The sequence below is a fragment of the Pinus tabuliformis genome, chromosome 5_1 (assembly GCF_031772625.1).
Source record: "Pinus tabuliformis cultivar Carrire ecotype Pingquan chromosome 5_1, CPIR1, whole genome shotgun sequence".
In the NCBI taxonomy this organism is placed as follows: Eukaryota; Viridiplantae; Streptophyta; class Pinopsida; order Pinales; family Pinaceae; genus Pinus; species Pinus tabuliformis.
Genome location: NC_142305.1, coordinates 376896613 through 376968701, shown reverse-complemented (window position 1 = coordinate 376968701; position 72089 = coordinate 376896613). Strand labels below are relative to the sequence as shown.

Here is a 72089-nt window from a genome sequence, read left to right as displayed (position 1 = left end):
TCTCCAATGAGTTTAAGAGCTTCTGTGAAACAGAAGGGATTAAATGAGAGTTGATGACACCCCATAACACTCAACAAAATGGGGTTGCTGAGAGGAAGAATAGTAGAATAGTATGGGCAACAAGGATGATGTTGAATTTTCAGGGGCTACCACTACACTTATAGGCTAAGGCATGCAACACAACGGTTTATGTGAAGACCATATCCCATATTGGATACTTGAGATGAAGACACCAGAGGAGGCTTATTTTGATAAGAGGCCAAATGTTGGCTACTTCAGGATTTTTATGTCATTGGTTTATTTCCATGTGACTGGAGATGCATGGAAGAAGCTTGAGCCAACAACTGAGTTGGGAATGTTTGTGGGGTACACTGATACACCCCAAAACTATAGAGTGTACATGCTGACCAGTTGGATGACAGTGGTACGTAGTGATATCATGTTCGATAAGGAGAAGGCCATGCGAGTATCCCTTGAGAGAGAGCTTGAGATACATGCGGATGAGGGGCCTTAGATTAATGTGGAGCAGCCACATGCAGAGGTTCAAATAGTGGAGACATCCACTCAGGAAGATCCTTCCAGTGAGGGAAGAAGGCATACTAGAGAGGCTGAAAGATTGTTGGATGATGCACAAGAGAATGTGGGAGCAACCGCTTCTTAACACAGATGGAGGAGGTCACCAGAAAGATACACTGGATACATGGCACTTATGGGTGCATGTGTTGTGACAGAGCCATCTTCCTTTCATAAACCAATGCAACATCTAGTTTGGGTTGATGCAATGGTGGAGGAGTATGACTCCATAGTTCAAAAAAATGTTTGGGATGTGGTCCCGAGACCAGAGGACAAATCAGTTGTGAGCTCCCATTGGCTTTAAAAGGTAAAGAAAGTTGTAGATGGTAGTGTGGAGAAGCATAAGGCTAGATTTGTTGCTCGTGGCTTTTCACATGTAGAGGGGATTGACTATGATGAGACCTTTGTTCCTGTTGCAAGGTACTCATCAATCAAATCTATTTTGGCACTATCAGCATAGATGGGTTGGAAGATCCATCAAATGGATGTGAAGATTACCTTCCTCAATGGCATGATTGGGAAATAGGTGTACATAAAGTAGCCTGAAGGTTTTGAAACCTTGGATTGTGAGTCAATGTGTGCCGACTCAAGAGAGAATTGTATGGGTTGAAGCAAGCACCTCGTGCTTGGTACATCAGGATAGATAGCTACTTCACTAGGTTGGGCTTCACAAAGTGTGATGCTGATGTGAACTTGTATCACATAGTGGTGGAAGGTAAGTTGTTGATCATTCTACTTTATGTAGATGGTCTTATACTGACAAGTGATTAGAAGCTCATTAAATCTTGCAAGTAGGACCTTGCAAGATAGTTTGAGATGAAGGACATGGGGCTCATGCATTACGTTCTTGGCATGGAGGTATGGCAGAGAGATGGGGAGTTGTTTGTATCTCAGGGCAAGTATTCCAATGAGATACTCAAGAGATTCTATATGGAGAACAGTAAACCCATGGAGACTCCTTTAGTTGGTAACTCAAGGAAGGAGGATGCTACTTCAGGTGAGGTAGTGGAAGATACTGTTTACAGGCAACTTGTGGGTTCACTCATGTACTTGGTGAACACATGACCAGATATGTTCTATGTCGTTAACCAACTTAGTCAAGCGATGGTTAGGCCTAACAGGTTATATTGGAAGGTGGAAAAGCATATATTGAGATACCTCAGAGGCACTACTCAATTTGGGTTATGGTATAGACAGACAGAGGGAGTGAAGCTTCAAGGCTTCATCGATGTAGATTAGGAATGGAGTCCATTTGACAGGAAGAGCACATCAGGAGGGATCTTTAGTATTGGGTCAACTACAATTTCTTGGTACTGTAGGAAAGAGAGATCGGTTGCATGTAGTTCGGCAGAGGTAGAGTACATGGCTGCAAGTCAGGCAGCATGTGAGGCTATCTAAATGAGGAAGAACCTTGTTGATTTGTTTGGTCATCAGATGGATCTAATAGTGATTTATTGTGATAATCAGAGTTGTATCAATCTCTCTAAAAATCCAGTCTTTCATGATCAGTGCAAGCATATTGATATCCAGTATCATCATCTCAGAGATTGTGTATTAAGGTAGATCATGTTGTTATATTACATTCCCATGAAAGACCAAGCTGCTGACATCTTGGCAAACGCATTGCCAAGATGTAAATTTGAGTTTCACAAAGATAGGATCGGGGTAGTTGATAATCCCTTTCTTGTTGAGAGGGAGTGTTGAGAAATGGCAACAATAAATTCCAATTTAATTTTTCCTTGAATTAAACTACGAATTAAATTTGAATTCTATTCTCATAGCAACTTAAAATAGTTAAATTAATTTGATTCAACTTACTTAACTTAGGAAAGTTGAGTTGGAAGTCATGTATATGTTCTCCCTACTTTGTAGGAGTCAAGTGTGAGTTAATTGTGAGTTGTAAAATATAAGACACCGTTTCATGCGTTAGTTTAATTAAATTAGTTCTCAAACTAATTGAGAGAACTAATAGTGAGCTAACAGTTAGTGGTGACACTAATGAACTCCACCAGTGCCACTCTAGTTAACTGAATATTTACTCATCAGAAAATCATGCATGTCGATTCTGAGAGAGACTAGTTGAAACTAGAGTGCAGGGACAATGTACTATTTGTTTGAGATTTTTCTGAGTTACAATGATAGTGCATGCAATCAGGAACTGATCCTTGAGGGATTGTGCTATTTTTAGAGGCTTTATTTCGCTTTAAATACAAGCTATCCTTCATGGGAATTACACATTGGAATAGAGACTTGGAGAGCTTGTGAAGAGGATAAGGTTTGGCCTTGAGCTTTCTTATGAGTTGGAGATTGAATTTGCTGAGTGTTGGGACTTTTCAAGAGAGAACAAGCATCGTCATTTCATCTCGATTTTCCAGATTAATACAAAACATATAGTGGGGTTTTGAGCTGTGGCTTTCCTCAGATATTTATTGTTTTATGTGCCTTTGATTCTCTTCCTCTATTGATTATTATTTTCTTGATTTTTGTGGGCTTCCGATGTAAAGAGTAGAAGTAGATTCTTGTCTCTTTCTTTAGCAAATTGCATTAGCTTGTGAATCTGCAGGATTTTCTACATGGTATCAAAGCAAGATCATTTTTTGGGCCAAGACTTTGGAGAGAAGATATGAGAATTTCTGTGAAAAATTTTCAGAAAAAAATTCCAGATCTGGATTCCTTTGGAAAAGATACCCAAATTCAAAAAAAACAATCAGAGTTTGGATGAGGGAGATATTGCTGACTTAAAATCAGCTCTCTACAGGAGATTTCGAAGTTTTGAGTTTTTGAGTTACAAGTGAAAGTTGAATTTGCAACACATACTTTAGGATCAACAGATGGAGTTCCATGGGTTGAGGCTTGAGTATGCCTTGGAAGGAAGCTCAAATTTCATAACCTGGAGGAACAGGATGGAGGCTGTGCTAGAGGAAAATGGCTTGAAGGAATTTGTTAAACAAGTAATTCCTAAGCCAGCAACTACTGATGCACAAAATTTTTTCGAGTGGAAGAAGTGTGTGGTGAAGGCAAGGAAGAAAATCCTTGAGGTATTTTGAGATCATATTGTCTCGATTTTCCATGGAAAGGAAACCCTGCATGCTATGTGGAAAACATTGACAGACTTGTATCAGAATAGCAGTGATCAAAGGAAGTTGGCATTGAAGGATAAACTTCGTAAAATCAAGATTGAGAAAGGCGAGATGATTCCAAAGTACTTGACCAAGTTCACTCAATGTCGGGATGAACTTGGAAGTATTGGAATCATAGTTTCTGAGGAGGATACGGTGAGCCTTGCTCTCCTTGCACTCCCAAAGAGTTGGCATAGTTATCAAGACTTTGTCAATGCTCAGGAGCAGTGGCCAGATTGGGAACGACCATGGTCGGATTTGATGAAGGAGGAACACCAGGGATGTCTCTTCATCAAATACTGATGATGAAGAGAACCATGCCTTAGTGATTAAGTCAAGGAAGGGGAAAGGTAAAATTTCCCATTCTAGATCATATTCTTATCATGAAGGAAAGAAGGACATAATGAAAGTTAAATGCTTTCATTGTCACAAGATGGGTCAATTTGCTACAAGTTTTCCATTGAAGAAGTCCATGGAGAAGTCCTTAAGAGGAGTGGCGGGTGAGTCTTTGGCCTCCCAATTCGAATTGTACTTTTATCTCATTGTATGCATGGTGTCTTCAATGATCAAAAGTGTTTGGTACTTAGACAGTGGAGCTTCTTTCCACATGACTGGTGACGAAGAGTTATTCAGTGAAATGAAGGAGAAAGATCTCAAGATGCATATCAAGATGGGTGATGACGATAAGTATAGTGTTACTGGTGTGGGCACTATTACTTTTCAGAGGGAGCTTGCATATCCAGTCACCTTGAAGAATGTTATGCATGTAACCAGGCTGACGAAGAACTTGGTATTTGTTTCCATGCTTGAGGATAGAGGCTATGATGTAATCTTTTCGAAAGGAAATGCGTTCCTTTGACACATAGCCACGGGTCAAGTAAAGAAGATAGGGATTCAAGTTCAAAATCTCTATAAGATAGAGGTAGAGGATTGTGCTACTTTGAGTTCAAAAGCAAAAAATATGTTGAGTTGAGGCATCGACAATTTGTGGCACAGACGATTAGGCCACTTGCATCATGGGGCTTTGAAGATATTGCAACAAATCTCTACCGGTCTTCCCAAAGGTATGCTTGAGAAAGTTGATACATGCAAGGGTTGTACTTTGGGAAAATACACCAAGTCTTCCTTTGGAGACAGAGACAGTTGAGCAGAGTCTATTCTATAGAGAGTCCAATTAGATGTGTGTGGACTATTCTCAACAACATCCATGGCCAAACACAAGTATTATGTTATATTTGTTGATGACTATTCTCGTAAATGATGGGTATTTTTTTTTATAGAAAAAGGACCAAACTTTCACAAAGTTTTGTGAGTTCAAAGCATTGGTAGAGAAAGAGTATGGCAAGAAGTTTAAAGCTCTACGGAGTGATAACAATGGTGAGTATGTATCCAATGAGTTTAAGAACTTCTGTGCAATGGCAGGGATTAAATGAGAGTTGACGACAGCCCATAACTCTCAACATACTGGGGCTGCCAAGAGGAAGAACATAAGCATAGTAGGGGCAACAAAGGTGATGTTGCATGATTAGGGCCTAGCACTATACTTGTGGGCTAAGGCATGAAACACAATGGCTTATGTTTAGAACCATATCTCACATCAGATACTTGAGATGAAGACACCAGATGAGGCTTATTCCGGTCAGAGGCCTGATGTTGGTCACTTCAGGATTTTGGGGTCATCGGTTTATTGCCATGTGACAAAAGATTCACGGAAGAAGCTTGAGCCAACAATAGAGTTGGGATCTTTGTGGGGTACACTGATACACCCCAGAACTATCGGATGTACATGCCTACCAGTCGGTTGACAGTGGTTCGTAGGGATATCATGTTCGATGAGGAGATGGCCATGCAAGTATCCCTTGAGATACATGCAGATGAGGAGATTTTAGCTCCTAAGGTTGATAGGCCTCAGATTAATCTAGAGCAACCACATGCAGAGGCTCAAAGAGTGGAGACATCCACTCAGGTAGAGTCTTATAGAGAGGGAAGAAAGCACAATAGAGAGGTTGACAGATTGGTGGATGATCCATGGGAGAATGTGGGAGCACCCACTTCTCAGCACAGACAGAGGAGGTCAACGGAAAGGTATACTGGATACGTCACTTATGGGTGCATTTGTTGCGATAGAGCCGTCTTCCTTTTAGGAAGCAATGTAGCAGTTGGTTTGTGTTGATGCAATGGTGGAGGAGTATGACTCCATAGTTCAAAACAGTGTTTGGGATGTGGTCCTGAGACCAGAGGATAAGTCAGTTGTGAGCTCCCATTGGCTTTACAAGGTAAAGAAAGCTGCAGATGGTAGTGTGGAGAACCATAAGGAAATATTTGTGGCTTGTGGCATTTCACAAGTAGAGGGTATTGACTATGATGAGACTTTTTCTCCTGTTGCAAGGTACTCGTCAATCAGATCTATTTTGGCACTATCAACACAAATGGGTTGGAAGATCCATTAGATGGATTTGAAGAATTCCTTCCTCAATGGCCTGATTGAGGAAGAGGTGTACATAGAGCAGCCTGAAGGTTTTGAAACCTTGGACTGTGAGTCACATGTGTGCCAACTCAAGAAAGCATTGTATGGTCTGAAGCAAGCACCCCATGCTTGGTACACTAGGATAGATAGCTAATTCACTAGGTTGGGCTTCACGAAGAGTGAAGCAGATATGAACTTGTATCACATAGTGGTAGAAGGTAAGTTGTTGATCATTGTACTTTATGTAGATGATCTTATACTGACAGGTGATGAGAAGCTCATCAAATCTTGTAGGGACAACCTTGCAAGAGAGTTTGAGATGAAGGACATGGGGCTCATGGATTACTTTCTTGGCATGGAGGTATGGCAGAGATATGGTGAGTTGTTTGTATCTCAGGGCAAGTATGCCAACGAGATACTTAGGTGATTCTGCATGGAGAGCAGTAAAACCATGGAGACTCCTCTAGCTAGTAACTGGAGGAAGGAGGATGATACCTCAGGGGAAGTAGTGGAAGTTACTGTTTATAGGAAGCTTGTGGGTTCACTCATGTACTTGGTGAACACACGACCAAATATGTGATATACATTTAACTAGCTTAGTCAAGTGATGGTTAGGCCTACCAAGCTATATTAGAAGGCGACAAATCATGTATTGAGATACCTCAGAGGAACTACTTAGTTTGGGTTATGGTATAGATGGATAGAGGCAGTGAAGCTTCAAGGCTTCACTTATGTAGATTGGGTAGGGATTCCATCCAACAGGAAGAGCACATCAGGAGGGATCTTCAATATTGGTTCAGTGGAAGTTTCTTTATATAGCTAGAAATAAAGATTGGTTGCACTTAGTTAGGCAGCATATGAGGCTATATGGATGAAGAAGATCTTGGTCGGCTTGTTTGGTCAGCAGATGGATCCGACAATGATTTATTGTGATAATTAGAGTTGTATCAAACTCTCTGAAAATCTAGTCTTTCATGATCGGTCCAAGCATATTGATATCCGGTATCATCATCTTAGATATTGTGTATTGAGGCAAATCATGTTGTTATATTACATTCCCACAGAGAAGCAAGACGTTGACATCTTGACAAAGGCATTGTCAAGATGTAAATTCGATTTTCACAGAGACAAGGTTGGGGTAGTTGATAATCCCTTTCTTGTTGAGAGGAAGTGTTGAGAAATGGCAACAATAAATTCCACTTTAATTTGTCCTTGAATTAAGTTTTGAATTTAATTCGAATTCTATTCTAATAGCAACTTAAATATTTAAATTAAGTTTATTAAACTTACTTAACTTAGGAAATTCAAGTTGGAAGTTTTTTGGAAGTCATATATATGTTCTCCCTACTTTATAGGAGTCCAGTGTAAGTTAATTGTGAGTTGTAAAATAGAAGACATAGTTTCATGTGTCAGTTCAGTTAAATTAGTTCTCATACTGATTAAGAGAACTAATAGTGAGTTAATAGTTAGTGATGACACTAATGAACTCCACCAGTGCTACTCTAGTTAACTGAATATTTACTCATAATAAACTCATGCATGTTGATTCTGAGAAGGACCCAGTTGAGACTAGAGTGCAGGGACAATGTACTATTTGTGTTAGATTTTTTTGAGTTGCATTGATAGTGCATGCAATCTAGAATTGATCCTTGAGGGATTGTGCTATTTTAGAGGAATTTTTTCCCTTTAAATACAATCTATCCTTCATAGGAATTACACATTGGAATAGAGACTTGGAGAGCTTGTGAAGAGGCTAAGATTTGGCATTGAGCTTGCTTATGAGTTGGAGATTGAATTTTTTGAGTTTTGGGATTGTTATAGAGAGAACAAGAATTGTAATTTCATCTTGATTTATCAATATAATACAAAACAGATAGTGGGGTTTTGATATGTGGCTTTCCACGAATATTTATTGTGTTATGTGCCTTCAATTCTCTTCCTCTATTGACTATTGTTTCCTTGATTTTTATGGGCTTCCACTATAAAGAGTAGAAGTAGATTCTTGTCTCTTACTTTAGCAAATTGCAATAGCTTGTGAATCTATAGGATTTTCTACAATTGTCAAAGCTTAAAATTTATTTTTCAAATGTGCAGTCACAATTAAAGATTGAGAAAATATCATCTTTAGCTAAAGATAACAGGGTTAAGTCATTGGAGGACTCAGTAATTAAATTTGGATATGACCCTACTAATGTCAAATCTGCTGAAGATATTACCAAGAGCAAGAACACAGATATAGCGACATTTAGAAAATAATTAAAACTTCCTTTTACAGAGGACACCCAGACCAAGGAGATAGAAGAAACTTAAAAAAAAAGCAAGAAATGCTCAAATTGATAATTGAGCAGAATGTACAAATAAAAACCATGGAGGAGCAGATTGAGAAATTGCTTAAGGAAAAAGAGAAATTTACTCAGTTATCTATAGCTCCTAGCACAGTATCCAGAACAATAGGGGAATCTACATCAGCCAGGGGGGAATCTACATCGACATCAGAGGATTTGAACAAACACTCACAGGAGCTCACTCACTAGAAGCATGAGAATGAAAGGCTTCCTAACAAATTCCAAAATCTGGAAGTTGAGAAAATAAAGAATGATAGTTTGTATGTTAAGGAAATGCAAAAAAACACACAAGTTGAATAGAAGAATTGAAGAGTTGTGGAGTCAATCATTGATGGCTCAAACCTTGGCCCAATCCAAGGAAAGCATATGGGCAGATATCATTCAGGCCATAGCTGAAGTATGGCCCTCCATTCAGATCATTTTTAAGCAGGAGGAACTCATAAACAGATGTTAGGTAGCCATTGATGAAGTCAAACATCTTATTAAAGATAAACCAAGTGAGGCTTTAGACATGATCAAAGTTCTTAACTCCAAAACCATGGCCAAGTTGGAGCAGATTCAAATTCTAGTCAGAATAGAAAACATCTTGGAAATCAAGAAGGTGTTGCAGAAAAAGAACTTGATGACTTAGTTAGAGACAAAGTCCCAAACCTTGAAGACTTCTTTCCAAAGGTTTCATTTTAAATTTAATTTACTGAATCACAGAGGATTGCTAGGATTAGTGGCCCCAGATGACATGTTTATCACTCTGGAAGAATATTATTAGAAGTTTTATACCATAGCCACTGATAAACCAAACTTTGCAGGTATAAAAGGGCATATTATAGGGAAACAAGCATTAGAAGCTTTAGATTTTGATTTGACTATTAGGTATGAAATTAAAGATATTTTTGTAACTAAGCCCACTTTTGAGAAATACACTGAGGTTGATGAAGTTTACAAGAAATTAGTAAATCTTTCCATACCAAGTGAAGACAAATGGTATCACTTGTGTGAAGTTATTGAGTAACTTTCATCAACAACTGAAGGGCAGCTGGGCAGCGTTTTTTGGTGACCACATCATCAACATATTCCTAAAGGATAATGCCATCACTTAGTTGTTTTTAAATTCCTACAATTTTATACTATTTTTGTAATTTTGTTTTGAAAATATCTAGTAGAACTTTTTGTATAAATAACTCCTCCTTCAAGTTATTAAGGGCTGAACCCTTGGATGAGATTTGAGGATAGAATTGTAACCAACCTGGAGATTTTCCAAGTTAAAGAAAGGATTTTAAATTTTCCTTCTATAGTTATGTCTTCTTCTAAGTTTTCGTATGTGCTTATTTCATATATTTAAGTCTTTATGTAGAGATCTGGGTAAGATCATGTTGAGTATCATTTAGTCTTAAATCCCTTGTGAAGTTATCAACAATAACTAGGGATTAGCTCATAATACTATTTGTTATTATAAACTCCCATATATCAATTAATTGTCACACAAATATGCATTTGTTTGAATATATTTTGTTCTACAGGAAACATTGTTTGCCTATATTCTTTTCTTATAACCAATAAAATACTTTTTTCTGAATATTTAATAAGTTATACTTCATCAATACTCTGCTATTCATTCACTTTAAATCAATTAACTATAGCTATACAAATAACAACCCTTTCATCTAGCTTAGTAACTGTTAAGGCTTAAGCATCTGTTTTCAATAATTCATATCATTGGTCATCCATAAAATTTAAAACCAACAAAATATTTTAGATGCTCTGGCTTGACTAACTGACCTAGAGTCATCTCAGAGGACAACAATTGCAAGTTTAATAATGCCAAAACATGTGCTTGAGTGAAATTATTCTTTAATTCCTTAAAGACCCTCTACCGGCCCTTTCCCTACTGGAAAATCTTTCCACTTCATATTATTTCATGGAGTGGTGTTGCTACTACTGAAAATGAGTTTATGACTTTCCTAAGGTGATATGTTGCCCCAACAAAACTCTTGACCTCAGAATAATTGGTACATGTTGAACACTTCATGATGGAATCCATATTTATAGGATCTATATTCATCTCTCCCCCACTTGTCACATACCCCAAATACACCAAATATTTTTGTGCAAACTCACTTCTTTTAGATTTTCCAGCATTTGGTGCTTCTTTAATGTCTCTAGCACCTCCATCAAATGCGATATTTACTCCTCGTAGGTAGTGATGTATACTTGTATATAATCCGAAAATACAATAACAAATGAATCTATAAAAGAGTTCAATATATCATTCACTAACCTCATAAATGTATATGGTGCATTTCCTAGGACAAATAACATGACTAATTAATCATACAAACCTTGCCTAGTTTTGAAGGCAATATTATAGGTATATTATTCTTTAACTTGAACTTGGTGATATATAGACTTTGAGTCCCACTTGGTGAAGTATTTGGATTGATGCAATTGATATAGTATATAATATATCCTGGGCATGGGGTACATGTTCTTAAGCATAATTTTGTTTAATTCCTTGTAATTAATACACATCTTCCAAGTCCCATCATTATTTGACACAATGATGATGGGCGACCCACATGGTGAGGTAATTGGTTGAATGACACCTTGTTCTAGTAGCTATTGTAACTTCTTCACCTGGCTTTCTTCTATAAAAAGCTACCTATACAACCCAAAGTTTGGAAACCGAGAGCCAAACAATGGATGGATCTCATGCTCCACTTCCCTTTGGGTGACATCCCTTTAGGCTCTTGGAACACATCCCTATATTCTTGTAGAGACTCTTCCAATTACTATTTATGTTCCTTAGTACATGCCTTTAGGGATGAATTTTCTCTCGTTGACTCTTCTACAAATTGATTTTCTCTTAAAAATAATAAAACATACTTCTTGCTAGAATTGATCAATTTCTTGGCTTGGGTGACACTTACCAACAAAATTTTTGAATTTCCCATGTGCACGTTGATAGTGAAGGACTTTCCATCGTTTATGAGGTGGTACTAGTTGTCCCTTTGAATGAATATTGCATCCCGAATATACATATTGGAACTTCTAAATACCACTACACATACATAATTGGAAACTACATCTATTTATACTTCATTAATAAAATCAACACTATGATAAAATATGCTTTTGCAATATTTAGTTACGTTCATTGATGCATCCTTATTTACCCATCCTAATGGATATGGAATTGCATAATAAAAAACTTCCAATCCCAATTTATTGACCATTTCAACTGCAATGTAGTTTTCCTAAGATCTCGAGTCAAACAAAGCATTAATATTTATCTTCTTGACCTATATCTTTGTATGGAAGAGTGGAATTTTCATTCTCTTCCTATTGCTAAAGACTACTTAGAATCACCCCCTTTTGCATAATGTACAAACGATCTTCTCATACACATTCGAGCTACTTCCCACCTAATTACTCAAATTTGTGGCCATGAGAATTTTCTTCTTAGTATCTTTCTTCTTTTTTATTTGGCTTTACCTTTGGATGTAACTTACAACACTTTTCCTATGTATGAGTGTCAAGGTTACAATGGTTATGCATTGATTGTTTGGATCTTTGCACTGGTGTGATATTGTTACTATCTTTTTATCCTTTCCCACTTTCCACTTCTTCTTCCTATCCTTGGAAGTTTCTTAGTGTTCTTTCCACTTTGACCCATTTGATTTCCCTTTCATTACATTATGTTATTGAGGTATTGTGCTTGTACACAATACTCATCCATCATTCCAGGCTTGAACAAAATACTTTCTTTTGTAGATGACTGGGAAAACCCCACAAAAACTTGAGGAGTACATTTGGGTTCTTTGGGGTGATAACCATCATTATGACCATTTCTCTAAATTATGTGGCATAACCTTATACATTCTTCCCCTATCTATTGAAGTAATGCCATTGGATCCAGTGTTTCACTTCATACCTGATAGGGTAAAATTGTGACTTTATGAGGACTTTAAAATCCCCCCGCTTAGTATCTAGAGGACCTCCATCCACCCTCAAGGTCTCCTTATCGATTTACCAGTAGGTCAGGGCATGGCCCTATAATTTCGGTCAAGCAAACAAAATATTCTATCCTTCCTTTGTATGATGAACACAAAAATAAACTTCTAATTACTACAACCATCGACTTGGATTCAAATCATCAATATCACTTTGTTACTGGTTGATGTCGAACTTCACTTCTATTTTGAATAGGGATTGTGACTGGTTCACAACACTTGAACTGGGTTGCTGCTTTCATGTTCTTTCTTAGACTCCCTCTCTAGTTCTTCTTGAATTTCCAATTTTCTCTCTGACCCGACCTTTGCATTAAAACCTCCATCTTCTCTAAAAATCCAAATATTACTGGTTAGGTCCACCATGAGGAGGCTCTCATTATGATTTATATCTGCAACTTGTGCTTCTAGCTGCAAAAACCTCTCCTTTGCAATAACTTGAAGGTTAATGATAGTGTTGTGCCACAACTACCACCCTATCAAAACCTGCCTTGGTGGCAATTTTGAATGGGTCCCCTAAAGTTGATCTTCCACCTCTCCGAATGATCTGTTTTATTCCAGAGACCTTAACTCGTTGTTGAGCCAAATCTCCAATTCCTAATGGTTAAGCCCCCCTCTTTAAACATCTGCCACATGATCTATTCATAATCCTTTCTATTCCTTCATCCATATCCTCCATCGACACCTTTCAACCCTAAAAAACCTTCCATCGCACCTTCATCTCCATTATAACCCTTTATAATAGAAATACTAAAAAATATGCATAAATCACCCCTTTTTGGCCTATCGCAATTAACATTGCGCATTTCTCTCTTCTGGACCCGACGACATTATCAACCAAAATTAATATATATCGGGTCTGGAGCCATATCACATATCGCTATTAGCCAGGTCCAAAGCTTATATATATAGCGCGCCACTCTTCCGGATTCGATGGCTTTATTAACCGCAATATATACATTATTGGGTTCGGAAGCTCCATTGCATATCGCAATTGGTGGGCTCTGGGGCCTATATATAAGGCACATAGTTATACCCCAGACCTGCTGATGATTATAGATCTGGGCATATAATATTTCAAGTCCAACTATACGTCTAGACGAGGGTTTTCCCGTATATTCTTGTGTTTTTCGGAAAAACATTGGAGTCGAGTTTTTTCAAAGGGAAGGCTTACACTACAGATGCGCCAGGATTATTAAAGGTAGTATATATATATATTATCAAGTCTAGAGCCCCAATCACATATCACAATTGGTGGAACCCAAGAGCTTTATATAAGGTGCACTGCGATATTCTGGAGCCACTGATAATTATCAATTCAGATGCATAAATTTTGAAGTCCGACTATACGTCCCAGCCACAAGTTTTCCCATGTATTCCTTTGTATTTTCGTTAAAATGCTCCGGACCTGATTTTCAGAGGATAGTGTTATACCACGGACCCGTCGATGATTATAAGCTCTGATATATAAATTTTGAAGTCTGGCTGTATGGCCCGGCTACGAGTTTTCACGTTTATTCCTGTGTATTCGATAAAACGCTTTGGTCACGATTTTTAATGGAAAAACTCATATGGTGGACCCGATAGGGTATAGGTTCCCTTCTATGATATTTCAAGCCCGGCTATGGGGCCTGGCCATCGGGTTTTCAGTGTTTTCCTATGTTAAGTCCCTCCACTGTTGATCTACCCTTTGTGGATCCAATGGTCCACGCAGATTTCGGGTGAACGAGTTGCTCGAGGAATACCCATCCCAAAAGTGGTATCCTCTTTCCTCATAGCTACCACGTGTCGCTTGAAGAGTGGAATCGAGGGTCGTCCTTGCAATACTAGTTACCACTTAGACCCCTTCTAAAATACCATCCGGTTATGTGTTATGCCATGATTTTTAATATAAATCAAATTCGCACTTGCGGGACTTAATCAATGCATAAATTTAAAATCAGGGGGCGATTCTTTCACATTTGATGTAATAAACATTCAATGAAGGCAAGAATTATGTGTTTAAAACATTTTCTGTCATATCTTGATAAGCATGGCTAGTGTCTATTGTCTTTGTAGGCAAGGAGTAAAGGATGTATATGTGGATCCAGAGAACTCATATATGCGGATGTGTTCTATTGAAAGAACCGGCCTTTGGCATTCTTAGTTGGTTTCCAGGTGTTGCCTGTGTATTCTGAAAGTGAAACTGCCCCAGATCTAATCATGAAGAGATGACACATAGTCATCTTCTTCTAGTAAACATATACTCATTTCCCCAGGAAACGAAGCGTTCCAGTGACAGAAAATGCCCTCTACGTGTCAACAGTGACACCAATTGTTCTACATCTATGTATTCTGATCTATATATCGAACAAAATAGGGGGAAGGCGAAAGGGTTAATGGAAGACCGAAAGTCATCTCCAGCTACATAAATGTTCCCTCCAGATAGGAGAGGAGGGCTTTTTTGTTTGGAGAAAATAAACTTTGATTTATTTTGAATAAAGAGCACTGTTTGGTTCAAGAAGGAGCCTGTTGTTTCAAATTTGTTTCCCTTTTCTCTCATATGTTTAGGATTAGTGTGTTGTTGTTGGCACGAAGATAAATGTGATTTGCTTTGTCCATATTATTAACCACCAGTTCATGGTTGTTCTTGGTTATTTGAATGTAATTCAATAGCGTTGATAATTCATGAAAGGTTGTTGATTCTAGACTTTGTTAAACATCAGTTGCAAGTGTTATTTGTATGGAAAGCAATGTATATTCCTGTATAAGTAATTGCATTGTGATTAAGATTTAATATAGCCTTGTTCTTATATGGACCAGTAATTGATTCATTTGGACTTGGGATTTATATATGATGTTTAACCTCCTTTTTTTTTCTCTTGCAAGATAGATTAGGATAATTAGGACTAGATTAGAGTAGTTAGAAGTAGTGTAGATAGGATTTAATACATAGAAGTTAGCTTCTTTGTTTTGTTGATTTAATTGAAGTCTTCTTTCCAGAAGAAATATTTCAACGCATTTAACAGTTTATGGGGTCCCTTAAAACCCGTTGGAACTAGCCATTCCAAACGAAAGTAGGCCTGACTGGGGTCTTTGATTGGGTTAGTTCCCCTTGTTGGTGTAGCGAAAATTTGCCATGTCAACAAATTGGTGCTAGAAGGAGGGCCTGAATCACCATCCATAGCTTTTTATGATTTCATTTATGAATTTATGCATGGACTTGAAAAGATTAATGCATGGATCGTGAAGGTTGAAGAGATCCTTCCTCTCATTCGGAAAAGCCTCATTTCGAAGAAGAGACACTGAGGGAGTATCCTGTCACTCAGGAACAACCAATCAGAATACTTACTCGGGCTTATGCTTGTTCCCTCTCTCAGCTCCCCATGTTTCACTCTTTACCTTTGACAACCAAAAGAAAGCCAAGGATCTGTTTCATAAACGAAGATACATGTGCAACCCCATCTCTTGAAGATATTGTGCTTGAATCCTTGCAAAGTATTGACACTCCTTGGGAAGAAATTCCTGAAGATCCACTCTCTGAAGGTAATCCTTGTCTCAATTTGGGAAGTCTTAATATAGGAAGCGTTAAAGAAACCTTCAACCAGAACATCCCTATCCTCAATATGGCTAATATTCCTCAACCGGGTGGAAACCAACTCCCACCTCCTCTGAGAGCACTTCCTCCTTGGTTCGCTCAGGACGTCATAGTGGTACATGGACAACAACATCCCTTACCCAAGAATGCAGAAAGAGTACTGCCTAAATTCGACCCTAGGAAGGGAGACACCACTGATAACCATATTCACTCTTTCTTCCTGGCCGTGTGCATGTTGGGGGTAGCCGATGAAGATATAGTATGTTGCCTATTCCCCTTTACCTTGATTGGTGCAGCTTCCACATGGTACTTTAGCTTGAGAACCGGATCAATCACCTTGTGGGCTGCCTTTCAATAGGCATTTTTAGACAAGTATGGTGATGACAAAACCCCTGCAACCTTAGTTTTAGAACTATCCCGTTTGAAAATGGAAACCAAAGGCAAGGTTAAGGATTTTAGCATCTTGTTCAACAGAATCTCAGCCACTGCTAGACCTACTAAGGAGGTGCTCATGGAATTCTACATCACTACTCTCCATGTCCCTACTACGATGTGGATCAAAAGGACAAACCTTACAGGGTGCTATCGATGAAGCAGTAAAAGTCGAGAATGAAATGCTCAGTCTCACAGCATGCCATCATACAACTGGAGAAAAGATAGCCTCTCAAGTAGCCAAGAAGAATAATGGTACTGATAACAAAGGGGCTGAAACCAAAGAAAAGGATACCGCAGATGTAGAAGGTTTGCATCAGATCATTAAGAAGTTCAAAAATACAGTAATCGATATGAAAAGGAATGCTAGAGAGAGTACAAGCGGGAGTGGAGGAGAGTATAACAATAGAAAACCTTTCAAACCTTTCTATTGTAAGAAGGCAGAAGGTGGTCATGGTCCACTTGCATTGCCTACTCCACCCAATGAAGGGAATTTAAATGCATAAGAGCTTGCTCTTATCATATTTCTCCTTAACCAAGAAGAACCTATAGTGGAGCTAGAGCCAGAACAAGAAGATGAGGAAGAATACAAAGTAGAAGAGCCCCTGGAAGAAGAATCTCAAATCAACGTACTATGGGATTTCTATAAAAATGAGAACGATGATGACCAAGGAGACAGTATGACAGAAATCCACACTAATGCAATCCACACATGAAGTAAGGGGCGACTTGTGGGTGTGATGAAGCCTGTAGATCATACCAAAAAAGATGTTTGCCTTGTGAAGGCACCTGCTCCTAAACTCCCTGTTGAGAAGAGTAGACCTAGTGGTCAGTCCAAGAATACCCCAGTTGCAAACCATCCAGAGAAAGAAAATGCATCTCCCACTACAACGAAGGCGACTCAAAATGGTAAACTCCCACCTAAGAATGGAAAAAATGGTATGTTTACTCTTCCCTATATTGTTAATAACATTGATTACAATATTGTGGATGATATTAAGAAATATAGGGCTAATATGACATACTTTTATTTGCTGAAATTAATGCAGCAAAGAGATTTGCTCTTGAAAGCTATGAATGAGTGGAACTACAAAACTCCCACCATTCCAAGTAGCCAAACCTAGAAGTCGGTCTCCAGACCTGTTAGCACTCCCAGTACAACCCAAAAGCCAATAGCCATGGAAGCCACCCTATCAAAATGAATCAAAACCCCCAAGATGTCAGTGTAGACATGATAGGAAGGAAATCAAAATCCATGACTCCCCCTTTGCTAAAAGACTTCATGCGATACCTGAGAAAACTAGAACTTGAATCATGCAATTAGACAGGACAAATGTGAAAGTAATTGGGGAATTAAAAGATGTATTTATCCGGATGACTACTACACCACAGTACACGCAAGTCATTGATATAGTGGTAGTCTATATACCCAAGGCTTATGAAATGCTGCTTAGTAGGGATTGGTCAACAAAACTGAATGGATATTTATCAACTGTTTGGTCCCATCTCTTGCTACCTTAGAAGGGGAAGGGTGATATGCTGAGAGTTTATCGTGAAAGATACATGAAGTATGTAGTAACGGAGCTAAACAATCCCAATGAACCTGTAATGTTTACCAACTCTATCCTTGGGAATTATAGTTTTAATGTTTGTGCTACAGAAAACTGTTTTGGATAACTGAAGAAAATGCAATAAACACACAGTTGGAAGCTCTCCCCTGTAATCCAACTGATGAACCATCGTGTAATATAGTAAATGATAGAACTAGTTTCGACGGAAGAAATTCAATTGATGTAACAGTAGACTCTATATTTTGGACCCTCTATTTTGATGGCTCTAACTGCCTTGAAGGTGCAAGTGCCGGGAGCATTCTCGTTGATCCACAAGGGAAGCAACATTTGATGGCCAACCAGATGGAATTCACGTGCACCAACAACACAACAGAGTATGAAGGCTTGTTGCAGGGCTTGAAGAAAACCATTGATATGAAGGTGAAAAATCTTAAAGTTTTTGGTGACTCACAAATAATCATGGATCAGGTAAGGAAGTGGATACACTGCAATTTGCCACACCTGGTAAGGTACCAGCATGAGGTATGGAGCGCAATTGACATTTTTGATTCTTTTAATATCACATACATGCCTCAAGGACAAAACCAAGATGCTGATTTGATGGCTATTATGGCTGTAAAACTTTTGCCTAATTTTAGATTAAAGAAGAATAAATGTTATGTTGAATTGATTTTCAGACCATCCGTGCCTGATAACATCTCAAACTAGCAGGTGTTCGAAGATGACGAGAAAATCTTGGAGTTCTTGCACTGCGAGAAGACGTTCAAGAATGCAATAATCAATGAAGAAGAACATGACAATTTTATGAATGAGAGGGAAGGTGAGGAAAAGGACCAGTTCGATACAATTCCCAAGTTAGTTGTCAAGATGGAGGACTTGTATGACCTGCATAGTAAATTCAAGAAGCCAACTAATTGCAAAATGAATAGCTCATCCATGAAGTATGAATTGGTCAACCTTGGGACCAAAGAAGACCCAAAAACTATTAATTTGGGCTTGGGGTGCTCTCGAGAAGAAAAGGATGCATTTGTCAAGCTAATTAAAGAATACAAGGACGTCTTTGCATCGACATATGGAAACCTAAAAACCTTTGATACCAGCGTTATGCAGTATGTAATTTCTTTAGAAAAGGAGGCTAATCCCTACCAAAAAAAATTTCGCAAGATGCATCCAAGCCTGGAACTGTTGGTGAAGAAAGAATTGAACAAAATGTTGGATGCTAAAATCATTTTCCCGATCAGACACACGGGCTAGGTAGCCAATATTGTGCCAGTGAGAAAGAAAAATGGAGACATCAGGCTATGTATCGATTTTAGAAACCTGAACAAAGCATCGCAAAAGGATAACTATCATGTCCCTTCTATGGAACACATACTTTAGTGTGTTTCTGGGTTTGAGATGTTGTCCCTATTAGATGGGTTTTCAGGATATAATCAAGTGTTGGTATCCAGTGGGGATCAACTGAAGACAACCTTCAACACTAAATGGGGCACCTACACATATCATAAAATGCCTTTTCGACTTATTAATGCGGGTGCCACATTCTAGAGAGCTATGGACATAGCTTTCTGAGGGTTGATTAACAGATCAATAGTGGTTTACATGGATGACATCATTGTGTATTCATATCACAGAAGGGATCATATTTATCACCTGAGACAGATTTTTGAAAGATGCCAAAGGTATGGAATATCGTTCAATCCCAAGAAGAGCATCTTCACAGTCACAGAAGGGAAACTACTAAGTCATATCCTCTCTAAAGGAGGGATTATTATTGATATTGAAAGAATAGAGACCATCATGAGAATACAACCCCCTGCAAATAAAAGGGCCATGCCATCTTTCTTCGGGAAGATCAATTTCGTTAGAAAATTTGTCTCAAGTTTTGCAGAAATAGTGCGCCCTATGTAGCTAATGATGAAGAAAGACGTTGTGTATAAATGGAGCGATGATGCTAAGAAATCATTTCAGTGAATCAAGGAAGCCATCGCAAAAGCTCCTACATTGGTCAACCCCAATTTCGACAAGGAATTCTTCTTGTACACTTTTGCTTCTAATATTTCATATGCCACAATTATCACTAAAAAAATGATGATGGCAATGAATTCCCTATTTCTTACATGAGTTATAATCTCCAAGGAGCAGAACTAAACTACCCAGATGTGGAGAAACAAGGCTTTGCAGTTTTTAAGGCCATAAAACATTTCCGCCCTTATTTATTAAAGGCTAGGACTAAAGTAATCATTCCCCATCCTGCTGTGAGAGCCCTCTTCATGCAAAAAGAAATGGGTGAATGGAGAGGGAATTGGAGCACTGCACTTCGAGAATTCGACCTCGAGATTAAGCCAGCAAAGATAGTCCAAGGGCAGGGGTTGTGCAGGCTAGTAGCAGAAGCCTTAACGGATAGAGAAGGGGCATCCAAAGAATCTGAAGCACTGATCCAGGTGGATATTAGTGGCCACTTTCCACGTCCACTTGGACCCCCACCATTGTTTCTCTCAGCTTTTTTAGTCTCCATAATTGTAGCACAACTTACTATTTTTAGCAAGTTTTCGGGTCCTGAACTTCCAACGCTGTTTTGTGGCCCTAAATGACGGTTTTTGGGAAAACTGTGAGCAACATGGGTCCATGGACCGATGTTGCTCTTCCAAAAGTTGTGTTTCTCAGATAGATCTTTCTAACGAGATATTGTGCACATTAAACGGAGATCATATGCCAAATTTACGACCCCGGGAAGTTGATGTACCAATTTACCCAAACAGGGCCCGTAGTTTGGTGTTTCATCTTCTAGGGTTAGGTTTTTGGATGTTTAGGGTTTTCCATTATTTCTCAACAATAAATAGGCCTTCGAGCCTCATTGTAAGATAGTTTAGAGGCATGTAGCCACCACATCTCTTCTCAGAGAGAAGCTACCATCGCCCTAACTAGTTTATTTCCATTTTTGTTTGTAAGCATATTTCAGTATTTTACATTAATGAAATGAAGTCTTATATCCACTACATCTCTGTGTTTATGGTTATCTCTATAAATTGTTGCGTTCTTGTTTAAATATGGATCATTGGTATCAGAGTGGTCTGCTTTTTCTTCTCTGTTTTTCTTTGCATGTCCTCAACGAGGTTGGGATATAAGGAGTTAGGGCTTGAACTAGTCGAACCTTTGCAAGGCCAGCCTTGCAAATCCCGACAGCCTCCCATGGTGGATGAAAAGAAATATGAGGGGGCAAGAGATCCTATTAAAATCTTGCTCAAAGAATCCCTCGAGCAACAAAGGAATGCAATGATGAACAACTTTGCCCAGATCCTTCAGCAACTACCTAGAGGTGATGCATCGGCTTCCGGCAGCTCGTTTGGAAATGCCATGCCCTTTAAGCTACAAGTTAATTTGGAAATCCCCATATTCAAGGGTCAAATAGATGCAGATGTTGTAGATAAATGGTTAAATCTGCTAGAGGGTTGTTTTTCTATTCATGATTTTTCCAGTCGGGAAAAGATTATTTTCTCTCTTCTCAAAGCAACCCCCCACGACTAGGACTAGTGGGAAACATACTGCGAGTTGAAGGATGAAAGTGTAGGCTCACTATTTTCAGCGGCACCCACTTGGGATTCATTCCAGGATGCCATCAAGGAGCAGTACTACCCTGTTGGAAGCTATGAGGGTCAATACATAAAGTGGACCACGCTGCGGCAAGGAAGGGACCAAGACGTGCCAGAGTTTACCAATATTTTTCATACCCTTCGCACAAAGTTGGGTATCAAACATTTGGAGTAGCATTTGGTACTCAAATACCGTGGCTACCTGTGCAAGTACATCCAGGAAGAAATCAAATTCCTGAACATCCCCTCGCTCGGCATGGCATACCGATATGCCATCAAGGCCAAGCAAAAGTTTAAACAGAAGAAGCGAGACTTTGGATCTGTGAATCCAAAGCAAGGGAAAGGTGCCCCCAAACCGCAAAACAAAGGAAAAAGCCAAGGTGGGATAGCCCAAGACAACCCACCAAAGTTGCAATCAAAGAACAACGTCCTGAAGCTGAAAAAGGACACGGGAAAGTGGTGTGATTTCCATAAGAGCTCTACTCACAACGCAAGTGAGTGTTAGGCCAAGCAGTCATTGGTGGCCGAGCTAAAGGTTTCAGAATCAGATGCATGTTATGACTCTGAGTCAGAACCTGACAAGGGGAATGAAAAAGGGAAGAAGATTATTGATGTGGAGCCCAACGCCACCGTTGCCACCACGAAGATACAAAAGGAGGAACCCGAAGATCCAGAGGAGGAGGAGCATCTCTTCCACTCCCAGATGTGGGTAAAGGGCTCCCCACTACAGTTCATTGTCGACAGTGGGAGCCAAAAGAACCTAATTTCGGTAGAGGTCATGAAGTAGTTGGGCTTACCGACCACAACACATCCACAACCGTACACCATCAGGTGGCTTCACCAAGGACGGGATCTTCGCGTGAGCCAGCAATGTCACCTTCCATACAACATCAAGCCCTTCATGGATTAGGTATTGTGTGACATTACTCCCCTTGAAGTTTGTGATGTATTATTAGGATAACCATACTTGTGGAAGTGACATGCTGTGTATGAATCAAGGCCCCATGCTGTTATTGTTACATTGGGAAATAAGTTGTGCAGGATACCAGAGGTAACACTACCTATTGCCATCTCTTTGGTTACTGCAAAACAATGCAGTAAGCTCATTTCCAAAACCGGGAAATTTGGTTTCTTGATGATATTCCCTCAAGGAAAGAAGAAGATGGTGGCCAAAACCTCTAGATAGGGCCCCTCTACACAACAACTACAAATGGACAAGGTCGTGGAGGAGTACGAGGACATCTTCACCTCCCCTGCAAGGGTTCCTCTACACTGTCAGGTCAAGCACTCCATCAATCTGACCCCAAGTGCATCGCTGCCCAATGGACCAATCTATCGGCGCTCCATTCTGAGGAACGATGAAACCAAGAGGCAGATTCAGGAGTTGCTGTAGAAAGGTCACATCCATCCAAGTTCATTGCCCTGTGGGAGCCCGATCGTGTTGGTACAAAAGAAGGATGGGACTTGGAGACTCTGTATTGACTATCGGGCACTGAACAAGATCACTGTGCGTAATAGGTACCCGATCCCACAGATTGATGACCTCCTGGACCAACTAAATGGGGCAAAATATTTCAGCAAAATCGATCTAAAGTCAAGATATCACCAGGTACCAATTGAACCCTCTGATGTGTGGAAAACTGCCTTCAAAGCCAAGGAGGGCCTTTTCGAATGGTTGGTTATGCCTTTCGGATTGACGAATGCTCCTACAACCTTCATAAGGCTAATGGATGACATCTTGTGGCCATTCACCAACTCATTTGTAGTGGTATACTTGGATGACATCTTGATCTTCAGCCAGAGTTGGGAAGAGGACCTCCACCACATCCAACAAGTTCTCCAAACACTGCGGCAACACAAGCTATGTGCCAATTTGGAGAAATGCACTTTTGGCATGACCTAGGTTCAGTATCTAGGATACATTATTGATGAACAGGGGGTGCATGTGGATCCAACCAATATCTAAGTCATTCAGGATTAACCATCTCCAACCACTCTGACAGAGCTCCACAACTTTCTAGGTCTTGCCAACTTCTAACGCAGGTTTGTGTTGGGGTTTTCTCATATCACTTGGCCCTTGAGTCAAGTCACCAAGGGAGGAGTGAAAGCAAAATTATTTTGGTCTAAATCTCAATAGAATACATTCACAAAGTTGAAAGATTGCCTTCGGACGGCACCAGTGCTCGCATTACTAGATTTGCAACAACCATTTGAGGTCGAGACAGATGCCTCTGACTATGCTATTAGGGCAGTCCTTACTCAACACGGGCATTCGGTGGCATATCATAGTGAGACACTTTCAGACACAGTCCAGAAGTATCCCACCTATGACAAAGAGATGTATTCCATTGTGCAGGCCTACCGACAATGGAAGCATTACATTTTGGGGAAGGAAATGGTCATCCACACATACCACCAATCGCTGCAGTTCATACAAACCCAAGGGAAAGTGCAGAATGATCGCCATCAGAAGTGGTCTACATACCTGCAACAGTTCCATTTGAATACCAAGTATAAGAAGGGTAGCACCAATAATGTTGCAGATTGCCTCAGTCGACCACCGATCATGGCGTTAACCACCGCGCTCAACTCTTTTGGGCATGAGACTTCTGATTGGCCACTTCTCTACAAAAGCAACCCAGAATTCAACCACACATACCAGACACTATTGGCGGGTCGGCATGTTCTAGATTTTCACCTCTAGGATGCCCTGTTATGCCACCTGGGTCACCTTTGTGTTCCTTCAAGCGAGTGTTCTAAGATGATTTGGTAAGCACACTTTAGTCGGGCTGCTAGGCATTTCAGGGTCGAGAAAATGGTGGCAGTATTGCAAAAGTATTTCTATTGGTCGAATCTTCAACAAGATGTCAGGAAGTACATCAGATCATGTACTACCTGCGCTATTCCAAACCGACCATCAAGAAGAAAGGCTTCTATACTCTGCTGCCTACCCCTAGTAGACCTTGGGAATCGGTCTCCATGGATTACATGTTAGGCCTTCCTTCGATTAAGAATGGAAACGACTATGTTTTTGTGGTCGTCGATAAGTTCTCGAAGATGGCCATTATAGTGGCCTGCAAGAAGAATATCACAACAGAAGCCACTGCTAAACTCTTCTTTGAATGAGTGTGGGTGCACTTTGGGATCCCACAGTCTATCATCTCAGATGGGGACAGTCAGTTCCTAAGTTCATTTTGGTCCAGTCTTTGGTCGATGTTGGACACCAAACTCACTAAGTCCATATCCTTCCATCCTCAAATTGATGGCAAGATAGAGGTTGTCAACAAGATGATTGTACACATTATGCACATGTACAACTCAAAGCATCCACGCACATGGGACGAGAGCCTCCCCTATGTTCAGCATTGCTACAACCGAGCTCTTCACAACTCAACTAGCCATAGCCCTTTTCAAGTGGGCTTGGGATTCCAGCCACTATGTCCCATTGATGTGGCCATGCCATTTGTAGCTACTCACATAGATTTGGCTCATGTCCAGTCCAAAACAGATAACACAACCAGCTTCATTGAGCACATCCAACATATTCGCCAGTAGGTTCGTGACATTCTGGAGAAATCAAATGCCAAGTACAAGCAACGACATGATCAACATCGGGTGCCACACAAGTTTTGGGTGGGCGACAAAGTGTGGTTGCATTTGCAAAAGGAACACCTTAATGAAGCCTATTGGAAATTGAGACCACTCCGATATGGTCCTTACACCATTACTAAGGCTGTGGGAGACAATGCATTTGAGCTCAGCATTCCCCCATTCCTTGGCCTGCACCCAGTGTTCAATGTGGACCGCCTTCGACCATACTTTCGACCATTACTAGACACATCTGACATTGTAGAACAACTCACACCCACAGAATTAAATCCAGAATACATGGAACAAGTTGCAACTGATCGGATCATGGACACACAAATCAAGCACACTCGCCAACAGAATATCCAACTGTATCGAGTTGTCAAAGTAGGCCAACTTCTTCACCAGGGAAAGTGGGTCAACAGGGACCAAGTTCAGTAGAATTTTCCTCATCTCATGGAGGAACTCAATGCAATGGGGACCATTGCTTCCTAAGGGGGGAGGAATGATCCAGGTGGATATTGGTGGCCACCTGCCAAGTCCACTTGGACCCCCACCATTGTTTCTCTTAGCTTTTCCAGTTTCCTTAATTGTAGCACAACTTACTATTTTTAGTAGTTTTTCGGGTCCTGAACTTCCAGAGCCATTTTGAGGCCCTAAACAGTGTTTTTTGGGAAAACTGGGAGCAACATAGGTTCATGCTGTTATCTCAAAATCAGGCCCTGGAAGGCTGCAGACCAGGAAGACTTCAAGTAACTATTTCAAACCGACTTTAGGCTGAGGCTTAGCCTCCTCAACCTGAGAGGGCTCTCTCAAAGGGTTAATGATATTGATTAAAGATATGGATAGATGGCTAACTCTATGGTTTGTGATTTTGTATGTTTGTAGATTGGAAGATGGAGACTTGCTACCACTGGGCTATGGAGTCAGTGACAGAGATAAGGATAACAAATGGCTCTTCTTATAAAACTGAGGCTTGTATATACTTCAATGAAAGAGTGACACATTCAAGAAAGTCTCAATAACTTGAAGTTCATAGGAGTCAGAGCATGTGGGCATGAATTCTGAGTAATGATACATCAAGGTATTCAAAAGGAAAGAATTTAAAGTGATAGATCAGAGTTTAATACGTACATGGAAGTCAGGGCATTCAGCATTTAAACATTCAGAACATAAATTCATATGGGACCACACAGTTTATGAATGTATACAGGAAGTCAGAGCACATTCAGTGAATTCTGAGTGATTATACATCCATACCACTGTAAGAATTAAGGAAAGGACAACATCACATATTCTGAACATAAAAAATCCTTCATGAATCCTGAGAAGTAAGCATTAAGACTATGGAAGTAAAGCATTTCAAAGATAAAAGATGAAGCTCATTGAAGTACACTAAGAATCTCAGCTTTAGAAAAGTCCAACTGCTTCTGTATATATCAATCCTTGCATATCATTTACAAAAGTAGTCTTTTTCTCTAACATTTTCCAACCCTTTGTACAATAGATATTCTTCTATATATAGAGCTCTTTACATAACTGAGATTCCTCCTCCAGCATGAGGGGAATTTGAATTCATCCTACTATGACACCTATTGATACATAAAACTAATTATTAAATGCAAATGACACCTAACTAGCAGTCCTAGAGACCTAATACAACTAGGAGTGTAACTCCTTATCATGATTCAACAACCTTATCTAAGCATTTAAAGAATTATTTGACAACTTGCAACCTCAAGAAGTCGAATTTGATGAAGCCTCCCACGTGGTCATCTGACTGCTGAAGACAAACCCTAGAAATTAGGGAACATGTTTCCCTGTTTTTAGGTTTAGATCCTTGAAAATTGGCACGTGGGACAGAGCCTTTATCTCTTCATCCATGACACATTTTACGAAACTGAAGGATTTTTTTGTAGCCCATGTTGTCCAGAACAAAAACCTCTCCTAGTTTTTTAAAACATTTCTCCAGCTGTCCAGAAACTGTCCTTGAAAAACACGTGGCAAACAGAAAAAATCCGTTTTCTGAAAGTAGGGTCTCAATGAAAGCTTAGTATCTCCCAACTGAAAACACTTATGAATAAAGTGAGATAGGTTATTGTATCTGGAGAGTTTATGAAGAGAAAACTCCCTCAGAATTCCAAAATACATCTTCTTGTAACCAAAAACAGATCTTGAAAAAGACTGCTAAAACCAGAAGACAAAGCTTGACTTTCAACAGTTTCGTAGCGCAAGTTTAACCATAAATTTCTCCCACCTCAGAATGGAATTGAAGAAACTAAAAGAGGTTTATGTAGTGCAGCATGTTAGGAAGACAATCCTCTTTTAGTTTGCAAAATTAAGTTCTCGGCTGCTCAGGAAAGATTTTGTAAGTTAACTAGTAAAAACAGTTTTTCTGCTAAAACAGGCTGCTACAGGGGTTTCGTAGCACGCTACGAAAACTCCTAGTTCGGTGATTTTGTAGCTACTTTCAAAATTTCTCCAAAGTAATGTGAGATATGACTTATAAACACATGGTGAGGCTTCTAGGACATGGGATGAGGCTGTCAAACTTTGATGGAAAAGAGATATGACCTTGAAAGACTTCTAACCTTATGACCTAACTCTTAAAGCATGAAATGACTTAGAGACCCTTTAACACCATGACTAAAAGAAGGGTTTGTAAATGAGAATGACACTAATTGTGATGAGCTGACTCAAAACTTATAAGACTATGATTAGAAACAAGGCAACTTACCAAAGCTTAGAGACAAAGATTTTAGGGTGATAACAGTGGCTCCACTAGGGATAGTGTGCCCTTGTGGTATACTAAGAACTTGCAGCTCCAGTGCCGCTATCCATCCTTTAGAATAAAACTCTGAACCTCTGCCCAATTTTCTCCTCAAGCCTTTATGTTTTCTGAACGAAGAATTCAAACTGCACCTACTGAAATAGATGCTCAGTCAACCTACCCTGAGCTTATTTGCACATTCCTACCTACCCTATCAGCTGCATTCTCCAATTGTAGCTCAAGGAACATGAAACTTCCAATGAAGCCAATCATCAATCTGATCTGAAACTTGGATCTCCTTACTGTGCTTGAAGCATAAATAAACCAGATACTGAAATAACCAAGGAAGCATGAGGTGTAACTGTTCTTCAAGATGAACATATAATTTGAAGCCTGAACAGTAAATCTTTTCCATGTAGTCAGCTATAGGGTCAAAAAACACATGGTTAGTTTGATGATTCTCATAACATTCTATATCTTCAAACAACTTATCCTCAGCCACACCAAATTTATTTGATATGCTATCCAACTGCCTTTCTGAATGATTCCCATAGACAATGTAATTTTCCTCACTATTGTGATCATTATTTGAAGTAAGCTGCTGCAAGGAATTACAAAATTGAACAACCTTTTCCTCTGCCTGAGGGTTATAAAAAATTTCTTCCAGTATTTCTTCTTGGTGTTTGCAATCAATTTCATATTCTTTATGATCAAAAGACTAACAAATTTGCTGCATCTTTTCATTCATATCAAAGGATGAAACATGGTTTACACAAATAAACCCCTGCTGATCTTCATGCTGCGTTTCATGAGATGTTATACTTTCTTCTTGGTGTTGAAATGCATTGTTATGAAGAGCCTCTAAAATTTCTTCATCCATAAATTCATCATCATCATAACAATCCTCCAAATATTGAATAAAACTCGTAGAATGTTTACAACAATCTTTGACCAGCAATAAGGAGGGATGACACTCTTTATACATGTCATAGAACACATCATGGAAATCAGCAATAGAATATAATGAACCATTTTCCAAACTTTTATACCAAGACCATGCCTTTCCTTCTAAAGTGGTCATAAACATCTTCATGAGACAATCTTCAGGGAAATGAACCTTAAGACTGCGTACATGCATATGGAACCTAACCAAATGAAGAGCAGCATTGTCCTTCTTTTCATCTTTGAACATTGGAACATCATCTAACCAATCAACCTTTGGCATAGGATTTGGAAAACCAGGGATATGAGACCGATTCATAGGAGCATACCTGGCATTCATTCTTGCAGTGGAACTCATCTTGAAGCTTCATCAAACTACTGATCTTCTAGAAGTGGAGTCACCTTCCAATTTCTTATTCGATGTGTGGAGTCACCAAGGTAGTTTTGCAGCCTCAAATAGATGTCTGAGCTCCTGCTACCTTCAGAAGTTCAGCTTCATGATTTCGGGAATGAATAATCTTTAGGCTCTCGGCAGACGCACCAAAATGTTATCTCAAAATCAGGCCCTGGAAGGCTGCAAACCAGGAAGACTTCAAGTAACTATTTCAAACCGACTTTAGGCTGAGGCTTAGCCTCCTCAACCTGAGAGGGCTCTCTCAAAGGGTTAATGATATTGATTAAAGATATGGATAGATGGCTAACTCTATGGTTTGTGATTTTGTATGTTTGTAGATTGGAAGATGGAGACTTGCTACCATTGGGCTATGGAGTCAGTGACAGAGATAAGGATAACAAATGGCTCTTCTTATAAAACTGAGGCTTGTATATACTTCAATGAAAGAGTGACACATTCAAGAAAGTCTCAATAACTTGAAGTTCATAGGAGTCAGAGCATGTGGGCATGAATTCTGAGTAATGATACATCAAGGTATTCAAAAGGAAAGAATTTAAAGTGATAGATCAGAGTTTAATACCTACATGGAAGTCAGGGCATTCAGCATTTAAACATTCAGAACATAAATTCATATGGGACCACACAGTTTATGAATGTATACAGGAAGTCAGAGCACATTCAGTGAATTCTGAGTGATTATACATCCATACCACTGTAAGAATTAAGGAAAGGACAACATCACATATTCTGAACATAAAAAATCCTTCATGAATCCTGAGAAGTAAGCATTAAGACTATGGAATTAAAGCATTTCAAAGATAAAAGATGAAGCTCACTGAAGTACACTAAGAATCTCAGCTTCAGAAAAGTCCAACTGCTTCTGTATATATCAATCCCTGCATATCATTTACAAAAGTAGTCTTTTTCTCTAACATTTTCCAACCCTTTGTACAATAGATCTTATTCTATATATAGAGCTCTTTACATAACTGATATTCCTCCTCCAGCATGAGGGGAATTCGAATTCATCCTACTATGACACCTATTGATACATAAAACTAATTATTAAATGCAAATGACACCTAACTAGCAGTCCTAGAGACCTAATACAACTAGAAGTGTAACTCCTTATCATGATTCAACAACCTTATCTAAGCATTTAAAGCATTATTTGACAACTTGAAACCTCAAGAAGTCGAATTTGATGAAGCCTCCCACGTGGTCATCTGACTGCTGAAGACAAACCCTAGAAATTAGGGAACATGTTTCCCTGTTTTTAGGTTTAGATCCTTGAAAATTGGCACGTGGTACAGAGCCTTTATCTCTTCATCCATGACACATTTTACAAAACTGAAGGATATTTTTGTAGCCCATGTTTTCCCGAACAAAAACCTCTCCTGGTTTTTTAAAACATTTCTCCAGCTGTCCAGAAACTGTCCTTGAAAAACACGTGGCAAACAGGAAAAATCCATTTTCTGAAAGTAGGGTCTCAATGAAAGCTTAGTATCTCCCAACTGAAAACACTTATGAATAAAGTGATATATGTTATTGTATCTGGAGAGTTTATGAAGAGAAACCTCCCTCAGAATTCCAAAATACATCTTCTTGTAACCAGAAACGGATCTTGAAAAAGACTGATAAAACCATAAGACAAAGCTTGACTTTCAACAGTTTCGTAGCGCAAGTTTAACCATAAATTTCTCCCACCTCAGAATGGAATTGAAGAAACTGAAAGAGGTTTATGTAGTGCAGCATGTTAGGAATAAAAGCCTCTTTCAGTTTACAAAATTAAGTTCTCGGCTGCTCAGGAAAGCTTTTGGAAGTTAACTAGTAAAAACAGTTTTTCTGCTAAAACAGGCTGCTACAGGGGTTTCGTAGCGCGCTACGAAAACTCCTAGTTCAGTGATTTCGTAGCTACTTTCAAAATTTCTCCAAAGTAATGTGAGATATGAATTCTAAACACATTTTGAGGCTTCTAGGACATGGAATGAGGTTGTCAAACTTTGATGGAAAAGAGATATGACCTTGAAAGACTTCTAACCTTATGACCTAACTCTTAAAGCATGAAATGACTTAGAGACCCTTTAACACCATGACTGAAAGAAGGGTTTGTAAATGAGAATGACACTAATTGTGATGAGCTGACTCAAAACTTATAAGACTATGATTAGAAACAAGGCAACTTACCAAAGCTTAGAGACAAAGATTTTAGGGTGATAACACATGGACCAATGTTTCTCTTCCCAAAGTTTTTGTTCTTGGATAGATCTTTCTAATGAGATATTGTGCGTGCAAAACGGAGATCATATGCCAAAGTTATGACCCCAGGAAGTTGATGTACCAATTTACCCAAACGGGGCCCATAGTTTGGCCTTTCATCTTCTAGGGTTAGGTTTTTGGATATTTAGGGTTTTCCATTGTTTCTCAACAATAAATAGGCATTTGAGCCTCATAGTAAGATAGTTCAAAGGCATGTAGCCACCACATCGCTTCTCAGAGATAAGCTACCATTGCCCTAGATGGTTTATTTCCATTTATGTTTGTAAGCATATTTCAGTATTTTACATTAATGAAATGAAGTATTATTTCCGCTACATCTCTGTGTTTATGGCTATCTCTGAAAATTGTTGTGTTCTTGTTTAAATCCAGATCAAGCACAAAGCATGCAAAACAAATGAGTAGAATGCAGGGAGGAGCCCCTATGGATTAATGAAGTGCTGATATACGAACACGAAGCGTCAGAAGCCCTTTTGGATCCTGAGTCATGGTATTACGACATACGGTTCTATCTCACACGAGAATCATGTCCTGAACACATGGATACATTAGAGAGGAGAGTGCTCAAATTGAAATCTAATCAATATCACTTGGCCAATGACACATTATACAGGAAAAATTATGATGGAATTTGGCTGAGGTGTTTGGAAAAGGATGATGCCAATCATGTATTGAAAGAAATGAACGACGACCCAGCAGGTGGTCACTATAGCAGAGAGACCACCGCTCACAAAATATTAAGAGCTGGATATTATTGGCCCACAGTGTTCAGAGACTCACATGCCTACGCTCACAAATGCAAAGTGTGTCAAACCACCGTAGGATGAGAAAGAAAGCTAGCTGTTCCCCTCAAGCCTGTTATGATTTATTGCCCATTCCAGTAGTGGGGCCTAGATATCATAGGAAATATCACTCCAAACTCCTCACAACAACATAATTATATACTCACTGCGACCGACTACTTCACCAGATGGACCAAAGCCATCTTGCTTCAGAAGGTAAACAAAAATGAGGTAATATCATTTATCGAGAAATTCATTATCAACAGGTATGGCATCCCTGACGCTCTCATATTTGATAATGCTTCTTACTTTTCATCACTGAAATTGACTGAATTTGCTATTGATAAATCAATTCACATCAGGTATGCCTCAAACTATTACCCCCAGGGAAATGGAGTTGCAGAGTCCTCAAATAAGAACCTCATATGCATAATATGTAAATCTATCACTAACAACCAGAGGAACTGGCACAACACTCTAACTAATGCCCTTTGGGCTGATAGGGTCACCCCTAAAGTGGCCTTAGGAAACTCCCCATACTTCCTCGTCTATGGACAGGAAGCCATCTTGCCTCCAAATGTTACCCTTCCCTCTTTATAGCTCTCCCAAGCTTCAAGAGGAACCCCTTCAGCCTTGCTTCAAGAAAGGATCAACCAACTGATGAGGTTGGAGGAATTGAGAGATAAAGCTAGAATTAAATTCAAAAATCACCAAATGATTGTGAAGAGGTGGTTTGATCACCATCTGGCAGGAGATAAAGATTACCAAGTAGGAGAGCTAGTCCTGAAATGGGACAAGTTAAATGAGCCAAAAGGTAAACACATGAAATTCCAACACTTATGGCTAGGCCCATTCCAAGTTGTGGAAAAAATTGGTCAAGGAACTTACAGGTTGAAAACTTTACAGGGAGAAACTGAAAAACTCCCTGTTAATGGCCAACATCTGAAGAGATACTTCCAGTAGCCACCACATGGTGGTTACCTCCTGAATAGGTTAGAATTCATTTTATTTTGCTGTTAGTTTAGTTACATTTCAGTCTTTTCCTTTCTTTGTTTTCTGCAAAGTTTATTTTCCTTCTGTTTTGAATTATAGTCCTTTTTTAGCTAACTAATTTCGGTCCTCCCGTCTTGTTTTTACCTTTCTCAGATTTTCCCTCATTCACCACCTTCAGCCTTTCCATTCCTCCTTAACTTGCTGATGAGTTTGTTGATCCTGAATCCATCATTACCTTGTAAATCAAACAAATTTTCAATCAGCCCATGGGAACTTGAAAATCATTTGTGGAATTTAAACCAAAACCACTCATTGGAATTTGTTGGGAACTTGGTAAGATATGTTGATAACTTGGATATCTGGAGCATGTAGGGGCATCTTTATAAAACAAAAATGTGTAACTACAACTGGACTGGCATGGAGGGGCACTGCATTTTGAATTAATCTCACTCAGACCTAGCCTATACTTGGCTGTAAGGTTTGCAGTCATTCTCCATTGGTTCCATCCACCACACTAAATTATCCAATACCTGTTATCTACAAGTAAATCTCCTTTCATGGGCTAAAATCACTGTCATATACCATGTGGAAAATCCAATTATGCTCCAGTCCTTGTGCCTTAAATTGGAAGGACTTATTTAAAAGAAAATGAAATGTCAAGTCCTTGTGCCAATCTGGAAGGACATGTTGTTTGGGAAGCTGGTTAGAGTAAGGACTGTTACTGGGCTCAGAGTACCGATTGATACAACAAGCGCAACCTTACTTAAGTGGTTTAAAAATAAGGCATGATCCATGATTGCGCCCCATTCAATCATATGAAAATATAGCACTGAAATTTTCATATAAAGTGTAGATAAACATATCTACATCAAGTTTGATGAGCAATAAAGAGCTGAGGTACACACCTGAACAGGTATTGACAGACTAATGATGGCCCCGAAAGGATTTTTGAAAGTAGGAAATAGGTAAAGGAAGGTTAATAAATTCCATAAAATCACCATTGGAGAATGCCTGTCAAAACCCTATCAGTAAGTAGAAGCTATTTGTATTTATCCCACCTGAAGCAATTAATGTTGAAGGGGAACCCATTCCTGTTCATTTGTACAATTTTCATTTCAAGTTTATCTTAACACCCTAATGTTTTATTGATCTGAGGTTTATTTGGAAACAAAGATAACTAGTTCGCCCAACGGTTCGCCATTTTTTGTGGCCACAACTACCACCCTATCAAAACTTGCCTTGGTAGCAATTTTGAATGGGTCCCCTAAAGTTGATCTTCCACCTCTCCGAATGATCTGTTTTATTCCAAAGACCTTAACTCGTTGCCGAGCCAAATCTCCAATTCCTAATAGTTAAGCTCCCCTCTTTAAACATCTGCCACACGATCGATTTATAATCCTTTCTAGTCCTTTATCCATATCCTCCATCGACACCTTTCAACCCTCAAAAACCTTCCATCACACCTTCATCTCCATTATAACCCTTTATAATAGATATACTCAAACATATGCATAAATCACCCATTTTTGGCCTATTGCAATTAACATTGCGCATTGCTCTCTTCCGAACCTAACGGCATTATCAGCCCAAATTCATATATATCAGGTCCAGAACCATATCGCATATCGCTATCGGCCGGGTCCAAAGCTTATATATATAGCGCGCCACTCTTCTGGACCCAATGGATTTATTAACCGCAATATATACATTATCAAGTCCAGAAGCCCCATCGCATATCCCAATCGGTAGGGTTGGGGGCCAATATATAAGGCACATCGTTATACCCCGGGCCCACTGATGATTATAGTTACGGGCATATAATATTTCAAGTCCAGCTATACGGCCGAACGTGGGTTTTCTCGTATATTCTTGTGTTTTTTGGAAAAACATTGGAGTCGGGGTTTTTCAAAGGGAAGGCTTACATTGCGGATGCGCCAGGATTATTAAAGGTAGTATATATATATATATATATATATATATATATATATAGATACTACCTTTAATAATCCTAGCGCATCCGCAATCTAAGCCTTCCCTTTGAAAAACCCCGACTCTAATGTTTTTCCAAAAAACACAAGAATAAACGAGAAAAGCCTATATATATATATATATATTATTGGGTCTGGAGCCCCAATCGCACATCACAATCAGCGAAACCCAAGAGATTTATATAAGGCACGTTGCGATATTCCGGACCTGCCAATAATTATCAATTTGGAAGCATAAATTTTGAAGTCCGGTTGTATGGCCCGACTGTAGGTTTTGCCATGTATTCCTTTGTATTTTCGTTAAAATGCTCTGGACCCAATTTTCAAAGCATACCATTATACTGCGGACCCGTCAATGATTATAAGCTCCGGTATATAAATTTTGAAGTCCGACTGTATGGCCTGACTTCGGGTTTTCATGTATATTCCTGTGTATTCAATAAAACGCTTTGGTCGCGATTTTTAATGGAAAAACCCATATGGTGGACCCGATAGGGTATAGGTTCCCATCTATGATACTTCAAGTCCGGTTGTGCAGCCCGACCATGGGGGTTTCAGTGTTTTCTTGTGTTAAGTCCCTCCATCGTTGATCTACCCTTTGTGGATCCAACTATTATGCTCTTAACTTGAAAAATGATACCCAAATACAGAATATGCGAAGAAAAGATACCCAGAACACAGAATAGCAATGATTTTATTATTCAGAGAGTAATGTTCACTTGCCTCTTCGAGGGGGCAACCTCCAATAGAGCAGAGCTCGACTACAAAATAAGACACGATGCTCCTCGCAGGCGGTATCTATCCTTTATATATGACTCATACATGCAATACCACAGGCCAATACCGTGGGTTTTATTAATACCATCTATCTAATACTATAGCCCATTTGCAACTAACTGTGGTTCCGTCATTAATTGCGGATTAACCACTTACAATTATTAATATGGGCTTTGTTGACTCTTAACTATGACGTGATCCCATTACATAAATAAGGGGGTTAGGGTGGGACCCTAACATGCCCTCCCCTTAAGACTAGCCTTGTCCTCAAGGCTGAAGCTGCGGAAACTGCTGAAGAATAGTGGCTGGTTCCCAAGTTGCATCTTCCAGAGAGGTGTCTTTCCATTTGACGAGGACTTCCTTAATCATGCGGCCGCGCAGTTTCTTGTCTCGTGTGTCTAGGACCTGTTTGGGTTGAAGCCAGATGGACCCTTCTTCGTCCAATTCAGGTAGACTAGTCTGAATTCTGCAATTGTTCCCAATCACTTTCTTGAGGCATGAGACATGGAAAACTGGATGGATTTTTGCAGTAGGTGGCAAGGCCAACTTGTAGGTCACTTCTCCAATGCACTGAAGTGCTTGATATGGTCCGTAGAATTTGGGAGAGAGTTTCTGACACCCCTTGTGTTTGAGTGATGTTTTCTTATATGGTTGGAGCCCTAAAAAGACCTGTTCCCCTTCTTCAAATTGGCGCTCTGAGCGATGCTGGTCTACCTGTTGCTTCATGCGGTTCTGAGCTTGATGAAGATTCTCTCAAATATGGGCGAGCATGGTTGCACGGTGTTGTAGGAGTTGATCCACTGCTTGTACTTTTGAGCATCCCTTGAGATACGAAGTAGGTGAAGGCGGGAGTTGACCATATACTGCTTCATAAGGAGTCATTTTGGTGGTGGCATGATAGTTGGTGTTATACCACCATTCAGCCAGAGGTAGCCACTGTACCCAAAGGTGTTGCTTTTCTGAAGTGAACACCTAAGGTAGGTTTCTAGACATTTGTTGACGGCTTCGGTTTGACCATCTGTTTGCGGATGATAGGAAGTACTGAGTTTTAGTTGAGTGCCTTGTATTATGAAGAGTTCCTGCCAAAAATTACTGGTGAAGATTGGGTCGCGGTCGGACACAATAGAAGTGGGCATGCCATGCAATTTGAAGATATGATCCATGAAATATTGAGCAACCAAAATTGGTGTAAACGGGTGGGGTAGGGCGCAGAAATGAGCATACTTCGACAGTCGGTCCACAACCACCATGATGACTGACTTGTTCCCTGACTTTGGAAGACCTGTAATGAAATCCATAGAAACCTCCATCCAAATTGATGTCGGAATGGGCAATGGTTGTAATGTGCCTGGTGTGTTGACGGTTTCCCCTTCTGTGGCGTTGACAGACATCGCATTCTGCTACGAAAGTAAGGATGTCCTTTTTCATGCCTGTCCAAAAAAATGATCTTCTGGTGCGAGCATACGTCTTATGAAAGCCCAAATGTCCTGCAATGGGAGATGAGTGCAATTCTGCCAAAATGCGACTTTTGAGGGTGGATGTTGGTGATATTACGACTTTGTCCTTGTAGCGAGGAATATCATCCTACCACGAGTAGCCCTTGGTGGAATTGGGATCTACCTGCAATTGAGAAATGAGTTGGGAGAGCTCGGGGTGTGAAAACCATTCCCTGCAAGCCTCTTCAATCCATTCTGGAATGGGGAGGGAAATTGCTAGCAGAGTACTTTCCTCCTCAAATTGACGAGATAATGCATCTGCTACACTATTGTCTTTCCCTTTCTTGTAAATGATCTCATAATCATATCCCAGCATTTTGGCTAGCCATTTATTTTGTTGTGGGGAGGATAGGCGTTGCTCCAAAAAATATTTAAGACTGTGATGATCTGTGTGGATTTGGAAACGTCGCCCCAATAAGTAAGGTCGCCAGGTCTCGACTGCATCTAAGATGGCCATCATTTCCTTCTCGTAGGTAGATTGGCCCAGATTCCTCCCACTGAGTTGTTGGCTTGTGAAGGCCAACGGTCGCCCTTCCTGCATTAAGACCGCCCCAATACCTGTACCCGAAGCATCACATTCAATGACAAAAGATTTGGTGAAGTCAGGTAGTGCTAAGACTGGAGTGGAACACATGGCATTTTTTAGAGCTTTAAAGGCCCCTTGTGCTTCCTCATTCCAGAAGAATGAATTTTTCTTTAGGAGTTGGGTGAGGGGCTTCACTATGCGACCATAGTTGCGGACAAATTTACGATAATAGCCTGTGAGACCCAAAAATCCTCTCAAGCTCTTCAAGGTCTTAGATTGAGGCCATTCCTGCATTCCCTGGATCTTTTTGGGGTCCACCTTGACACCTTCACGCCCCACAATGTGGCCCAAATACTCTACTTCTGCCATGCCAAACGAACACTTGGACATCTTAACAAATAATTTATGCTTGCGAAGCAGTTGCAAGAGTAGATCTACATGTTGAAGATGTGCGGCCCAAGTGCAACTATAGATGAGGATGTCATCAAAGAAGACAAGGACAAATTTCCTGAGATATGGTTTGAGAATGTGGTTCATAAGGCTCTGAAAAGTAGAGGGGGCATTACAAAGACCAAATGGCATGACTAGGAATTCATAATGGCCTTCATGAGTTCGGAAAGCAGTCTTGGGGATGTTGACTTCCTTCATGTGAATTTGGTGGTAGCCTGAGCGAAGATCCATCTTAGTGAAGAATTGAGCCCCATTGAGTTCATCCAGCAAATCATCAACCACCGGGATGGGAAATTTGTCTTTGAATGTCAACTTATTGAGGGCCCTGAAGTGGGGACACATACGCCACTCCCCATCTTTCTTGAGCACCATGACCACTAGGGATGAATAAGGAGTAATGTTGGGACGAATGACACCTGCTTCCAAAAGTTCCTTGATGATTTTTTCTATTTCATTCTTTTGGGTGAACGGATATCTGTATGGGTGCACAGTTGGGGGTTGGGCCCCTGGAACCAAGGTGATTCTATGATCATGTTCCCCTCGCGAGGGTGGAAGCTCATGAGGCTTGTCAAAGACCGGCAGATGGTTATTTAAAATCTATTGCATCTCAGGATGAATTGGCAGAGGCTTGGTTTCGACTGCCTGGATGGCATTAAATTGAGCTACAACTCCATGATTGCCCTTTTTTAACAATTTTTCCATCCTATGCGAGTTGATGATAGAGGGGGCTCCCACCTGGAGTCCACGGAGGGTATGTGTGTAGTTGTTCTGCTTAAAACTCATATATAACTCCTGGAAATCCATTGTGATTGGCCCAAGAGTGCGGAGCCATTCAGTGCCAAGGACAATGTCGCAACCCCCCATGTGTATGGAAAACATGTGAGTTTTCAACTGATAATCCCCCATTTGAAGTTTGACATTTTCACAACGGCCTTCACATTTCATTGTGCCTCCATCTGCAATTTGAACTTGGAAGTTAGAAACTGCTCGTACAAAACAATGCACTCCTTCTGCGACTTTTTGATGGATGAAATTATGTGTACTTCCACTATCAATCAAGACTACTACTGGGCGATGTTTAATAAAACCTCTGATTTTGAGAGTTTGAGGGGAAGAAATCCCTGCCAAAGCATGCAACGAAATAACTGGTTCATCAGAGACATTGTCCTTTTGGTTGTCTTCTTCTAGCGGCTCATGTTCCTCCAGCGGTGGATCTTCCTCTGTTGAGCTGTAGTCAGTGGCATCAATTTGAAAAAATTTGGGCTCCTTGCATTTATGACCTGGGGAGTATTTTTCATCACAGTAGTAACATAGGCCTTGCTTTCTTCTTTCGGCCATTTCTTCAGGTGACATCTTTTGGACCTTAAGTGTTTGAGTCGTGTTGTGAGCCTGTGGGGGGCGACCTTTAGCGGAGAAATTTGGGCGACTGTATTGGGCTGCTAATGTACGTTCCATGTTACGAGCAACCTTGCAAGCCTCCGTCCATGTGGGAGGGTGGTGCAGTAGTACTTGGGCTTTGATAGCTTCTTTAAGACCGCTGATAAAACATTCCGTGTAGAACACATCTGAGAGACCCCAAGTGCGGAAGGCTAAGGCTTCAAAAGCTGTAATATATTCATCCATTGTACCAGTCTGTCGGAGCTTAGTAAGACGACCCAAAAAAAATGATTCCTGGTCAAAGCGGTCTTGAAGAGCTTTGGTGAATTTGGTCCAAGTCTTAAAGGGTCCAGTTCAACGTTGATGCCATTCCCACCATTGCCACCTTTCATTGTCCAAGTACATGCTCCCCAACATAAGCTGAGTCTCATCATCGAAGATGCGATTTAGTTTGAAATACTGCTCCATTTGTGCTATCCATGCCGATGGGTGAGAGTCGTCAAATTTATGCATATCCAACTTGGGAGGTCGCTGACTGGGTGGTGGATGGGTGTGCTAGACGTGAGGAGAGTGGCTAGACTCACCGTCATTGTGTTCAGTGCCATTATACTCCTCCTCGTGGGTTTTCTCCTTGCCCTTCAGGACTATTTTCTCGACCATGTTACATAGTCCGGTAAGCTGAAGGTGGAGGTTGTGCATTGATTCTTCAAATTTGTCCATCCTTCATTGGCCATTGCTTGAGCTCTAGTTTCTACCATACACCAACCGGGTTTTTTGAAAATTGGGACCGCCTAAAAAATTTTCACTAAGAAGTGAATGGTACCACCATGCTAAGCTCGTCGTCCTAATTCTGATGGGCTAGATCACCAATAAGCACCCCGAAAGGGAACTATGGTATTGAGGAGTGTCAGGTGCTACAGATCACAATATACATAAGGGTCTGGTAGTAGTACTCAGCCCAATGTTTCAGGGCTCTAACTAAGGAGGATCGACCGTACCCTTAGCCGTACAACTCGACTACCCTATCGTACGGGCGAGTAATCTCCCCGAGTGCTGTTCTTGGTGTAATGTAGCCGCAAGACGGCTGACGGTTTATCTATGGCGAGGTTTCAAGGGAGCCTAGGGGGCTTCCAATATACCCAGAGGGTACGTGGAAGACAATCCGTGTGCGGTTCTGTCTAATGCGCTACTACTCGAAGGGGTCCCCACAGGGGTTACAAGGGAGTCCAACAGACGTGACCACCTCTTGTATTTCTTGCGTGCATGCCTCCCCAAATCCGTAGGTTTATGCGCTCAACGACAGATCCCGTGGTTTAAAGACGCCGGAACACGTCTCTAGCCAAAAAAAAATAAATTTGCTAAGAAATGGAGATCCCACCGGCCCTGGAAAGTGCTCTGATACCGCTTGTTATGCTCTTAACCTGAAAATGATACCCAAATACAGAATATGCGAAGAAAAGATACCCAGAACACATAATAGCAATGATTTTATTATTTAGAGAGTAATGTTCACTTGCCTCTTCGAGGGGGCAACCTCCAATAGAGCAGAGCTCGACTACAAAATAAGACACGATGCTCCTCGCAGGGAGTCTCTATCCTTTATATATGACTCATACATGCAATACCACGGGTCAATACCATGGGTTTTATTAATACCATCTATCTAATACTACGACCCATTTGCAACTAACTGTGGTTCCGTCATTAATTGCAGATTAACCACTTACAATTATTAATATGGGCTTTATTGACTCTTGACTATGACGTGATCCCATTACATAAATAAGGGGGTTAGGGTGGGACCCTAACACCAACGGTCCACACAGATTTCGGGTGAACGAGTTGCTCGAGGAATACCCGTTTGAAAAGCAGTATCCTCCTTCCTCATAGCTACCACGTGTCACTTGAAGAGTGGAATCAGGGGTCATCCTCGCAATACCGGTTACCACTTAGACCCCTTCTGAAATACCATCCGGTTATGTGTTATGCCATGATTTTCAATATAAATTGGATTCGCACTCGTGGGACTTAATCAATGCATAAATTTAAAATTAGGGGGCGATTCTTTCACATTTGGTGTAATAAATGTTTAATGAAGGCAAGACTTACGTGTTTAAATCATTTATGTCGTATTTACATAAGCATGATTGGTGTCTATTATCTCTGCAGGTAAGGAGTAAAGGATGCATAAGCGGATCCGGAGAACTCATATATGCGGATGTGTTCTGTTGAAAGAACCGGCCTTTGGCATTCTCTGTTGGTTTCCAAGTGTTGCCTGTGTATTCCGAAAGCGAAACTGCCCTAGATCTCATCATGAAGATATGACACATAGTCATCCTCTTCTAATCAACATCTAATCATTTCCCCATGAAGCAAAGCGCTCTAGTGACAGAAAATGCCCTCTACGTGTCAGCAGTGACACCAATTGTTCTACATATGTGTATTCTGATCTGTATATCAAAGGAAACAGGGGGAAGGTGAAAGGGTTAAGGGAAGACCAAGAGTCATCTCCAGCTGCATAAATATTCCCTCCGGATAGGAGAGGAGGGCTTTTTTGTCTGGAGAAAAATGACTTTGATTTATTGTGAGTAAAGAGGACTGCTTGGTTCAAGGAGGAGCCTGTTGTTTCAAATTTGTTTTCCTTTTCTCTCATATGTTTAGGATCAGTGTGTTGTTGTTGGCATGAAGATAAATGTGATTTGCTTTGTGCATATTGTTAACCACCAGTTCATGGTTGTTCTTGGTTATTTGAATGTAATTCAATAGCATTGATAATTCATGAAAGGTTGTTGATTCCAGAATTTGTTAAACATTAGTTGCAAGTGTTATTTGTATGGAAAGGAATGTATATTCCTGTATAAGTAATTGCATTGTGATTAAGATTTAATACAACCTTGTTCTTATGTGGACCAGTAATTGATTCATTTGGACTTGGGATTTATATATGATGTTTAACCTCCTTTTGTTTTGCTCCTGCAGGATAGATTAGGATAATTAGGACTAGATTAGAGTCGTTAGAAGTAGTGTAGATGGGATTTAATACATAAAGGTTAGCTTTTTTGTTTTATTGATTTAATTGAAGTCTTCTTCCCATAAGCAATATTTCAACACATTTAACAGTTTATGGGGTCCCTTAAAACCTGTTGGAATTAGCCATTCCAAATGAAAGCAGGCCTAATTGGGGTCTGTGATCAGGTTAGTTCCCCTTGTTGGTATCGCAAAAATTTGCCATGTCAACAAATTGGTGCTAGAAGGAGGGCCTGAACCGCCATCCATAGCTTTTTTTTATTTCATTTATAAATGTCCGCATGGACTCGAAAAAATTAATGCATGGATCATGAAGGTCGAAAAGACCCTTCCTCTCATTTGGAAAAGCCTCATTTCGAAGAAGAGACACTGTAGGAGTATCCTGTCACTCAGGAACAACCAGTCAAAATACTTACTCGGGCTTATGCTCGTTCCCTCTCTCAGCTCCCCATATTTCACTCTTTACCTCCGACAACCAAAAGAAAGCCAAGAATCTGTTCCATAAACAATCTAAATATACACTAAATTATAACTCATAATTGTAATAATATATCCCTAATACTATTTACCACTAAATTGACACTAATAAATCCATATATTTATTTTCTTATAAATTAAATAAAATTAGAGTTAAGTATTTAAGGTTTTCACCAACTCACACATTCCATGTACTTCAATATGATGTAAATCTGAACATGGTTTAATAAATATAAAATAAAAGGATCATGTTATATATTGAGAATGACTTATTTCTAACGTAACTACGATTTATTTTTGGAGTTCCGCATGAAATGCAATGCATTTTATTTACCAATTTTATTTACCACCACTTATACATTTCTTCGTTCAAGTTGTCTACCATGGTAACATCCTCTCTTCCATTTATCTCGATTTCCCTCTTTATTGCTCTTATCTCGATGAGAGAATGAGTAAAAGTGTTTTAACCCCCGCTTCTTTCCTCTTCTTTGTTCCATTATTTCCAATTTAACATATATATTATAAAGTTTTATAAATAATTTCGATTTAATCAAACATTATATTGACCAACAATCTACTTTTAATCCATTTATATCATATGATCTCCTCAAATGCAAATGGTTATATATATAAAATAAAATAAAAAATTCACTCCACTAAGGCCAAAACATATAATCTTCAATATATGTATTTCACTTTTACATGGTTAAATAAAATATGTAGTATTTCAAAATTGAGTTGTCGTAATATTACCACACTTTAAAAACTTTATCAAATCCCACTGTATAAAACATATAATCTTCTCAATAGAAAATATATGTATTTCACTTTTACATGGTTAAATAAACTATGTAATATTTAAAAATTGAGTTGTCGTAATATTACCACACTTCAAAAACTTTATCAAATCACAAGATAAAGTGGCATGAAAATTAAAGTTAATAAAAAAAAATAATTAATTATATAAAAAAATAAAATTTTATATTGCTAGAGAATATGGATTGTGGACTCTTGTCTTAACCTAACCATAATGGTAACACCTTGTTGTATATAATATTGTCTATTTTCAAATATGCATAATGTTGGTTTGTTCGACTTTTTTAATTGTATAATTATATTTATTTTTATATTTTTATTATGTCGATAGTTGTTTTTGATAAGGTTTCTTTTACGAAATTGTTGAGTATTTAACACTTGTTTCATTTATCTTTTCATATTTTTCATCAGAACCTACAAGATGGACAAGGTGGAGGGCAAGCTTACATTAATATTTAAAGGGATGGTTATCTCTGGCTACGAGATCATTGTCATAATCTCGTGGAGCAGCAAATCCAAGGATGAAACTTGTAACACCCTGGCCATTGTCGACGACAATATTCATGTGCTTTACCTAGTCGACGAGAATTCCAACCAGGACCCCATGATCAAAGCATATGTTCATACTAACACACCCAACGCAGGAGCTCCACTAGATATTTCTTGCCTATGGGAAGCCTTTCATATTAGAGTGTGAAATAATAAGTTTACCATATGACTGTTGGAGGACTTGTCAAAGAAAAATTAGAGTCCATAATCCTTGTATCTAAAGGCAAACCCTTGAAGCCCCATGTCCCTAAGAAATGCATGGAAGGCAAGGAGACTCCTTCTTCCCCCCTCCTGTAGTCAAGGAGGGTTTCAAGAGCACTTCTCTAACGAAGAAGTTCCATTGCAGGCCTCGCGACATATTAAAAAATTCTCATGGATGTGAATAGATGGAAGGGACTCCATCACTATGTATCTTGTCAAGAACCTTCAACGACATAGCTTACAACATAACTTACTGTAGATAGTTTAAATGGGTTTCATTTATTTCAACGCCCATCTAATTTTCTTGTAATACTCTCTTGCTCACTAATTGGGAATTTTTTCAGGGCTTTAGGTTAGCTTAGGGTTCTTGGGTTTCTAAATGATTTGACTAAGTTTTCCTTCCAAAGTTTCTCATTCCCTTGACCCTTATACAAAGAAGTTCTTCGGCTTTTTCATGTGGGCTATAACCTTTGCTTAAGGTATAATAGAGGGGTTTTTATTTGTTCTCCTTCTTCTTCCTTTTGGTTGCTTTGAGGGTTCCTCAGTGGTTTTATTTCCCTTTTAAACCTTTATTTCTACTTTTCTTATGTGTATTTGGTGAAGTATACTATGGAACCCTTGACCACAATTCCTATTATGTGTCTCAACAACAAGGTTATTCCTACATCCTTCAGATAATAGCTAGAGTTAGGGGTTTTATTTATCTGTTCTTCTTCTTTCCTTTGTACATGTTTACACTAGGGGCATGTAGAAATGTTGAATGACCTGGTGCATTTAGAATGGTTTTGCGTAGCTTGTAGTTTCTCTCTCTCATTAATGTGTTGTTGGAGTTCACCTAAAATCTGAAGAAAATGTTTACCTTTTGTAGAACAAAATATACAAAAATTTAGCAAGGCTCATGCTATGATATTCTTGTGACTCGAGATGTTTTTGGTTTCTTGTAGACGGGGTTTGATCCAGACTAGTTATCATTTACCTTTTCAAAGATAATATTCTTTAGCAATGGTCTTGTAGCAATTTTCTTTGGGTTCTTTGCCAATACCCTTGCTGACACTCTAGGTTTTGGTCCAGTTTCTTTGTTTGATGTTGCAACATGCTTCTTAGCTATAACGATGTCCATTATATTCTCCACTTGGACATATAACTATGGAGATCCTTCGAAGAGTAAGGATCTGCTTACTTAGTTCAAAGGTGCTACCACAACTATTGCTTCAGGTAAGTGTTTAATCTCTTATCTTCTCCAAGTATCTTTCCATTTTTGAATTGTATGTCCGATAGATGGATGATGATAGGTTTTTTCCTTATGTTGAGTCTCAAAAATTATGAAGATCATTTCGGTGAGTAGATTAGAAGATTACAATTCTGGGAGCTATACAATCCTTATTTGAAGGTCCATTGTACACATTTGTATATCTTTGGACACCTTCTCTGAGCCCAAATGAACATGATATTCCTCATGGGTTCATATCTCTAACATTTATGTTGTATTCAATGTTGGGATGTTCCCTTACCTTTAGACTCTTAGCTCGCCAAGCAGTGAAGTTGGAGAGCTACATGCATATTGTATTCCTTATTGTCATTGGATCCTTCCTCCTTCCTCTCATAATTACTGCATGTCTTAGCTTTACTATCCCTTAATGTCTCCTGATAGAATTCACTTATATGACATGTCAGTATGCTATGGATTTGAGGACATTTTGTGCACTTGCTATGATAAATTCATTTTAGAGCCCAACACAGAAAAAGGTGGGAGCATTACATCAAGAGGGTGTCTCCAACATAGTTTTTGTGTGTTTTAGGCCTATGTGGGAATTTTTTGACCCTCAATTATGAAAATGCGATCACAATACATTTCAGAGGAGTCTAGGAGCACAATTATGAACATTTTCCAGATTCCTTTGAACATATTTTCTTGTGTTGTGATCTACAATGAAAGGCCACAAGACCTTATAATAACATTTTTTTCATATGGATATCACATTGGGAAGAAGCATTGTGTTGTATATAAATGAAGCTTAATAAGTCTTAACTAAGGAAATTTTTGTTTTGTAATGTTTTATGGAAAGTTTTCAAAATCATTTCAAGGTTTTGATATCACTTAAAAGTTTCTTTCTTTTCTTATTTATGAAAGGTCAATTCCTTCCCAATCATAGTCATGCTTGGTATGTGTGCCATCTTCCTGTTCATGGCATTATGTATCCAAAGGCGACTCATTGTTGCAAAGAGTCACAAGATAAGTAAGTCTAACAATTTTTTTTTCATGTAACTAATTTTAAGTTGAGTTACAATTCAAGTAAGATGCACATAATTGTTTTCATGTAGGTGTTGTAGAGCCATCTTAAAGCCATAGATTTTTATTTTTCTACGATCTTGAGTGTTTTTTATTTTTTTATTTTTCGCGAAATAAAACCTGTATATATTTCTATATTTTGTATCAATGCGTTCATACAATGCCTTTCTTAGTTGCAGAACCTCTAGATACTGGTTGAAACCAAGTAGTAGGATATAAGGGCAGAACCCATCAATATCTGGAATGAAGAAGATTTGGGGAAGGTAACTTGAAATATCTGCATGGACTATGAAAAGAGTCATCAATAATTCCCTTGTAAAAAGAGTATTCTTGGGCTAGCTCAGGAACTGTTTCTAGTAAGTCATTTTGTCACATAAAATAATAAGTTGTTTTATTCATCTATTGGAGAATGTAAAGAAATTATTCAATATATAGCTTCAGCTGGAGATACTAATGTTTATTTTCTAACCTATTAATATCCCTTTGTAGACAATTTTTATGATGTGTAATTTTGTTATGGAACTTTATTTTTCAATAGTCCTAAGCCCTAGCTGGTCAGACATGTGATATATTAATTAGGATTTATTTCAACCAAGTGTTATCTAGGTAAGGTAAATTATTTGCCTACTCCTTTTTGCTCAGCAGTTTGGGCAGATCCAAGAGAGCTTTGTTTGTAACTCCATTTATATATTGATTAACTCACCATTAGGTGTGTGAAAAATTTCGTTAGTGTATTGCACATTTGAATTACTTGTTTATTTTTATTACTTACAAGTTATTTCTTGCACTTTTAAATAATGGGGAATCATAAATTTTCGCGAGAATAGAATAGAAAATGCTGGAAGGTGGCTATATATATTCATTATGATCTTAATATGTTTTGTATTCTAAATGGTGCGGTACATCAAGGCATGCTCCCTAAGGAGTCTACATCACCAACAAATAACCTTTCACAACGCATCTCATTAATATTAAAACTGCCTTGCTCCCTAAGGAGTCTACATCACCAACAATTCACCTTTCACAACGCATCTCATTAATATTAAAACTTAGTTTGTTAGTGTGGTGAATATTTTATAGTTTCTTCTGATTTTTGAAGTAAGTGCATGGCTAAATTATATTTTCTTTATACCATTATTAAAAAAGTTTTTATAAAAAAACATTTCAAACATTTTTATATGAATAAAGATAAATAATTTTTTCCATTAAACAATTTTTTAATCCTTGTTAAATTTAATGTATATTTTATTATTTATTGTTTTTTAAACTTTTGTTGATGGTTGTTAACTTGGAGAGGCAAAGAATAAAATCCCAAGTAGGAAAATAACTAAGTATAATCTAAAATCATTTAAAGATAAAGAGTAATTGTGAGGGTTAAGCATTTTGTCATATAAAAATCATTTCTTCGCAATTTCGTAGCCACTTTGAAAATTAACAAAATTTCAAATATAAATCTCTCACCTCAAAAATATGGCAGATAGTGGCAACTTTCCAAAAATCCTTAAATGTAAACAAGGATTGACAGAAATGTACACATCTACATCACTTCTAAGTATCATAGAGAATTTTTTGAAAATGAGTTAGAATAAAGGTGATTATTAGAGTTGTTCATTAATTGATGTCAGATTGCTTGATTGGAATTCAAGATGTACGCTTTCCTTTTGTACTCAAGAAATAGGGATGGCAATATAAAGAGTGAAGTGTCATAAATAAAAAGAGAAATATGACAACGCTGGAGTTTTAGTAACCACATGCTAATTAGAATTGTGCTCATTTGACCCTTCGACCATTGTACTTCGAAAATTCCTTGCAAAAACCGTTGTTGATCATGATTATTTTAATGGTTTGAGTTAAATTCATCATCCCCATGTGAAAAATCCAAATGAGAGTAGTTGTAGGTATGGAAAAAACCAGTTTAGAGTTACTCAGTTTTCAATACTTTTTACTGTATCTCATCTATGTAGATTCACTGTTGGTAGTGAATACAAGGTCAAGGATGAAGTGGGTAGTGTTAAGGCATTGGGTTCTGGATCCTTGAATGGATCGAGGAGGTCATTGGATGAAATTATTCAATAATGTGCATTCAAGTCACTAATTAGGCCTTGTACCAGTCGTATATATGAGGCTCCAGTGCCCTTGAATCACTTTGGTATGAAGGTCAGGGAAATTATATTGAGGAGTGGAAGCCTTTGGAATAGAGGGATTATAAATAATGAGTTTCATATTCCGCCAGGAGTCTTAAAGAAACCTTATGTGTAGAGATAATGTTGGTTTATCAAAATCTAAGAAACTAGTATTCTTTGTATTACAACAAGCCTAAATTTGAACTTGTAGCGCCGGTATTGGATATCTTGGCTTATGAACCCTCAAATATAAGAGCCAATAATCAGTGAGAGATTCAACTTGTGGCAACCAAACAAACAATATTGTTTCAGTTTCCAAAGGTTCGATAGGGATTGTCACCCATTTGTATATCCTTCTACTCAAATGGGTCAATAAGCCTTAGTAATGTGAAATCAAGTAATTTATGCTCCATAAGTTATCAAGGCCATTTTTCTCTTACTGTCAAATCTGTTTCTCCTTCCTGAGCCCAAATCTTGCACCCTATTTTGAAAACAATATCCACCTATAGCACCACCTACTTAATTATCAGTTCATGCAAGGAATAAGAAATAAAATACTTGGAAGGAAGGTGGGAATCGAACATAGCCAATGTTGGAAAATGAATATGTTGCATAGATTGCAAAAGCCATTGTGCAGGAAAATATCCTGACATTTCTTTGTAAAATTTGTTGATTCACCAGTCATATTTTTGTTGGCTCTTCTATATGAATGTTGGTTCATAACTTATTATGGTGAAAACTTATTAGATCCCTTCAGAAACAATTTCAATAGTGTGTTTCCATTTTATTTGTATAATATTTCCAATGTGAGTCTAAGCCTAAGATGACATCCATATATCCTCTAGTACACCGAAGTCTACTGGTTCAAACAATTAGGTAGTTGAAGGCTTGAATGTTGTATTAATCTCTTTAATAGGGCTTGCATATATTCTGTGTTTCTACAAAAGGAGTTCAACAAGAAGAAATGATGGTTGGCTTGGGTGTTGACCTGATTGTGATAGACTCTCTTCTTGGTGGTACCCCATAGTATGGAATTTTGTGCTTTTTCTTGGGTTGTGACTTTTATCAATGGAAGTTTGCTTGCCACATTAGAAGGCATGACATCTATATTTACATTTCCCTATTCCTTTGTGCTAATTTGCATAACTTAATGACATTTCTACCAAAATTCATTGACATTAACTTGTATTATTTCTTTTATAAATTTTATTGGCACAAATAAATCATTTGGGATTCTAAATATAGAGTTGTAGACAAAGCAAATAGTTTTTTCGTATAACTGGATTCTTCGCTTGACAATTCTTTAAGGAATTATTTGCATTAGCTTCAAAGATTGGTGGTGTAAACACAACCGTGATCCCACTAAAGAGCTCAACATCATTAGAGTCTGAATCCATATCCAATTGTCCAATGAAATTATAATTTCCATAGTTCATGAAGCACTAAAAAAGGCTATATACTATGACCAACAACATTTCCAAAAATTTGTCAAATGTTAGTGGTTGAAATTTGTGCACAACTAAAGCATTTTTCGATTGTCATGTCTTCTCAAAATATGCCATTTCAAATCCAAATTTGATATGCCACAAGCTTAGGGAAAAGGAACCTATAAAATACATGTATCACTTATCTGATGTGTTCCATGAAGACCATCGTGAGTAACAAGTAAATTAGGATGCATCACAGTGACTGCAAGATTGACATCCCCTCATTTACATTTCTTTATTGTAAATAATTGTAATTATTTAAATGACTAAGAGAGGGACACATATTCCATTGCTTGAGGAAGGATATTGGTTGAGGGAATTGTTGTTTTCAATATTAGTCTTGGTTGGTTGACTGTTTTAAAATGGGATGACTATGCCATAAATTAACTGAAAAAGGAGAGGACAAGCCCAAGTGTCATTTAAGCTCCAACAATAAGCAACAAAAAAACAAAATTTAAGGAAAGGAATGCACTACACTGTCTAATGGTTAACTGGTAGACAATTAGTCTATTTTTTGGGACACTCTCTCATGATGACTCGATATGGATATGAAACAGAAAAATAAAAAGAAGGGGAGAAAAACTCTCGAATAATCTCTCTCTCATGCGTAAAAGCAGTGGAAGGAAAATACACATAGAACTCTGTTGTAAAATAAAATCCTCTAGGGGTGGACGTGAGAGTACAGAGAAGGAAACGATCAAAATTATCGTTGTGAAGTTCTAGAAATATTAGAAACTAATTGAAGAACCCTTGTGGAGGTTTGTTGGGAAAAATAAATATAGAGAGTAGTGGCTTGCCTAAAGGTTGAAGAACCCAGTGGAGAGCTTATGGATTGATGAAACTATTGGTTAAGGGAGAGACACTCTGGTATTTGTGAGGGCTGATGAAACACTAGAAGTTGCCTTAGGAGTAAAGATATGGCGTTTGAATCACTAATGAAGTATTTGGAGAGATAATATATTTCCCTGACAATAGCTTACCAAATTGATCAATCTCCCCTTATGGTGGATTCTCTTCTCCTGAAAGTGAGTTTAACTCTTTGTACAATGGTATCCTAGTATGGATATTGATATTGCTTGAGAGGCCTAAAAAGATAAAGAAAAATATTATATAGCTAGTGGATGAGGGAAGAGTGGTCTTGAAAAAATCCAGTTTCAGCTATTTTATTGGTTAAAGGTTTTTCTCGGAAGCACTCTACCTCAAAATTTGGAATTTGGCTCAGGGGTGATAATTTCAAGTAATAGTGGTTGTAGCTTTTCTATCATTTGGTGGAGAGTTGAAGTCCCACTCTCAGCTGCCAGCCTCTTTCCATATAAGATAAGTATCTAACTATGCTCCTAATGTTTGAATGACATGTACATGTTCATCATGCTGGCTAAAATATCATGTTGGATTAAGGAATGTGATTTCCTGTGTGTTAATTGATACTAGAGTTCTTGTATGCATGCATGAAGGAATGGTTTAATTCTTGTATGTGTTGTGTGAGCATGAATATAAGTTATATTTAGCTCAGATGAATAAATGAATCTCTGTGTGTATTTGTGAGATTGGATGAAATCAGTGGTTCACATGTATTGTGGATATATTTGTATATGTGTTGTGTGTATAAATGATAACATCATGAGCATAACCATGATGTGATTGATAAAACTAGTTAAATTCCTTGGGGTTTTGTGAAGTGCACTAAGGTGCATGTTTTGTGTATTTTAATGGGAAAGTTAGGAAACCAAGATCTGTAATGTCCCATTGAACTTTGGGAATAAATTACCCATGCACATCAACAGTCCTTGTTGATCGCATGGGCACAACAAACCATGGCTTCAATGGCCATGGAGTGTGGGGAATAATATATGATATTTCAAAGATCAAGTCTTAACATGTCGTGCAGGTTTGTTTTGTGTGACATTAGTTGGAAATTCACAAAAAATTCCAAGTATTAAAGACTTGAAAAAATATTCAATTCATTGGTGAGGACCTATCAGGTCGGGGGTCGGGAAATTCAAACAGAAGACGTGACTCAACATGAATTCACCTTGACCCACATAATGAAACTAATCTAGTCAGGTGGGACCCACCGGTCAGAGTTCAGTTTTGGTGAGCACAATAACATTGTGGGGTGGGACTGCTAGTTGGTGCTCAGGCACAAGTTGGGTGCCTAGAGGTCGAGAGGTCATGGACTTGATGGAGTGTTTCATGTTGTCCCTTGCATGGAGGCCGACCTCGACCCTCCCATTGATAGGACCTAAGGCACGGATGATGTGCATTTGACGTAGGCTTATGATATTCCATAATAGCCATGTGGGAACCCCATGGGGTGCCACGTGGAGGTTAAGGATGACATGGTAGGATTTAGCGTGTCAAATTCAAATGGTCATATATTTTTATCTGAGAGTTGGATAGAAGAAAATTTTATATCATTGGAAAGGTTTTGACGAGATGAATGTAAATATGACATCCATTTTAGGTTTTGAGAAAGTTGGAAAAGTAAAAAAAAAAAGATCCCATTTCCACAATTGTACAATGCAAATTGAGTCAACATAGTAACTACCTCCTTCTGACCTTAGTGAGGACAGGGGCTATTAGGGGGTGTTTATAGAGTCGTATCAAAGCTTCTAGGCTTAACACTTGGATTGGAATGGAATCATCATAAAGATAATAAGCGAGGGTTCGAAACTAGACTTTGGGAGATCTAGTGAGGCCTTAAAAGCCTCGTGTCAAGCATTAGAAATATGGTCGTTTTCATGTTGATTATGTGTGTTGCTCTGTATATTTTGTTGTAATAATTGCATGTATCATAGTATTGATGATTTATTTGAATTACCGATGCTAATATTCTAATCAAGGTGTAATGTTGTTGCTAGCTATGCACCAACATATTTCTATCAGGAAGATAAGGTGATAACGTCTATTATGTATTTGTCTTTTGCTAGATCTAATAGTTATGTGGGTATGTGATAACGCATAAAAGACACTAAGGTATGAAGAGATGAATGGTTAAATATAGCTTTGACCAAGCATAGCATGGATATGAAGAATAAATAATAGATGAAGACGAAAGATCAATTAAACAACGAGGAATGGAAAACTCTCCTAATTGGATGGATACATTGAGAATCCTGAAAGTGGAAATAAGGAGTTGCAAAGATGATAATGAAAGGCTTGTTAGAGCGTAAGAAAGAAAAGATGAATTCAATGCAGTCATGCTACAAATATTATCAGACTTGAAAAGGCAGAGGAAACATGAGTTGGAAATCCACCATAGGGACATGTAAAGTCCTTTGGGACAAAAAGAAAGAACTAACGGGTAAAATGAGAGTAGATCTAGAAAGAGGCACCGGTTTTCCAATGAAGATACCATGAAAGGAGGCACTCTCACAAACACTCCTAAGAAGAAGACAAGTACCCATGAAAAACAATATGAGGGCACTCATGGTAGGTTTTATCATCATCGCCATAATCATTATCATGGGAAGTGAGGAGAAAGAGAGTACATAACATAGGAGTTTAAAAAGGATATAACCAATGTTTTGAACATTTTTTGAAGAAGGTGATAAGTTATTTCTTTATCTCCATCCTTATAAGTATACCTCTCCCAAACTCAAGAGGCACTGGAAGCTATTCTAAAATTTCCATGGACCTTTTTAGATCCTACAACATATTGGACAAGTTTCCTATAAATTATCTCTTTTGGCCCACACCAAGATCTGTCCAGTGTTTTATTTTTCTTGTTTGAATTAGGATGTAGTTCCATAACATATATTTTATACCATTCTTATTGAAATTGATGGATAAGGTTACATTTGTTACAATTAAAGGTATTTCTAGGAACAAGATAGTGTCGACTCTATACATTCACTATTTAGGAAGTCCTAATAGAGTGGAAGGTGTTGTAGTAGCTATAACAACCCTAAGTTTTTCTAATGAGAGGCAAATTTATAGTCCCCTCATCCAAAACATGAAGGAATCTATGTAACTGTTAGCTCTACTATGTTCTTCGGTATTTGATGGATTAAAATAAGTGTTGGGCAGTGCTGGTTTTGGTTATATAAGGCTCGCAGAGGTTTTTCCCGCTTCCTCCTTCACTCTCCCTATAACTCCATAAAACCTCGATAATGTGACCTCATACCATAACTTGATTTTTCCTTATAACTCTGCTTACACTCTTATAACTCCCCTTTTCTCCGTTTTCCGCTAAAATTATCCACAAACCCATGTTCCTCAAACTCCTGGGTGCAAGGTCTAAATCCACATGAATATATGCATTTAACCGCGCGTTGTCGCTCTCCCTGTCACATCAACCCCGAGACATGCGCATTCACCCACCGCCGCCTGATCTTTTCCCGTAGGATTCGACGCTTTATGCAGCCCCCACTCCCGTAACTTGCACGTCTGTTAGTCAGTGGGGAAAGTGGTTTCCCCCGCCGTACCATCCGCCACGCGGCGCTTGTTTACTGGATCGCTCCTCCATGTATGAAAACTGCCTGTCTCCCATGAGCGGTGCAGGGAAACTGCTTACTGCCCATATGTACAGCTTCCCACTCATTAACCTGTGCTCACCTCCGCTGCCCGATAGCTGTCGGATCTTCCCGACTGTGATCTGACGGCCCTCATTTGTCTGATCCTGTTGTATTTTGATATCCTTCGTAGACTGATCTCTACCACTTGTTTGTTTAATCCAACACCTGCTATTGATCCTCGTCGCACCCATGTACCCGCCACACAGTCTTGGTGCCCCAACCTCTACCATGTTTCCCAAGGAAGAAGGAGGTGAGAATCTAGTACCTCGCACCATTACTCTTAAACTACCTGCATTCAAACAATAACACGACCGAGAAGGAAAGGACGATCCTTGAGCAGATCAATGACTACAACAGTTATTGAAATTCATTCAAATAATACTTCACCTATTCAGGAAGGACAACAAAGTACCAGTAAAGGTCATTTTGTTCATTAAAACACTCAAATTGTATCAAAGACCATCTCTGGTATTAAATGTGGTTGGTGTTCAGTTATGACCCCGTCACACATAGGTTAGCAGAGATTTTTGTAATAAACCTCCATATATACCCACAAAGAAGATGTAAAGGGGGTTGATGAATGTTATTTTGATGTAAAGTTCAACTTCTGGAGACTATAACTACTGTGATACCTGCAGCTTTTGGTCTTCATTTTTAGCTAATTCAAGCTTCTTTTGTTGTTAATTGCTCACTTTCCACTTCTTCTTCTTTGTTCCAGGATGTGCCTGTTATACATTTTTCATGTGCTCTTGGTGTTTAGCATTATAGGGGCTGTCATCCCACCTCTGTGTTAGAATCTAACTTGTATCATTGAATTTGTATGCAAGGTTTTGTTGTTTTAATGCCAGAGAGCTGTCATCTTGTCTGTGCATTAGGAAATAGATTTACAGGCCTTTTAATTGGTTGCAACTGGCCATCACAGGGTCCTGTGGATCTGCTGGTGTGATCAGTATTCTACATCATCACATTTTCCTTAAAACTGTGAGTAATTGGTGGTCTAAAGCCTTGTAGTCTGGGGGTGTTCACCCATGTCTGGGGTTAAGCATAGTAGAAGTGGTTATCTGGCTTGAATATGCATCATTTCCTTTCATTCATCCACCAATTTTCAACATTTTGTTGTGTTTGTAATTTTCTTGAGCATCTTTGATATACAACCTAGGAGAGTTTCTTTGGGTGATAACATTAATTGGCACTGTTGCCGGGGAAAGGAGATTGAAGCTCAGATTCCCTGGGAGAATGACACAGTTCCAGATTTTGATGATAGACAAGGTCTGGGCACATAAGTTGGTTGTAATCATCTATCTGGTGACTCCATTGGAGGAAGACCAACCTTTGGCGACTCCACATTGAAGTTCTGGCTTAGTTTGTGAGACATACTCGAAGAAATCCTCAGAAATCACGAGCTGAACTAGTGCCTGACCGTGAGAGGACTGTCAAATCGAAGAAAGCATCATAGAAAGGGGCATCAGGATCAGGTAAGCATAAGAAATCTCATGCATCTCCGAAAGATAAGGTTATAGTTGAAGGTATACATATTGAAGATTTAGAACCCAGCACTGTTAATAAGGAAATTCCTTCAGAGATTAATTCAGCCCCTTGTTCAGCTAGTTCCCCTTTGAATCTCAGTCCAAACAAAGCTTCTGATTTAGTCCAAAACATCCCTTTGTCTCTGCCATCCATCACATTACTTCCGACTGCTCAATCTACCAGTGTTCTTCCACAAACCTCAATCATGGCAGGACAGCAAGCACCTACGAAGATAGAAAGAATTGTAGCTGCTAAATATGGACCTTTAGTCTTGCCTGTTCCATTAAATCCTATGCCCGTGGGAGAATATTAGAAATATATGCCTAAATTCACTAGTACAGAGGGAGTAACAGCAGAAGAACACTTAGAAGCTTTTTACAGTTATGCTGATAATTTAGATATAAGTGAGAATGATGTGTGGATGAGAGTTTTTGTCTAGAGCCTTGATGGAGAGGCCAGGAAGTGGTTCAAAGAATTACCCCAGAGATCTATAACAGATATTGAAGCCTTAGATGATGCATTTTTGAAGCACTGGGGAGATAAAAAGGACTTGCTGTATTATCATACTAAATTTGGTAATCTGAAGGGGGAAAATGGGGAATCATGGCTGATTTTAATAAAAGATTCAATCGCATGTATAGTAAGATACCAGCTGAGGTAAAGCCTACCCCCACCTCTGCCAAACTCACTTATGCCAATGCTTTTGACTCTGATTTCTACCTGTTGTTGAGAGAAAGGAGATGTGATACTGTGGAAGACATGTAGGATGCAGCCCTAGAAGTAGAATCTAATATTATGGCTGCAGAAAAGCTAAAAAGTCAAGCTGACAGGAGGAGGCAGAGAGGTCAGGCTTCTAGTTCCTCTACTTCATCTTCAAAGCCTAAATTAGACAAAATGACTAAGATGATAGAGTCATTGGCTGCTGAAATTTCTAAGCTGAAGCTTGAGACGAATTCAGGAAAAACAAGGCAACAGAACACATTTTCTCCAAGAAATCAGAATCCATACAGAAGAGCAAATGAACAGTTACAAATTATTCAAAGTGGTGAAGAATCAAAAGAAGAACAGAATGTTAAAGCTCCTTTTCAAAATGTAGTCATGGAGGAGGAACAGTTTGAAGATGAGGATGAAATTCACTGCATGAAGGATGAAGGCACTGTTGCATTTTTGACATTGGCTGCTTATGAAGAATCATTGTTGCAAGAACAAGACAGTCAAGAGTGGGACAGAGAGGCTATTTTACAAATTGAACTGCAGTAGAGGTATAACTTGAGGTCGAATGCAAAAAATGTTAAAGAAAATCCTGTCCAAAGAGCTGTTGTCCAAAATATCAGGTAGAAAAGACTAGTAGCTAATCCAGTCATTCTCAAAGCACCAGTTCAAGAGGTAAAAGGTTCTGATAAGTTACCTTCTTCTTTCAGCGTTGAGTCAGAAGTTCAGAAATTGAAAATATATGTGCCTTTGGTAGAGTTGGTGAAGAGTGAAGTGTTTAGAAAGCCTATCCTTGAAGCCCTTGAGCTAGAAACCACGCAAACCTCCATTGACTCTGTCAATTTGCAAGATGAAAAGCCTGCCATTGTGCTCAACCCTATGATTGAACCTGCTGATAATAATTATCCATATTTTTATGTCTCCTTGACCATTCATAACAAAATCCTCCACAACTTCCTGCTAGGTACAGGGGCCAACCACAATTTGATGCCTAAATCTGTCATGGAAGAGTTAGGCCTTGATATCACCAGACCCTATCATGATTTATTCTCTTTTGATTCAAGGAAATTGAAATGCCTAGGATTAATTAAAGACCTGGCCATTGCCCTAACTCAGCTGTCCATGAAGAGTATGATGATGGATATTATGGTAGCAGATGTCCCTCCTAAGTTTGGCATGCTGTTGTCCAGAGGGTGGATTAAGAGACTAGGCGAAACATTACAAAATGATATATCTTATGCCACTATCCCAGTTTTTGGAGGAGAAAGTAAGAGATTGTATAGAGAAGAACAGTTGGCATACATCATCAGTGATGAGAAGAATCCTACAAATCATCCCATATATGAAGTGGACATTGGTTTTGGAGCATGTATTATCCAAATAGAAGAATCTCAGAAGGTCTCAATGTAGATCAGGAAACCAATAGTTCAGGCTGAAGAAGAGCAAGGAAGTCAAGTTTGGGAGATGTTCTTTGATGGAGCATGTTGCAAGGAGATTGCAGGAGCAGGGGTGGTGCTGATATCTCCAGAGAAATAAAGCACACAACTGCCTTTTAAGATGGCTTTTCAAGTCACAAACAACATAGCAGAATATGAAGCTTTGCTATTCGGCCTTAATGTAGCAAAAGATAGAGGAATCAAGAATTTGAAGGTGTTTGGAGATGCTGATTTGATCATTTAGAAAGTAAATAGGACATTTCAGGCAAAACACCCAAGGCTGAAAGCATACAGAGATGAGGTATGGAGAATCAAAGATTCTTTTGATTATTTCTATATTTCATATATTCCCAGAGCCCAAAATCAGCTTTCTGATTCCCTTGTTGTTTCTGCTAGTCTATTCATCCCTATAATGCCTCCCAGACTAGTGTATGAAGTCCAAGTGAAGTATAGACCATCCTTGCTTGACAATGTCCAGCATTGGAAAGTTTTTGATGATGATGATGAGATAAATAGGTTTCTGCAAGTCATTGATGAGTTTTCCGAAATTCAAATTCACCAAGATAATGAAGCCTTGTTAGAAAGCCCTCAATCCTAGCTTAGAAATAAAATTGGTAAACATAGCATTGTCTAGCTTCCTAGTAACCATATTACTAAGGGTCTAATTCCTCTAGAAAGACTGTTTGACCAAAATGATGTGCCTTACAAGGCTGCCCAAAAAGAAGATCAATCTGCAGTCTGTAAGCATGATATAGGAAGTCCAGGTCAGTCTAGATATGTAAATTTATCCACTCATCTGTCTGCTGATCAAAGTTCTAAATACTGCAATTTAATGAGGCAATTTTCTGATGTGTTTGCCTGGGAATATAGTGATTTGAAAACATATGATAAGAACATAATCCAGCATAAAATCCCTCTGGAGAAAGACACTATTCCTTTCAAACAGAAGCTGAGACCAATAAACTCTATGCTTATTCCTCTAATTGAAAAAGAAATTAAAAAATTGTTGGTTGCCAAGATCATAGTTCCTCTTAGATATTCCAAATGGGTAGCCAATCTAGTAGTGGTGAGGAAGAAAAGTGGAGAAATCAGACTGTGTGTTAATTTCCGAAATTTAAATAAATGCTCCAAGAAAGACAACTATCCTTTACCAAAGATGGAGCATTTTCTACAAAAGGTCTCAGGAGCCAAAGTAATGTCTTTCTTGGATGGTTTTTCAAACTTTAATCAGATTGTTGTGCACCCAGATGATCAAGAGAAGATTGCATTCACCACTCCTTGGGGAACTTTTATGTATGCCAAGATGTCTTTTGGATTAATGAATGTTGGAGAAACCTTTCAAAGAGCTATGGATATAGCATTTGTAGGAGAGAAGGATAAATTTGTCCTTATCTACCTTAATGACATAACAATTTACTCCCGCAGCCATCAAAATCATTTGCAGTATTTGAAAAAAGTGTTTCTGAAGTGTAGGAGGTTTGGAATTTCAGTCAATCCCAAAAGGTTACAATTTGCTTTAGAAGAAGGCAAGCTGCTAGGACATGTTGTGTTTGTTGCAGGTGTCCAGATTGACCCAAAAAGAGTAAAAGCAATACAGACTTTGTTTGTCCCAAGATTGAAGAAAGATATCCAGTCCTTTTTGGGCAAAATAAATTTTGTGAGGAGGTTTATTCCAAAATTTGCAGAATTAGTGAAGCATATTACCTCCATGTTGAAGAAAGGAGCAGAGGTTAAGTGGACCAATGCAGCAAGAAAATCATTTGATTCTATTAAAAAAGCTATTATGTAGGCTCCCACATTAATAAATCCAGATTACAGCAAAGAGTTCCATATATTCTCATTCACCTTTGAAGACACTATTGCAGTGGTTTTGTTGCAAGCAGATGAAGAAGGTTCAGAGCATGAAGTGGCATTTTTCAGCAAGAACTTGAGGGATGTTGAACTGAGGTATGATATTATTGAAAAATAAGCATATGCCCTTATCAAATCCTTGAAAGCTTTAAGAGTTTATTTTTTGCATTCAAAGATAATTGCATATGTACCCTCTGCTGCAATAAAAGATGTCCTAACACAACTTGATGCTGATGGAAGAAGGGAAAAATGGATTGCAAAAATGATAGAATTTAATATAGAGCTGAAGCCCACCAAGCTGGTCAGAGGTCAGGGGCTTGCCAAGTTATTGGCTAAAGAAAATTGCAGGTCTTTAGATATTGATTCCTTGTGCACAATTGCAGAAAATGGTTAGGCAGAAAAAGAGGAAGTAGCTGAACCACAGAGAAAGCAGTCAGTGGCCAAGAATCTAGATTCTTGTGATTGGTATCCTGTAATAATTAATTGCTTTCTGAAGCTACAAATCCCTTCAGAACTTACTCAAAGTCAAGCCAGAACTATAAAGCTTAGGGCAGCTAAATATTACATCAATGAAAGTCTACTCTACTGGAGGGATCCATCTGGAGTGCTTTTGAGGTGTTTGGACAAAGAGCAGTCAATAGAAGTCACGCAGCAATTTCATTCCAGCATGTGTGGAGGGCATCATTATTGGAAAAACACTACCTATAAGATTCTCAAAGCTGGGTACTATTGGCCCACTTTATTTTTTGATGTGTTTTCTTTTGTTAAATCTTGTGACAGGTTCCAAAGATTTGAAGGAAAACAACAGTTGAAGTCCCTGCCCTTAAAACCAATTCATGCAAAAGGACCTTTTTAGCAGTGGGGCTTGGACTTTATTGGAGAAATCAATCCACATTCCAGTGGAAAGCACAAATGGATATTAGTAGCCACTGATTATTTCACTAAGTGGATTGAAGCAGTCCCTATCAGGAAGGCTGATCATAATGTGGTCATGAAGTTTTTGACAGAGGATATCTTCAACAGATTTGGTTGTCCACATAAATTAGTAACAGACAATGCAGCAACTTTCAGGGCAAAAGAGCTAGTGGAAATGTGTGATTCAATGGGTATTAAACTTGTTAATTCCACTTCATATTATCCTCAAGGAAATGGTTTGGCAGAATCCTCTAATAAAAGCCTAATAAGGATAATTAAGAAGCTGCTAGAGGACAATAAAAAGAATTGGGATTCAAAGCTCAAGTAGGCACTGTCGGCTGACAGAGTGACCATTAAAAAATCCATAGGGAATTCTCCTTTCAAGTTGGTATATGGCATTGAAGCTATATTTCCAATTCAGTTAACTCTCCCTGTGGCGAAATTCCTTCAAGAAGAGCAGAATGAGGAAGAAGAAATGACAAATAGGATTACTGATTTAGCAGAGGTACATCAGATTAGAGAATAGCTAGTTGAAAAGGCTGCAGCACATTAGAAAAAGATCAAGGATGCTTTTGACAAGAAGACAAAGATAGATAATTTTCAGGTTGGAGACATGGTTTTGAAATGGGATGTATTGAAGGAAAAGAAAGGCAATCATGGGAAGTTTGATGCTTTCTGGACAGGTCCTTTTATCATTTCATAGGTTAAAGGGAACAACACCTTCATACTGAAAATTATGGGAGGAGAAGCAGTTTTTGATGGCCCAGTTAATGGGCGTTTTCTGAAAAATTATGTTGTTTAAGGTATTTTGGGCCCTAAAAGTTGTAAATATTGTGTTTTAATCAATTTTAGTATAGGTGCAGTAGACTCCATGCCCAATGGAACACTAAGAATTTTGGCTAATTTGTTTTCAGCTGGAAAGGCAGTGGTCTGCAGGTTCTTGAGACCTCACAGGGAGGATCTCATCCCTAGAAGGAGCCAGTGTTAGCTCTACTATGTTCTTTGGCATTTGATGGATTAAAATAGGTGTTGGGCAGTGCTGGTTTTGGTTATATAAGGCTCACAGAGGATTTTCCCACTTCCTCCTTCATTATCCCTATAACTCCATAAAACCCCAATAACATGACCTCACACCATAACTTTCTTTTTCCTTATAACTCCGCTTACACTCTTATAACTCCCCTTTTCTCCATTTTTCGCTAAAATTCTCCACAAACCCATGTTCCTCAAACTCCCAAGCGCAAGGTCTAAATCCACATGACTATATGCATTTAACCGCGCACTATCACTGTCCCTATCACATCAACCCCGAAATGTGCGCATTCACCCACCACCATCCGATCTTTTCCCGTGGGATTCGATGCTTTACGCAGCCCTCGCTCCCGTAACTTGCACGCCTGTTAGTTAGCAGGGAAAGTGGTTTCCCATGCCATACCATCTGCCACGTGGCACTTATTTACTAGATCGCTCCATGTACGAAAACTGCCTGTCTCCCGTGAGCGGTGCGGGGAAACCGCTTACCGCCCATACGTACGGCTCCCCGCTCATTAACCTGCACTCACCTCCGCCGCCCGATAGCCGTCGGATCTGCCTGACTGCGATTCGACGACCCTCGTTTGTCCGATCCCGTTGTCTTCTGATATCCTCCGTAGACTGATCTCCGCTGCTTGTTTGTTTAATCCAACGGCTGCTATTGATCCCCGTCGCGCCCATGTATCCGCCACACAGTCTTGGTGCCCCGACCTCTACCATGTTTCCCAAGGAAGAAGGAGGCGAGAATCTGGTACCCCGCACCATTACTCTTCAACTACCTGCATTCAAATAACAACACGGTCGAGAAGGAAAGGATGATCCTCGAGCAGTTCAATGACTACAACAGTTATTGAAATTCATTCAAATAATACTTCACCTGTTTAGGAAGGACAACAAAGTACCAGTAAAGGTCATTTTGTTCATTAAAACACTCAAATTGTATCAAAGACCATATCTGATAGTAAATGTAGTTGGTGGTCAGTTATGACCCCTTCACGCATAGGTTAGCAGATATTTTTGTAATCAACCTCCATATATACTCACAAAGAAGATGTAAAGGGGGTTGATGAATGTTATTTTGATGTAAAGTTCAACTTCAGAGACTGTAACTACTGTGATACCTAAAGCTTCTGGTCTACATTTTCAGCTAATGCAAGCTTCTTTTGCTGTTAATTGCTCACTTTCCACTTCTTCTTCTTTGTTCTAGGCTGTTCTTGTTATACATTTTTCATGTGCTCTTGGTGTTTATCATTAGAGGGGCTGTCATCCCACCTCCGTGTTAGAATCTAGCTTGTATCATTGAATTTGTATGCAGGTTTCTGTTGTTTTAATGCCAGAGAGATGTCATCTTATCTGTGCATTAGGAAATAGATTTACAGGCCTTTTAACTGGTTGCAGTTGGCCATCACAGGGTCTTGTGCATCTGCTGGTGTGATCAGTATTCTACATCATCACATTTTCCTTAAAACTGTGAGTAATTGGTGGTCTAAAGCCTTGTAGTCTGGGGGTGTTCACCCATGTTTGGGGTTAAGCATAGTAGAAGTGGTTATCTAGCTTGAATATGCATCATTTCCCTTCATTCATCCACTAATTTCCAACATTTTGTTGAGTTTGTAATGTTCCTGAGCATCTTTGATATACAACCTAGGAGAGTTTCTTGGGGTGATAACAGTAACCTAGATCCTAAGACCATTTTTCATACCCTTGAATTGTAATAGATGAGGAGGTTATAACTTTAAAAATCATAAAATTTGAAGGTGACAAAGCAACTCCCCAACACATCGAAAACCCTCAATGGATTGCAACCTTGCTTCACGAGACATCACAAATATGTTTGTGATGTGTCAAAAAATTAATGCACATTTAATACGCTACAAACGGTGAAAATTTCTCTATATACCCCCCTCTCTATTTCATTTTTACCTCATTAATTTTTACAAATATTTTGTGCCTTCTTGCATTGTGCCATTTAGTAACATATCCTTATCAGATGAGTTTGCACAATTCCACTTGGAGTTGTAATTCCTGCACTTGCCACACCACATTTTATGTCAGCATTGTGCATCCTCTTCTTGGACATGTTTTTTCAGTAAACTATAAGTGTTACCCTACTTTTGCGCAACCATTCATTCAACCAACCTTTTTCCTTCTACATTTTTCACATATGTACATATGTAAGGATGGACCCTTATAGAATCCAAAACTTAGGCACTTGTTCAATTCCTCTTTTGCATCGCACTATGATTTCACATTACATCACTACATTAATTCCTTGTGCAATGTGCATCACATGTCACCCCCTCTTTACACGTCACTTAACAATTTTTTTACTAGTATAACTTATAATGTTGTGCTACAAGCGATCCCATTGCATAGTATGCAATGAAATTATGTGATGCACCACATAGTTGTGTCACAACTCCTCTCCATAACGGCTGATTACCAAGTGTATCGGGACACAATATTTCTTAGTAGCATAACTTCTTTTCTTGCACCACAATCCATCTCCTAGCCTCAAATTACATTGTTCTTTTAGATATCATTTTGGGATTCAACTGCGTTAAGTAAGTCATTCACATATGACCATTTCCATGAGAGGTAGTCGTAACTGACTAATTTCTCATGATTTTTGAATAGTTCACTTAGCACTCATTGCATCACCCTACCAAGTGTATCGAGACACAATATTTCTTAGTAGCATAACTTCTTTCCTTGCACCACAATCCATCTCCTAGCCTCAAATTACATTGTTCTTTTAGATATCATTTTGGGATTCAACTGCGTTAAGTAAGTCATTCACATATGACCATTTCCATGAGAGGTAGTCGTAACTGACTAATTTCTCATGATTTTTGAATAGTTCACTTAGCACTCATTGCATCGGGTGATGCTCACAGGGGTGAAGAAGTGGGATTGAAACTAGTGAAATGAATCACATAGCATCAATCATCACTTCTAGGGCTTGCACCCGGTAACCAAGACTTCCTGGGAGGTCACCCATCCCAGATTGCCTCTGGCTCAAGCGCGCTTAACTGTGGAGTTTTCCCCACAATCAAGCCCACTTAGCTTGCTACCCCATTTGTAAAACCTTAGCAAGTATTGTGCCTCATGAACCATTCAATTAGAGATCCCTTCACTCTTTTTGAATTTAAGTATGGGGGTTTACGCAGTGCATTATATTAGATATCATTTTGGGATTCAACTGCGTTAAGTAAGTCATTCACGTATGACCATTTCCATGAGAGGTAGTCGTAACTGACTAATTTCTCATGATTTTTGAATAGTTCACTTAGCACTCATTGCATCGGGTGATGCTCACAGGGGTGAAGAAGTGGGATTGAAACTAGTGAAATGAATCACATAGCATCAATCATCACTTCCGAGGCTTGCACTCGGTAACCAGGACTTCCCGGGAGGTCACCCATCCCAGATTGCCTCTGGCTCAAGCGCGCTTAACTGTGGAGTTTTCCCCACAATCAAGCCCACTTAGCTTTCTACCCCATTTGCAAAACCTTAGCAAGTATTGTGCCTCATGAACCATTCAATTAGAGATCCCTTCACTCTTTTTGAATTTAAGTATGGGGGTTTACGCAGTGCATTATATTAGATATCATTTTGGGATTCAACTGCGTTAAGTAAGTCATTCACGTATGACCATTTCCATGAGAGGTAGTCGTAACTGACTAATTTCTCATGATTTTTGAATAGTTCACTTAGCACTCATTGCATCGGGTGATGCTCACAGGGGTGAAGAAGTGGGATTGAAACTAGTGAAATGAATCACATAGCATCAATCATCACTTCCGGGGCTTGCACCCGGTAACCAGGACTTCCCGAGAGGTCACCCATCCCAGATTGCCTCTGGCTCAAGCGCGCTTAACTGTGGAGTTTTCCCCACAATCAAGCCCACTTAGCTTGCTACTCCATTTGCAAAACCTTAGCAAGTATTGTGCCTCATGAACCATTCATTTAGAGATCCCTTCACTCTTTTTGAATTTAAGTATGGGGGTTTACGCAGTGCATTATATTAGATATCATTTTGGGATTCAACTGCGTTAAGTAAGTCATTCACGTATGACCATTTCCATGCCGAGTTGTTCCAACTGTTCTCTATTTCTGTAATTCAAGAAATGTATGAGCCGATTGGCCTACTCAGGCATTTGTCCTAGTATGGCTCTTGCTTTTTGGATTTCACCATGTGCTGCATTCACCAAATCAATTTGCTCATAAATATCTTGGATAGATGGACAAACATTACTCAGGGATTGAGTGATGTTGGTCCAAAGGATTCCTTTGATTTCTGCTAGAGGCTTGTCCATAGTGAGATCTTTCTCTAATGTTTTGACTTTGTTCTGTAATGCTTTAACCTCCCTTATTTTCTCTGCCATATTGATTTTGGATTTATCATAACTCTGTTCTACTTTTGCCAATTTTTCCTTTACCTGCTTCAGCTCTGATACTTGGAGTTTCAATTCTTCCATGGCTTTTATCAATTCTTCTGTGCTCATACCTGTACTGCTGCTTGGTGCTGTTGCTTCTGTTCCTGTAATTACTTCTGTTGTAGGTGCTGGGACATTTGGAGCTGATGCTGATGCAATTGTTGAAGGGGCTGCAGTAGTGATTGTTGGGATTACCTCAGGTTGCTGGGAGGTCGACTCTCCCTGCTTTTCTTTTAATTCCTTTTCCAGCGCCTGCTCAGTATCAGTTAGTCTTTCATTGAGTTTCATGAGCAGGTCCATCATGTCTTCCTCTGATTTCTTCTCTATGATTTCTACAGTCTGAGGGTGCCTTGAGGGAGGTAGCTTCAACTGTTTCCTCAGGGCAGCAATGTCCTCTTCCTTCTTCTTGATTAGTGCCTTTATGCCTTTAGTATCTTTGGGATCATGTCCCAGTTCCATGATGATCTCCTCCAAAGATTTGATTCTATTATCTTTGGCTAAAGAAGAAGCTTTTTCCCAATCTAATTGAGCTGTTGTGTTGTCTAAGGAACTTTGCAACTGCTCGGCCAGCATTGCTTTGTCAGTCAATTTAGAATAAACCATTTCTCTAGTCTGCTCGTGGAGTTCAATCTGGTCCATTGGATGGATGTCTTTTGCTAGGACCTCCAAGTTTGTTCTGATGAAATCTGCTGTTGTTTGGGGTTGCTGCACCTTAGGCTTAAAGTAACTCATTATCATTTTTCCTTCCTTAATGTCATAGGTAGACATTAACCTTTGCTGGTTTGAGGGGGCCATATTTAAGTATTGATTGTACATTTGAATTCTCACAAGATCATTTTTGGCCTTAATTTCTGTAAAGGTCCGTTTGATGTCAAAGGGTTGTTTGCTCTGTGGCCTGGTAGATGATACTTCAACACTGTGCTGCCTTTCTAGCTCCTGCCTGTGTGAGCTAGTCGATGTATCTATTACTGGGGAGGTTTGTTGGCTAACCACCCTCTCACCTCTTAGGCTGTCTGTCGTTTCTTCAATGATTTCCTCTTTTGATAGAGGGCCCAATCTTTGCCGCTTTGCAGCTGGTTGTTTTGTAGGTCCACTAACAGGTGTGGCCTCTTCTCTGTCTCTCTTTTTGCTTCTTTCCTCATTTAGAGGAGTTTGCAGTGCTGGAATTTCTAGTGTTGTAGATTTGGCAGAAGGAAATTGTACTTGTTCCTGTTGTTTGGACCCCCCTGGTTGATCAGTCATGATTGGCTGCTTTGTAGTTTCTACCTCTTTTCCCTTTGAGGTCCTTGTAATTGTTGTGTTGGTTCTTTGCGCAGGCTGCTGAGAAGTTCCAACAGAAGATCTTCCAACTCCTGATTGTTGAGGCAGCTTGAAAGATACCTGTCCAAAAGAGTCCAGGTGAAGGGTTTTTTTCAAGATCTTTCATAGCCTTTTCCATCTTTTCTTGCTCACTAATTTCTTCTATCAAGGTCCCTTCTACCCATTCTTCTTCATTTGCATACTGTTCAATTTTTGGGATCATATGATGTATATACACTGATAGCCTGTACCTTACCCTTCTATCACTTATGAAACTACATGGATCATATGGCACCCACCCAAAACTCTTCTTCAATTTGAGGTGGTATTCTAAGATCTGTTCAGCATCTTTCCACGCATCCCTATCATGGATAACATAAGGGCCTAACTGGTTTTTGATTCTCAACTGAGCCTTCTTCTTTACATTACAAAAGTGGGTTAAATCTGCATGGATGCGCTGCCTAAAATATTCTAATGCAAATAACCTCATGGACACATATCTAGGCAACTTGAAGGGGAAAAGTCCACATCCATATATTCTAATTTCTGTGTGATTCTGGTAGAGGTACCACTCACCTATTCTGTAGTTTTTGGAAAGATGCAAAATCTTCTTCATATCGCCAGTAATTCTAGGAGGGGGAGCTTCTATCAACAGAGTGGAGGCTGGGTGTACAAATAAGTCAATGAATTCACTATAGGTATAAGGGGAGTCACAGTCATGGAAGATTGAGCTCCAAAAGATCACAGACCTCCGATTTCCTTTTGAATCTAATTTCCTGATGGGAAATGGAAAGCTATTTGGCTGATAATATAACAATAGATGGTATATATAAGATGTGTATTTGAAGACACCTTCCCTCTCCAAATTCATGAACTGAGCATGGATTTTATTGGAAATGAAAGTGGCATAGTCATACTTGACAGTAGGGGGCTGTCCTGGAGTAAAGATAGATAATAGAACCAGGGTGATATCATCCACAAATTCACTGGAACTAAATCCAAAATCAAGGATATCATGTCAAGAATGATTTTTCCAGTCTCAGTGAAGAAGGAGCGCAAATAAGGATGAGGGCTTGTAGGTTGGTGCATTGGTATCATGAACATCTGAGCAATGCGAGTTATCTCTGAGTTGGGCAATTAAGAAGCTTTTTCAAGAAAAAATCCCATGGAAAGACGAGAAAGAGGCTCAGTGGAATGGAAATGTATCATCTCATTAATGGATTCAACATTTATGGAAAAAAGGACAGTTTGTGAAGGTGACATAACTGCTCTGTGGACAGGGTCATAGCTGGCACAACATTGGTGAATGATATCTGGGAAAACATGGACTGAGGGAAGAAAGTACATGGGAAGGTTTGATTCCCATAGTCCAAAAATGTCAGAGTTGCTTAGATGGCTATCGCTGATTTGGCAGAAGGTTTGCAGATGATTCCTGTCACCAATTAAGTCTTTTATTTGGAAATCTCTGTCAGCCAAGGGTAGATAATTCAAGTCTTTATGAGGTGCATTCATGGGTGCGACATTGAGGGCTACGGGGGCTTCCATGTTTGGTTCTTGTGTTTTCAAACTGGAATTTAGGATTATTGTGGAAAATTGGACTGTATAGCAGGTCTAGGAGTCTTTTTTTGGGCTAGACAGACTGCTCTTGACTCGAATTTGGTTTCACAGGTAGAACTTTCAGTCGAAAAAAGCGGAATTTACAGGGTTACCAGTAAAATCGATAAATACGTGGACTATGGAGGCAAACTGAGTAACTGTAGGTTGGATGTCGGGGTGCAGAACGCGCTGTTGTGGTCTCTTCGGCCGGGTGGCGGTTGAAAAACTGGTACAGTGGCTTTAGTCGTTCTTTTGCATGGGAGCATGAACACAGAGATTTTACAGCGAAAATGACATTTCGTCATTTTTTAACGAAATTCAGGTTGGCGGGTAATTTTTGGCATTTATTGAGCAGATGACGTTAGCATGACAGGTGAGTGGTGGGGCGGTAAGTGGTTTTACCCCACACTTCTTATGGGCTTAAGTGGTTTTGGATGGGGGGGCCGCGAGCAGCGCGGGCAGTTGACACGTGTCCATGGTATGGGAGAAATACCCCCAGTCTCCCAGGCGTTAAAGTGCAGTGGATAGGCGGGTCGCGATATAAATATCGGCCGTCGGATGTGAGGACCGAGATCGGATGGTTGGCGCTTTGCGAAGATAATAGGGGGTTAATGCATGGGGGCCCCATATAATAAAAGTTAATTAATCATATCGGGGCTGCGTTTATTGGTTGGCGGGGTGATTTGTTAATTGATTAACATGGGGTTAATTAATTTCAAAATACTGTGGGGAGGTTATTAACCAGTTCCGAATGAACTATTAATCCCTCATTCTGTTAATACTATGGTCGTATTTCGACCAGGCCAGGATATTAAATATTGCGGGGTTTTTATGTGATATATACAAAATATGGGTAGGGCAACATTTACAAGGGATTTAATATAATAATGTTAATAGTTAATATGAGCAATGATATAAAAACAAGCGCTAAGTTATAAAGTTTAACAATTTAGGCTTAGGAGAAAACAAAGGTTTCTATGTGATTTTGTACAATTTCCTAAGTAGAAAGGTTTTACTTAGGCTTTTATAAAATGAGATGGAGTGAGTTGGGGATATTGAGTAGATCTCAATATCTCTGGGGGGGAATTAGTAAGTGATATGGGAAAGGGTGGAGGGGAGTTAATCATGCTTTGCTTGACTTGGATTAGACACCTGCGATGATACTTATAGTAATAATAAGATGAACAACTTGAGAGAACAAAATCAATCACAAGTCTCTTTCTGCAACATCAAAATTGCCTACCTAGCCTACTTTGCCTAACATTTTTTCTTCTTTTTCTGTGGGTGCATTTAGACTAGCAATCCCTTTTCAACCTTTCTTTCTCTTTACATGATAAGCCTATCTAAATCTGTACTTATTTCTTCCCAAGGCTAAGATTAAACAGTTGAGCTCCTTTACTTCTCTACCTATCTACTTATCTGCCAAGATTAAACAGTTTGGACAGATTTCTATTCTCTATCTCTAAAACAGGAAATTCACACATGACCTGGCCAGGGTTAAGCTATTTGGCCAGTCATCAATTGTGGCAAAAGTTCTACAAGCTGCACATGATGCTCTATTTACAGAAAGTGAAATAGTAGTGGCACTTTGACTTGCACACTTTCCTGGTCCTTTTTATTTGGGGTTCATTTCTTTTCATTTTTTCCTTTGACCATTTATCTTTTTTACCCTTTGATTTTCTTTTAGCGTATATCCTCTTTACATTTTTTAATTTTTTATTTTTCAAAATATGGAAAACCTTTGCAGCCAGAAAA

General features: G+C 39.1%; 2 pseudogenes; both read left to right on the top strand.

Moving 5' to 3' along the window:
- The first annotated feature begins 18547 nt into the window (after positions 1-18547).
- LOC149165019 (uncharacterized) lies at positions 18548-45348 on the top strand (annotated as a pseudogene).
- Positions 45349-46082: 734 nt separating this feature from the next.
- Positions 46083-70556, top strand: LOC149165018 (uncharacterized; annotated as a pseudogene).
- Positions 70557-72089: the final 1533 nt, after the last annotated feature.